At 33.8% G+C, this 72,089-nt stretch overlaps 1 protein-coding gene across 1 annotated transcript; it reads left to right on the top strand.

Moving 5' to 3' along the window:
• The first annotated feature begins 40,666 nt into the window (after nt 1-40,666).
• On the top strand, nt 40,667-68,691 carry LOC119641421 (feline leukemia virus subgroup C receptor-related protein 2). Its single transcript, XM_038040111.1, has 10 exons — nt 40,667-40,867; nt 44,743-44,854; nt 45,035-45,137; nt 45,210-45,338; nt 45,549-45,644; nt 64,399-64,540; nt 64,775-64,971; nt 65,095-65,219; nt 67,711-67,821; nt 68,187-68,691. The coding sequence occupies exons 1-10, from the start codon at nt 40,741-40,743 to the stop codon at nt 68,467-68,469; spliced, it is 1,425 nt and encodes a 474-aa protein (XP_037896039.1). The 5' UTR covers nt 40,667-40,740; the 3' UTR covers nt 68,470-68,691.
• The last annotated feature ends 3,398 nt before the right edge of the window (nt 68,692-72,089 follow it).

Genomic DNA, 72,089 nt, shown 5'->3' with positions numbered 1-72,089 from the left:
CTATCGTTTATTGTAGTTTTCCGATGCAACTTTAAGCAATGCCTAAGATATTAACCCGTCAAAATTTTCCTTTTCAGTTGGCATTATTTGCAAGTAAGAATGGAAATCTATGAAATCACTTCAATTGGAATTTAAAGAAGCGGTAGCAAAACGCTTCTCGTTTTATTTCTCAACCTCTTGCTACGAATCTATTATCGTTAACTTATGATCTGAAAAGGAAGTCAAAAGGAGAATTATGTATATAAGATTCTCTTGGTTATATATACCGGAGGATTTCATAAAAATCGTTGATCCCACCATTCACGTATTCTTAATTCTTTTTCTTAGTGCTCAATAACGAAAATTTTGACTGAAAAATAATTGTGTGGAAAAATCATTGCATCCGTCATTGCACTCTACAGTACTTACAGTACAGGATACATAAATTATATGAAAGCTTGAGGGATTTGAGATAGGCACACTATTACTACTGCTACTAAGTCGATTCAGATCGATTCAGAATCATTTTCTGAATTAATTAATGGGGTTAAATTACTATAAATTTATGAAAAAATTAATTTAATTATCCACAAAAAATGCTTCCCTTGAAAATTTTAAGGTGCCTTCTAAGCGCTACGACAAAAATACTTGCGTCAAATGAATTGCAGCTGGAAAGTTGCAACCTTTTCTTTGCTACCTCCACTAATGCGCAAAGCGTTTGCGTTCATTTAAAAGCCTTTCCAAAAAAGAGTATGTTAGTATAGCTCCATCAATCTAACTTTCTACCAAGAAATTCAGAGTTTTGAGTGAAATTTGTCGAGTTCATCATGAGTCTGGCGATGGCATCGCATGACATATTTTCTTGCCACTGTTTTCATCATTTCGCAACACATAACGTGTGAAACGTGCGATGCTGTGTTTAACAGAAAATCATCGGGGAAAGGAGAACGAAAAGCAATATTTGAACTTGAAAGTTCTATGGTCCGAGAATTGCGGGCTAGTAGCAAAAAAAATTTAAAAAATTTATTATGACATTTGCTATGGAACAAATTTCTCATGCAGAGTCTAAAACTTTAAATGCGTTTTTATAGAAACCCGATTTTTCAAAGCCATAACTCAAACATTGTTTCATTTTTTTATGTAGCATACTTTCGATGAGTTAATTTAAACATTTTTTACTAACGAAGGAGTGCCTTTTTTTTGCATTTTTCACTCAAACACTTGCTTGCCATTTACAGAAAAATCAATATTTCGAAAAATTCCTACGTATTTCTCTTAATATAGAAATGTAGATTAAATGATTTTTTTCTGTTTTTGAGGTCAAACCTCAAGAGCGGTAGGGTTTTCAATAAAGCCAATAGCCTTTAGATGCTAGTGCTTGAAGACTTTAGTCTTGCAATGTATGCTCTGGCTTAATAATAATAATAATAAATGATTTTTTTTTTTATGCCAACCACTGAAGGATCGTCATTTGCTTCGTTTTCATAATGTACGTAACACACAAAAGAAAACTGCAGGAGACCCTATAAAGTATACGTATCAGCGTGAAATTTTGCGATTTGATTTAGCCACGTCTATACGTCTGTGTGACTGTGTGGTTTGCCAATCTCCTGGTCGCAAAAATGAAGATATCGACTTCAAATTTGGTAGAAACATTGGACCTGCGTTTCGCACGCACGTTCTTTCAGAATTCGTCTTTATAAAAACAAAACTAAGTTTTGATACCCTATAATATTGGGTAGGCGTGGCCGATTTTTGCATGGGTAAACTTTCGAATTTTCGTAGATTTATCTGCTCTGACGTATGAGTAATAAGCAAAAAATCAACTTTTTTTTTCCCCCTTTTAAAAAACAGAGGGGTTCGCAGTTTACGTGGTACTATAGACGTATTCTTCGAGCAGTTTAATCCATTCTCAATATCAACCTGCTTACAAGAACTTCCAATGCGACTAGGAGATATTATACAGACGGACCGATGCACATGCTTAAATCGATTCATGCTAATCAAGAATATATATATACCTTGAAGGTTCCCTCTGGGCATGACAAACGTTGCGATAAAATGAATATAATGAAAATAGCTTTCAATGACAAATCGCATCGTTTCGAAATCGCAATGTAAACTCAAAACAATATACGTGAACCGATTCGAAATGTCCCATTGATTATTGTAGATCATCTCGATCATATAATTAGTTTCAGACATGAAGAATTTCGAAACCATTTCATTTTCATCCACTTCGGTACGTACTCATCGTTACAGTTGTCACTGAACTCTAGAACCAATGTAATTACAACAATACGTCTCTTAAAACCCGATAGCATGAATAAAACGTTTATATCCAGCTCGCGGTCCTTCCAATTGCGACTCAATTCAATTTCAACTTTAAGCAGAAAATTAAAATTTCAAGATCCGCCTGAGTGGCCGAGTAGGCAAAAAGCCTCAACTAACAATTCGATGGTCGTGGGCCCGAATCTTTAGTAAAGCCGATAAGCCTTAGAAGCTAGTGCTGTAAGACTTTAGTCTTACAATTTATTCTCTGGCTAAACTAATAATAATAATAACAATAATGATAAAATTTCTACCTTTGGCTAAATTAACACAGATTAATTTTGACAGTGGGGAAGGGATCCCTTCGCAATGGCTAATCAAAATAAATAAGTTCGAAATATTTTAGATAGGAATTTATGATCAAACCAAACAAACAAAAAAAAAAAAGATATAAATCTGAACTAAACTATTTTTTGTTTTTTTTTTTTTTACACAAATACGTAAATATATATGGATGTGTACAACCTTTTTTTGTTTGTGTCTTTGTAAAAAATAATGCTTATCAAGCATTGACACAACATATTGAACTTTAACCTTTTTGTACATAGTTTACATATCTTGAAATAGAAATGCTTCTGCTTAGAGATTACTACTATCAGTTACTTTCATTAATATGTACGATAAGCATTTCTGCAAAAACACAAAATTGTTAACTTAAAATAGAGCGCACACACACACACACACACACACGCACACACACACACAAACACACACATAACATAACAAAATTGTATCTATCAGCTTAGATACGAATAAAATAAATGAAATTTTTAATGAACCTTCAGGGTGGGTAGACAATATAAAATTGTTGTTATTATTATTGTTATAATTTATTTTTCCATTTTATTGGATTAAAAAAAGCTTACTTATATTACACTTTAGATTCGTATCGTTTAACATGTGTAAGTAATTATTATTACTATCGGTCACCTGATAAACCTTTTAATGTTATTTGCTTTAGTTAGGAATTAAATGTTAATCTTTTTAAACGATTCATGTTTAATGTCTAATGATGAGAGACGAAGACGTTTATTGAATTTTTCACCTATTTTTCCCATCAATGTTAATAAAGTTTGTAATCTTCAGTATATAAATGAAAAAGTAATTATATACGCTTTAGAGCGAAATCCATTTTCAAACTGAAGAAATTATGTTTCACTGAAAATATGCATGCATGTAAGTACAATAATCCGACTTGTAAACGAAAGTTTCCTGTACTTCAACGGTAGCTTAGTACGTACAGAACTGCATTTTTCGCTTACGGTTTCTTTTCGAATGAAAGACTTTACTCACTTGGTTTGGGATTGCAATTAAACTTTAAGTGATTATTTTATTCAAAATAATGTCGATCTCAACTTTCTGACGGCATACATAAAATTCACTTTCTCCCTTTGGAACCATTATCATATGTTAAAATTGGAAATCTAGTTTAAAGAAACCCCTAACCTGTCATAGTCACAACGATTGATCTACAATATCCTAGTTAAGTGATTTTAACCTTTCATAGCCAGGTGCTGTAATATGAAATCGTTTGTTGTCATGTTGTAAAAACCACTTATTATTCCCATCGTTGTATCGTGGTTGTTTTGCGTTTAATGCTAGGCTTACATTGCATCAATTGTTTTTGTTGTTCCGCAGCGATGGTTTCATTGCATTGAAGCAAACCTTCTACCACTACATCCAGTTGGTTTTACTAAATTTAAAGCATAAACTTGTCGCTATGAATATTCGATCTTCATCCTCTTGCTTTGTCGTAAGGGTTTTTTGAGCTTCAAGTTACCGTCACGTATTCATGTTTCACGAATCCTTACGATTCTTCAGCATTTAATTTCATTGTCATGTCATTTATTGATTTATTAAGCAAATATTTATAAAATCTTATCCTTATCACTTTATTACATAGATACATTTTATATGCAAAAAGAAACCGCAAGATAAGTGAGTATCGTGCGTAAAGTCCGTAACTATCAATTCCTACCAGCAACAAAATATAAATGATGACTTTAGCAATGCGGTCAATTATCTTCTAAACGTATTCGAGGAATCATTGAAGGATTTCAGACTTACTGGTAAAGCATTCGAATGTCTAGCAACACGAACAGTGGCATTAATATGAGAGGGTTTCTATTAGGTAGATAAGCAACCTGAGTTTTAGATAATCGGGTAAAGAGAGCTGTAAGAAAGTATGTACGAGGAAGAATTTCTCTTTCATTTCATTAGAATAAATAAAGTTGCCATGCAATTGGAATTTTATTTTCACATAACTCGACACTTCAACTAGACGATGTATTTACTGTAATATAAAGCAATGCAATTTGACAAAGGATATTACCGCACATGTCGTTAACCATGACTTTTTTCGGAAACTGAACTAAATTTCCTATTGGTTTCAAAATTTCTAAGTAGCTTTTCCTATACGCATGTATATCTAGCGCTATGAACTGTGGCAAGATTCCCTTTCGTTCATCATTTAGGGAAATGATTTTTCTTGTACGGATCGTGTAAAATAAAGAATAGTTACATTTAGCTAATTTTTTAAATATGACTGAGTGAACGTGATAGGAAAATATTTGAAACCTGATTTATTTTTTGTCAGACATGCTTACCCGGTTCCAGTATTCACTTTGCTCAAGCGTACGTTTATTTTAGAGTATTCTCAACAGTTAAACAGTCGAGAGCATAAAGCAGCCCATGTCAGTTGTATCTGCCGACGCACATATATCTTGAGAAGGGTAGTTTGAATTTGGGTAACCGGAATTGCATAGTAGATCCCAAGGCATGTGTAACTGTGGTCGCGTGAAGTAATGCTAAAGCCTGCAAAGTTTAAATTTAAGCTCCGCGGAGGTCAAGGGCCCACTCACTCTTATAATGATTGTGATCCCTAATTGCTAGGTACGACCTTTCGGGAAGTATGTTATTGTTAGAGCTATGGTTTTCAAACATAGTAAAAAATAATTTTTGAAGGTTATGATAGACCTCAATGCTCCCCAGAATGAATGATCGAATTGGTACACCACCTGGCGCGCCTAGTTCATAGGGATTGTCTCACTCTTACCGACAAGATGCATAACAAGCTGTACGCAGTTAGTCGCTCCTTTGCTTTCCAGAAAAGAATATGAGTCAATTTTTTTTGTCATTTTGTAGCGTGAAATTAAACATGGCCACTTTACAAGGGTTGGCGCTTTAGAGCCCTAATATATTTCCTCTTTAAGTATTATATCTCCGAATTTAGGAAATTTTTCTTTTAGGTAAAGAAAACGTCCCTTTATTTGCTTAAATTTTTAACGAAATATTTGAAAAAAGCCCCAACTTTGTATGAAGTGCAAGCAAAATTACTATGTGCGAGGAGTTCGATGATAGTTTGTGTTCCTGCCTCAAAAGATACCCTTGGTAGTCGTATCTTTGGTTTGTAATGTTCTGATCGAACATGACTATTCCACTCAGGTTCTATACTACGCTACAGTTATTCATGAGAATCCGATCCGAATCATTTTCAATAATGTTTGTCCTTCGGCCAAAACATCTTCGTGTACCAAATTTCATCAAAATATGTTAATAATTGAGGTCTGTAGGGTGCACAATAGGAAAAAGGACGGACAAACGAGCTGTAATCAATTGAAACAATGAGTGGGACTATCTCAAATCCTTACACACGCACAAACTTAACATAACTTGGTATAGGGTATTAGTATAGGATATAGGGTATAATGGAAATAGTTACAACAATGTTTTCAATTTAAATAACCCTCGAAATTATAGAAAAGAAAAATAATTATAAAAAAAAAGTTAAAATCAACGTAAGAAGGTGTTGAAAATATAGAGTTTAATTGAACTAATTAGACAATTTATTTTTAAATATTTTAATATAATGCGTGCATGAATGTAATGAAAAAATTCACATATAAACTTTAATAACAATTAAATAAATAATCATCATAATAAGAATAATAACAGTAAAAACTTACTCAGAACACTATAATTAAAATAATTGTTTTAAACACTTTTGTTTTATATTCTGCAAAAAAATAAATTTTAAAACCACACTTTACTATGGCTATAAAATGTTCCGATATAAAAGTAATTTTCGTAAGACACAAACCTCGCAATGATGTAGTGCAAATTCGCCATATCTTACCCTCCAGGACAAAACTTCAAAAATATAAAAATGTTTCTTAAGAATTTTTAATTGAAGGCTTGAAAGTCAACCAAGCTTTAATCTGTTATAAATATCGTTTCTTAATTGAGTGCAAACATCTACTCAAACGTTTGTCACTTGAGGTGATGAGCATTTAATTAACAGCTTTAATTATTTCCATTATGCTTGATTATTGAACTTTGCGGACACATGTTATCACGCATTTCCTCAATTGCCCTAACGAAAACTAAATGGGTCTTTTAAGTTTTGCTATTAGGCCCTAAGTTTCTTTAAAAAAATATATAAATATATAAAAAGTTTGATTGGACTTTGGAAATTTGTCAACCGTGTTTAAGAAAGACATAATAAGTTTCCTCAATTACCCGAATTCAAAAAAAAAAACAAATGTAGACAAAAGTTCTCATTTTTCTGGAATGCTCAGCAAAAAATTCTCCGTGTTGTAAATACAAGTTTCAATGAAGCTTCAGATATTTATCAACGTGTGCAAGAAATTATTAGCATGTTTTGCCCATTGCCCCACTACTCTCAAACTATTTTGTAACTCTTCATATAGCCTCGGTAATTTGTCGGCCGTATTCAAAAAAGGCATAATCCATTTCCTCACTTATCAGAGTAATTTAAATTCATTCTCATGCTAGATTAAATTCAAATAGATCTGCGTTGCTAAGAGATGTTTAACTGCTTTACCGTTTTTCAAAAAACAAACAAGTGCAGTTCAAAATCTTAATTAAGCTTCGGATATTTATCAACCCTGTTCAAGACAGTAATAGCACATTTCGCCAATTGCCCTAATAGCTATTATAAGCTATTATTTAAATTTTATTAAAACTCCGGAAATTTGTCAACCGTGTTTTAAAAAGACAATGCATTTTCTAAATTACCTCTAATTCACTTTTACGCTAGGTTAAATTTAAATAGACTAGAATTAACGCTCCTTAAAAAAAACCAAATGTAGTCAAAAGTTCCTTTTGCTCTTCTTCTTGAATGCTCAATCCGTCAACAGCAGATAATTCGCCGCGTTGTACATAAAAATTTTAATAAAGCTTCGGTAATTTGTCGACCGTCTTCAGACAAGTCGCAACAAAATTCACTAATTACCTTAATAGTCTCAAACTGTTGTCGAAGAAAATTGATCTGTGTTTCTATTAAGAATTTAATTGACAAAAATTTTGATTAGGCTTCGCAAATTTGGTAGTCAATTTCAAGCAAATAGTAGCATATTTCACCAGCTGTCAATATAATCTCAAGTTAATTTTTAGGTTTTAATATAACTTCGGAAATCTGTCAACCGGGTTCAAAACGACAGTACATTTCCTCAATTACCTCCATAACACTAGGTTAAAGTCTAATGGATTTATGTTACTGTTAGGATTCGTATTTAGTTGCCTTAACGCTCTTTAGAAAAAAAAACAAATATAGATGCTAGTTTCAATTAAGCTTCGGAAATTTGTTAACCATGTTTAAAAAACGTTTAATGGATTTCCTCAATTACCTCAATTAACCTAATTCATTCTCACGCCAAGTTAAGTTTTAATTAAACTTGAGAAACTCGTCAACCGTGTTCAGGCATCCGTAACACATTTCGCCAATTGCCATAATAGTTACAGTTTATTCGAAAAAGGAATAAATCGACGTTGCAGTAATGGCATTTGGTTATGGCACTTAAAAAGAAAAATCAAATAAATATCGACGTTGATTGATATTTTGAAATTCGTCAACCGTGTACAAAAAGCATTTCATCAGTGGCTTTAACAGTCTCGATTTATACTCAGAAAACAGAAATATACAATTTTTTCTATATTTACTGTTGTGCTTTTTCAAACGGAAGTTCTCATCTTCATGCATTAGAAAAATTCAAGAAAACCATCAAAAATATCAGTGCATGATCAAATTTTCTATTGACGATTTTTGTGCTCAACGAAAATAATAATCGTAAATTGAAAGCACACTGCATAAAATCGAACCGATGCGATTGTAAAGTTTTGCAAAAAATTTGTATTATTTGCAATTTAAGCAAACCGCGATATACAAGCGAATTTAATGGCTTTTCTGAACACCAAATTTACGTTCGCAGCTTTATGAGTTATAAACATTTATTATATGATGGATTACATGCACGCGTTTCAGTTAAATAAAAGCTTAAATCAAATGTAAGGTAACAGTGGTTGTGCAATAAAGCGAAATTTATGTAAATTGAAGAAGATTTAGTGCACGAGAGTGTATTATTTATTTAATAAAAATTCATTTGCACTTTATTGGGAAAATAACGTTTAGCATCTATAAAGACGACACATCAAAATACTGAGTAAATTTTACCCTACAGTTCGTATTTTGTGTTCGCAGATCCATCCACTTCCTGGTTTTCTTAAAACTTTAACTTGACAACTTATCTTGATAACGCTAATTTACTCCGACAGTCAAGCCGCGTTTAAGTCTCTATAGGGGTGAATGATATCATCTAGGCTTCCGTTGGACTGCCCTTAAACGATGAAAGAGCTAGGCAGGCGGAATGATGTGCACCTAATATGTGTGCCTGGCCACTCGGGTGTTGAGTGCCACGAAAAGGGTTGTTTAGCCAACAGGGAAGCCCGAGGGACCGTGTTAACTCCTGAACCTTTCTAAAGCGTACCAAGAAGCCATTTTAACACGCTGATATCGCAGTGGGAGATGCACGAGAAGAGGAGATCTACGTCTATTCACGGGCTTCTACACGGATCATAATTCCCTCAGCTACAATCTGTCCGATAGCGGTTTATGCAGATTCTGCCAAGGAGCGAGGAAGACGTTCCCTCATGTTCTATGTGTTGGTCCGATACAAAGACGGCGATGGGATATAAAAGTCCTAAAACTGGAGGGCTAGCAGCATTGGCGAGTACAATAGATCTTCTAGGTCGTGGCACGGTTCGCCCACGCAGTTAATAAATAAATAATAACTTGATACTGAATGTAACGTCAATAGCTCTTCTTCTTCTCTTTAGAGGGAGCGAACATTTGGCTTCGAGAATCATAGATTGATAGTAAGAGGAGATTTTGAGAAACTGTCATCAATAGTTGACAAAGAGAATAAGATTTATCTTAGGTAATTATATAAGAACTAATGTCAGCGTAACTTCAGTTTACATTTATTATCACAGAACGATTCTAAGCCGCTGTATCTTAAGACTATTTGGCAACTAATGCAATTCTCGAAAAGTAAAACTAAAGTTTACGCGAAACAAACTTTCTTTCATCAATAAATTCTTTAACAGGCGTGTTATTACTACATATTATGATATTCATAACGGAACTCTATTATGTCATGTAAAGTTCGCTACTAGTCTGGACTAACTTTTTTAGTTCAACTGCAGTATTTATAACAAATTATCCATTTCTAGCAACTTCTTAATTTCTTTCGTATGCGTTCGTATCGCGCTTCCTCTTTTTGACAAGTTCGACTAAATTTTCCTACGATTATTGTTCGCTTCTATTTCTCTTTCTTTCGTTATATACACACACACTTGCTGCATGTCTTATAATTATAAATGTAAATGAATTTTTGTTTTTATTTTTCTCCATCATTTGCATAAGGAGGTGTATGCTAGTTTTAAAGAATTTTGAAGAAAGAGATTATCTTATCATGCTTTTGTTAGCATAATTGACAAATAGAATAACGCATAACCTATTTGTTCAACCACAAAAATAAACGTTATTTAAATTGTTTCGTTGTGCACAATTACTTGTGAAGATTTTCAAGATCTCTAAATACTGGGGCGATACTATGTCGCAGTGATTTCTTTAGGCTGTATGTCACATCATACATAATCCCGCCGCAGTATATCCAATATCATGTTCTTTTGCCTACGATTATATCGAAAGCGTCACTTATGTCAACTAAGATTAATTTCATTTTTTCAAAAGACTTTCTATGACTATGGACTATGGACTAAAAAATGTTTTCCTAAGCCTTTCTCTCAAACTGCATTAAACTCAATAGCGCTATTGCTCATAGTGCTTTATTAGCCTGTTATCTAAACAGTTTTCCCAACTCAGAAGTGTTACTGCCTCGACTACTTTGTTACCCTTTCTAAACATTATTCTAATAACGCCTTTCTGAACATCATTCCTAAACCCCATTCAACTCAGCAGTATTATTGCTTATACTACTTTGCCACCGGTTTTATTTAGTTAGCTTTTTTAAGCTCCAGTTCGAAACTGCATTGAACTCAGCAGCATTACCGCCTTTATTATTCCTCAATTAATTGTTCCACGCCGCAATCGACTCAGCAATATTATCGCTTATACTATTTTGTTAACCATTCATTTATTTCGCTTTTCTCAGCGTTGCGTCCAACTTGTCTTCAACTCAGCAGTGTTACTACCTATATGTGTTAGCTTTTACTAGCGTTATTTCCAAACTGCATTCGACTCGACTCATACTATTTTATTATCCTTTCAATCACTTATCTTTTTGAAGCAACTTTTCCCAGCTGTATTCCACTCAGTAGCATTATCGCTTGTACGTTTGCCTGATTCGATTTTTTAAGCGCTGCTCCCAAACCGCATTCAACTCAGCGATATTAGAACCCATATTACTATTGCCTATCTAGCTATCGGGAGCCCTATTTCCAAACAGTACTGAACTCAATAATATTATAGCTTATACTCCTTCAGTATTCTTACATTTACTTCGCTTTTCTCAGCATTGCTCTCAAACTGCTTTGAACTCAGCAGTATGACCGCTTACACTGTTACCTAATTGGGTTGTTTAAACTGCAACCAATTCAGCACCATTAGCACCTGTACTGTTACGTAACTAGATTTTCTGAGCATTATTTCCAAATTACATTCAACTCAGCGGTACTGTTGCCTAATTCGAAATTTTAAGCATTATTCGCAAACAGTATTCGACTCGGCAGTATTATCGATTATACTATTTCATTACTCTTTCACTTATTTCGCTTTTCCGAGTGTTACTCTCAAACTTCGTTCAACTCAGCGGTATTTCCGCTTATACTGTTGCCTAATTGGGTTGTTTAAGCTGCAATCAATTCAATAGTATTCCATTATTTTATTATCCTTCGACTTATTTCGCCCTTCTAAGCTTTGCTACATTCTTCTCAGCTTAATCTTATAAGCTTACCTTGTTAGCTGTTTTAAACATTATTCCCAAACTGCATTCAAGCTAGCAGTATTATTTCCAATACTATTCTCTTACTTTTAATTATTTCTTTAAAATTAAAAGGAATCCTTTAAATTCAGATGTTCTTATACAACGATTTTATTTGCTCTACGTTTAGATAATCCAGGCTCAGTGAAGAATATTTAAAAAAGTTTTCTATCCTATCAGATATAACCTATCAAGGCAGATAAAAGCTTACAAACTAAAATTTATTAATTCTTTTTCGATATAATCAAAAAATGTATCTCATCCATAGGCAATTTTGCCTTGCGTTCGATCAGAAAATGTGTATCTAGTAATTTCCTTAATTGCATATATATATGTGCATTGCATCCAGCAAGTAAGAGCACAAAACTGATAGCTTTAGTTTTCCTTAGGTAAGCAAAAATGCTTTCGTAGCTCAATATTTCATTTTTACCTGTAAAAACGAAAAGTGCTAATTAAACAGAATAGTAAGAATTTATCTCCACACAAATGTCTGTGGAAACGTAAAGCCGTCTGCCTGTATTGGTAGGTATATGCGCATACACGTTACAAGATGAATTAAAAATAGTAAAGCAGTCTGCATTCATTTCATGCTAGTTAAACGACAGTGAAAATTGAAAGGAAGGAAATGATGCATACACGCGCTCTGGCTAAGGAAATAAGTGCCGTTTAACTAGGCATTCACACAGGTAGTAAAACACGCTTGCACTCAACACCTAGTCAAGTGAGCATAAATGTGCTAATAAAATGTTAAACGAAAATATAAAAGAAACGGAACAATTCAACAGCTTATAACCTCGTTTTTTTGTAAACATAAAGAAAACGTTATATTAAGTAACCAAATAAAAAGAAAAAATAAGAAATAAAAAAAAAGAAAAATAGAAAAAAGAAACGGAAATAATTATAAACAGTTGCATGAAAAGTTCAAAACTGGTGACAGGTTGTAAGCGAACGCTGAATTAAGGATAACATGGATGTTAAATTGTTGACAAAAAAAAATTTTTCATCTTTTTTTTTGTTCTTTTCTTATCAAATTTACAATTTTTTTTTTTTTTAGAATTCCTCGTAAGTTTTTTCTACAGTCAACTTGACAAACTTATGCTGAGTTCGTTAATTTGCAATGCGGGGCTTAATAAGTTTCTCCCTTAACAGAGTTAAAATGTTCTCGCCTTTCTTTCTCGTAAACTTTTATTAATGTTAAGTGAAAAACATTAAGAAAATTCAAATGAAAGTCCCTCAGTCAGTCAGTTACTTTCGAGGGAAACTTAGGTACTCTTCTTTTTCACGCTGATAGCAATTCTTGACAGAAAACATTTATTATACATTTTTTCATCAAGTTATATAACTAACATAACCGCAGTTTGAGTGACAAGTACAAGTCTTGAATTTTTTTTGATACAAAAATTAATAATGCTTTCGTTTATCTAACACTGCTTTCGCCAGCTGCGTTTTCAATATGGATGATCGTGGTTTTATTCCAAGTACATTGGCCGCAATCTTTTTCAAAGTCGTTTTAGTACACCCCACTTCCCAAGGTCATGCGGAAACTGGTTTTCACAGTTGTTGTGGCTCGGAGCAGGCCCATGTGTCATAGACAATTGGCGGATTATCACGATTCTGTAATCGATATCTTTGACATTGTAATCGTCGAAAATCGTTTGACCTGCGAAGACAACAACATGAGAATGCACTTTGCCTCCTTTCGAGCTGATAAGGGCATTGGCAACCAACTGCACAAAAACACCAACCAGCCATTGTTTAATGTAATTTTTTTCACTGTGGGATACTTTTCATTTAACTTCTAAACAACTATGTGTGGCATGCGCCATAAGTGTTTTGCGTGACTGTACCAAAAATGTGTATAAAATTGTTATAAAATTTGCCTTTAAGTGATCCGACACATTAGCTTTTTAACAAAGCATTATTTAAGCTTTAATTTTTAGTACTTCCGTGTAACATAATATGACACGCATAAGGAACATATAATAGGCACTGAAGCCTTCACTGCTTGTCTTCAATATTTAACAAAATTTTTCTAGTTGCTGCAAAATGTTAGCGTGCCCGTGTCAAATTTCTTTCTACGGGTCCTCATTTGTCTGCGTCTCATTAACGTATGTCCTACGACGTCCGTATGTCAAACGATGCTAAGTCGCGCGATCTCGGCGGCCAACCTCAAGCCAAAAGGATACTATACCTTATCTAATTACATTTTTGATCGGCTGGCCAAAATGCCGGTCTCTTCTGTCGAATGCACAATTTGAATATTTCTATTGCATCCAGTTTCACCATTCAGGCGGCCAGCTGTCAAGTCCTAAGTTCCTGGTTTAAGAAAATGTGAGATCCAATAATGACATGGCCATGATTACTGCCCTTTATAGGCAAGTTTTATGTGCTTAATTGTCAAGTCCTAACTATCTTGGTTAAGAAGGTGTAAGATCGAATAATGACATGGCCATGATCACCGCCCATTATGTGTTAAACGGCAAAGTCCTAACTTCCTTGCGTAAGAGACTGGGGAGTAATTGAGCGAAACACAGAAGAGAATTTTTCCTTGCTATCACCCGTAACGCAGACATAATTAAATGGAAAATTTGAATAGCGGATGATATAAAAAAAAGCTAAAATAAGTCAACATAACCTCAAAACAAGCAAGCTAAACCGGGATAGCATTTCAAATCCCTTATATATAGTTTTATACACATCTGAGTGAGGAATTTGACGAGATTAATATCGGCTCGCCGCCCTATGATTTTAGAATGGATGAGTAGTTTGAAGTTGAAGAAAAACCTTAAATAGATGAGAAGTCTTAAGACAAAGCATTGAATACGCAGCAAATAGGGGGATAGGGTGCTAACCTTAAGACGTAATTCGAACTAAATGTACTTAAGCCTTAAGTACACAGTTAATAAACTAAATTTAAGGATCAAGCAAACATAAACGTTATCCCTTTAATTGATTGAGTTTTGTAAAATCGTCTTTATGCATATTTACTGCTATTAATGGATATAAAAACCATGAAAACATTAAGGGAAAAGTAACAACTCTGGAGCACATTATTTCTACATCATTAAAATAATTTGCATAAAATTCCATTTTATTTAAACATTTCAAATAATTGTTTGCTTACCTTTACCAATCCCACCTGTGCGTCCTTGAAATTCTCAAAAGCTGCCGAAACTTGGAAGAAAATTTGTTCGATAGAAACTTTGTAAGTACATGTGCATAGGAATGCAAGATAATAAAGTTAATTTTATAGTCAAATAGCAGAAAATAAAGTAATTTCAAAGGAAACATTGAAAATGCTGCGTTCTTCTTTTCCAATCGATGATTGAGAAACACAAAATTCCTTTTTTCTTACCGCTTTTTATAACTTAAACCGTTTGTGATACAAGGGTATATTAAATTTGTGCGGATGTAAAAGGACTTGAAATAAACCCATCTTTTATTCACCTTATGAAACGATCTAAGCTCATCTATTTGCCTAAAGGCGAAATTTTTGGACCCATATGATCCAGACTCGATAAAGATGATTTCTTTATCATTTTACTCTTGTGAACCAATTTTCATTATCAAGTATTGAAAATTAGACCTTTTTACCCGATAAAAATTCGGAACGGTTATAGGAGAGGAAATTCGAAAATTTTGCCCCGGCCGAACCAAGTTTATCGTACCAAGAGAGCGAGTCTTGTCGAAAAGTTTTAAAAATTTGCATTGCCACCTTTTCAAAATAAGGCGTTATATGGAGAGTGGTCAACCGATCCAAAATTCCGACCTATAGGTTGAACATGAAATGCACTGACCGGCATTAGATGGTCAGACAGAGAGACGGTCAGATGGATGGGCACACTTACAATCATTTTCTGAATCGATCGGCATAAAAAAAGACGAGTCTGTCTTAAGCGCTTTCGAGGGTTACATACAAGTGATATAGGATATAATAATAAGGCGTAATAGTTATATACTTTAAAGAGTTTGTCAAATTAATTTTCGCAAAAAATAAAACCAACTTCCCACTGTTATGGTTGACTAGTTTGATTAGTAGATTTCCAAAAAAGCAAGTTCGTATTTAGCTCTCATCGCATTGGCGCCTTACTATTAAACTGAGTGGGTAGAGCGTTGTCAACTCGTTTTCACTTTGCATTGCTTCTTTTAAAATTGTTGCGTAATATATTTTCTAGTTTTCTTTGACATGTCAACACATATTAAAGCCTTCCATGTCCTTCATATGGAAAGAATATGCATGCTTCAGTAACTTTTGCAAATTATCCAAATCCTTTATCAACATTCGTATTTAAGTGAAGTGGTCATTACGAATTAACAGCAAGTTCACGAGCAACAGCAATCGTATCGCCTCCTTACGTAAGCAATTGGAAAGGTTATGAAAAAATTCGTATGGATTTCATAATGTTCCCATACCGATTATCCACACACTTTGTCACACTTTATGCGCTTTTTTTTAAAGCATATCTATAGGCGATTCATAGCTCATTGTTGGGCAACATGAAGCAATTTTCCTCTTTCACATGCAACTCAAACAACGTTTCAAAGCTTTAATTAGTATTGAGTAGGATTTTCCGCACAAAAGGATTGATTCACTTTAAATTCAACAAGTGATGACCAGTGATGACATTTGGTAAGCAACATCTAGGTAGCCTTCAGTTAATGATCGATGTATATTGCAATAATGGAAAACTAATTACAAAAATTTTAAAACAAATACCTAGGTATGTAAACAAGAACAACTGTAGCATTTGAAGAAATTAGCGAAAATTCAAGAGAAACTGTTGAAGTCGCTGCCCAACTACAGCGAGTGCACTTTGTTCAGGTTTTTCGGCTGGCAATGCAATTAAGTTGCAATTGGGCAGCCGCATAGCTGATTGGATGGGAGCTGGTGTTCGTGGGTACAGCACACCTGTTCATAATCATAGTGAGCTCTTGATCGGTAAAGGAGTAACACTTACCGATTTATCGAACAGGCACTCAAATGCGGCCGTTTCATATCTCTTTCCCTTTCTCCAGATTCCTACACGAGGAGGGAATATGTTAAAAAGGAAACAATTAAGCCATATATTGCTGGCTCGAGAGATTAACAGACTCTTCCTGCTTTTCTTTCTGGCTTTTCGACATAGGCGAAGCCACTTGCTATACAACTCCGCAAACAGTGAAGAACTTTTACTCTTTCTGCTGAATAGTTAACGCCTATAACTCGCTTCTCTTAGCCCAAAGGGGTCGAAAAAAAATTATGTACTGTGATACTAAATAATTATGGCCGCTATTACAATCTCTTCATCCTCTCTTCAAATATTGTATCTTGAAAAAAAAAAATAAAAATAAAAATAAAAAAAAAAATAAAAAAAAATATTAAAACTACTTTGGGCTCCAGGTCGTATCAGTAATACAAGCGCCTGTTTGGCAATTAAATATTCCTGCAATTATTTTTAATGATTATGTGGAAAAATTTATCCCAAAAACGTCAATTAAGTCGAAAATATGAGAATCTTTGCTTAACTTATGTTCACCTCATCTTATGCTAAGTGCTATTTACATATCAACAACGACGTCAAACAACGTATCTGCCCAAATAATGCATATTTAACACTAGAATTGTCCTATAGATTAATATGAGCTTTTTGGACTTTTGGATTTTGGGTTTAAAGGAAATGTTTACAAAGCGGATAAAGCTCTCCGCACACATACACTTTGATGTGGAATGTTTAGTAGGTGTGAAGGATTGTATTGAGTGTGTGTGTGTGTGTGTGTGTAGCAGAGGTAAAGAGGGAACGTAAGCGTTTGATGGTGTGAGCGTGTGTGCGTGTTTTTGTGTGCGATGATATGGTGGGAGCGGGCAAGCGCGCGGCCGTCGTTCCCCCATATATATACTACTACCCGAAAATATCGAAAAATTGTGAGGAGCAAAAAAAAGGCCCTTTTTGTTTCGGGTCAAAATTCCCGTCGACATTCCCCCATATATATACTACTCTTGTGCCAGTTTCTTCTTCTACATTCTGGCCATGCGTATATGCAAATCATGCCCATTTTTTAACCTCACATTCTTAATCGATCAAGAATGTTGCTTACATCAAATTCTATTAGGTTGAAAACTATGAAACGAGTGGCTTTTGTTTAGTCTGTGCTCAGCTGCAACTAAGATAGATAGATTGTGACGTGCACTCGATATTTTTATTTACGAAGCTTAAAGGTATTCTTCTTATTCATTTTGTAAAACTTTTTTTCTTATTTCTACCCCATTTTTATATTATTTTTATCCTAAACCCAATGGAAACAAAACGCGACTTACATCTGCTCTTCTTGTACGAGTATAAATTAAATCATATCGCAGGTCAAGCTTGAAGAAATATAAATCAGGCATTCGGAGATGGATCCAACAATGAAAACAATGCTCGATATTGATTCCACAAATTTCGTTCTGGCAATTTGAGTATCGTCAATGAGCCTCGAGGAAGAACACCGGCCCATATTAATAACGAGGACCACTGTGGAAACCGATCCACACACAACTAGTCGAACACTTAGGTCTAAACTAGAAACTAGTCACACAGTTGTCTTAAAAAGTTTACGTGCAATAAATAAAGTCAGAAAATTTGGACTCAAATGTGTCTGATAAATAATGTGAAAAATTGCGCTTTTCATTTTTTATTTTCAATCAAGGCCCGTTTCATAGTTTCCAACCTAATAACTTTCTACCTTTACTTTGCTGACTATAGGATCTGCCACAAGCGTTATGGTGCGGGTCGAAATAGGTATTCGGTATTTCTAGTGTTAAACAAAATAAAAGTTTTTCCGAGACTTTGTGTAAAGCAAATTTTTACAACGCATAAGCACTTTGGGCGAGTTATCACCTACAGTGAAGAAAAAAAAGTTATGTTTTCACACATAAAATATGAAAATGAAAAGTAAAAAATCCCTGAGAGGAAAAAAGTTCAACTTGAGGAATTTTTTTCAAGAATAAATTTCTTATCTCAAGCATGCTGAGTATTGAACTAACAACAAAAACGTAATTCATTTCAAATCGAATGTAATTTCTTTTCCTTATATGGTATAATTCTGCTGATGATAGCTTCTTCTTCTTCTTTTTTAGAAAATGTATTGCAATAAATTGCTGCTCTAGTGATAGCTGTACTTGACTATCAAGTTTTGAAAAATATTAAATTAATTTCATATCTTTTACTAAATCTTAATCGTTTTGTAATTAGAAATGAAATTCTTTGTTGTGTGCTGATAAAGTTTTATGTGAACACCAAGCGAAAGTAAGGAAAAAGGAAAAAAATTGAAAGAAAGATTTCCTTTTTTTTTTTTTTTTTTAAATTTTATAAAGTTTTCTATCTAATAAAACGCATACATATAACCACACACATGTATCCTACCAGACAATGAAATGGTGATGATGATGATGATAATGATGATGATAATGATGATGATGATGATGACGGTCTACAGCCCATTTAATGAAAGCTTATGCTTTGTAAAAATAATAAAATTATAAAATGCATACAAAACTTATTTATAGCGTAAGATAACATATGCCCGTAGGGCTATTGCATGTATAAGCTTAAAGGTTTACGGTATGTATAGGGGGAAGTTTGACTGTAAATCCTTGGGCAAGAGTTATGAATGTAGAAGGTTAAATGTGTTCTCTCCTTACAACAACAAAATCTGGAGATAACATATAGTTAGAAATGTACGCACACACAGATATGACTTTCTGTACAAACAAGATTATGTCTGACGTTAAAACTATTGTGGAGGCAAGAAAATATTTTCGGTATAATACGCAAAAAAAAAAAAAATAAATAAATAAATAAGAAAATTGAATTCGATCGGCACCGAATCTTTTATACCCATCATCGTTATCCTAAAAAGGAGTAAAGAAGTAAAGAAGAAGTAAAAGAGAAGTTCTCATGCTCTATAATATGGAGTGGACGCACTTGATTTTTTCTATTTTCAAAATAAAAATTTTTCTCGCATAGGCATGTGGGCGTTGTAGGCGTGCCTTTTAAAAAGTTTAGGTCAATTCATTTTCGCTAACGGGGCAATGTTCACCATCGCTGCTGCACAGTTGGGTGGACAGACCGATGGATTAGCTAACAGACGCACATGCTTAAATACTTTCCAAATTTTACACAGGCCAAAAATTTGTGTCCTTTATGGGATTTTTTAAGCTTATTTCTGCGCTTTATAAAACTATTAAAAAAAGAATTAAATTTTGATACACTATAATATAAGGTAGGCGTGATCAACTTTTTCCGTTTTTCTACACAAACGCATAGCATTGTCCACGGAATATACGTTCAAATTTTTGTACATTTATGCGAAATAGTGAGCGAAAAATCAATATTTTACATAGAGGACTTCTCAGTTTACGTGGCGCTGTGGATGTGTCCTCTGACTGTTTTGGCCCATTTTCAATATCAACCTGCGCGCAGGAACTTTCAATGTTTTTGCGAAATGTGAAGTCAATAGCTTGATTTTTGCGGCCGGAAGAATGTTTACGGCAAACATTATACGGACGGACAGACGGACATGCTTAAATCGATTTAGAATATGATCGCATATATATGCCTTGTAGGGTCTCTGATGCTTCCTTCTAGGCGTTGCAAACGTTTTGACAAAATGAATATCCCCTCCTTGCTTCGGTGACGGGTATAAAAGGAAGAAATTGTTAACATAAATATCCTCCATCGCAATTACACCCTTAAAGCGGTCCATTAGCATAAGATTAGAAAACAAATATTTGCCTGAATAAAGTATACCTGGTTGAAAATTAATCCTCCGTCATATATAGGTCCAATTGAATTCACTTTGGGGGCATAGAAGTAAAGAGCAGCTTTGGAAAAGTTCTTCGTAAGCTTGTCATTTTCTCATATAACCTGAGCATTGTCAGCTGAACAATTATCTTTTCATTGAGATAGTACTTTGAAACTTACTCTGAGAGCAACCATTGACAAATCATTGAGCATGTACGCAAAATCGATCTTGTGATCCAATGTGTTATTGGTATACTGACATTTAAGCATAAATTTAGAGACAATAGAAAACATGACATATTTGTGCTCTACTCTTGAGCAGACCCCCCAGGCATGTTTGTTATAATAACCGAGTGAAATGGAGAGAAAAAGGAAAAGAAGAGTGTATAGAAAATGGGAGAAAATATAATTCCATTTTTCTTTCGCAACCTTGTGGAAAATAAGCAGAGATGGGCGTATGCAAAAAAGTTTCTTTTTTTTTATTTATTTATTATTTATTGATCAAACTCATTAGAGTGAAAGTTTGCTAAAAAAAAAAAAAAATAGTTATTGCATTAGGACAATGGATCAATAATTTGCCCTCAATTTGCTTCATTTTGTAACGACCCATCTTTCGCTCTTCGATTTGTGATTTTCAAAACTGATTTTGAAGAGTCATTTGTCTTATCACCAAGTGACAGAAGCTATGACAAGCAAACACGAGCCTAAGTTTATTGAACCAGCCAGAATCACCAGAATCAAACTGTTGGTCTCCCTCTTTCCACTTTCGTTGGAAAGCAGGAAATTTTAGTTCATCTTATAATAATATAGGGCTTCCCAAAATTAGCCGCCATTTCTGCGGTTCCCAAATGACAAACAGTTTGACATCTGACAAACTGAGCATCACATGAGAGCAACTTGTTTTCATTGCTATGCAATATTTCAAAAATCATGTTGGTTTGACCAAAGTTTTTCGAAAATAAGGCTGATCGAGTAATGACTGTTACTAGTGCTCTATATCAGGTTATGGTATCCCTGTTCTTTTTGCCTAAGTTGAATGATATTGTTACGAACGACATATGCTTTCAACAAAACAATGCCACATGCCGTACATCCAGTGCAGGAAATCAATTACTGCATAAGACATTCACTGGTCGGGTACTTTCGCGTTTCGATGATCAGAACAGTCCCCTTAGATCATATGAACTAACATTACTGGACTTCTCTTCATGAGGTTACGTAAAGGCCAAGATCTATCGCAAAAAGTCCATAACGAAATTCAAGTACATTTACGCAAATTGGGAGACAAAAGAGTGTGTAGTGGCCAGGCGTGGAGGCCATGTGCTAAGCATTCTTAGCTAAACTATAGCTTTATTAACGCTCTTTATACTGAATTAATATAGATATAGATAGATATTTAATTAATATATAGACAGATTTGCTAATCTTGCCCTTGCTTTGTCAAACTTTATTCTCTACATAACGATACCGTCATAAAAGCCGGTCACCACTTTGTGGCTTGATTGCTGTCAGTCTTATAGTTTCTTCCTTTCATCGTTTAGGGTCAGACGAAGAAGGAACCCAATCAAGCTCGCAAAACGTTACATGAAGTATAAGCTTTTCTCGCTTTTCTAATAGAATTCGAATTTGAATTTGTTTGATAAAACTCCATTCCCGTAGAATTTCCATTCAACGATCGACGATCAACATTCATGCAATAAAGATTGTGTAGAAAGCACTTTAAGATTCCTAAGAATATCCTCAAGAGGAAGTCCCTACTACTCAGTTAGGCACTTGATTGAAGTTGAAAGACGTTAGGTAGCATTACTTGCAGAATTGTAATCAATATCAAACTCTGATGAACAAACACAACAAAACCACATTGCAAGCTAAAGCTTGCAGTAATGGAAATGGGTCATGCCAGCAGCTTATTGATATTACAAAAGGTTTTCCTATGCTACTTTGGCTTGTTTGTCCCCCTTAGGACAAGGGCACGACAACGTATGCTGGTATGCTGTTCAGTGCAGCATTGCATTGCATTGCTTTGTAAACAGGGTTTGGTCTTTTAATAATAAATTCAATAACAATAATAATAATAACGTTTAATATGATTTATATTAATTTTAAGTACAGGTACACACACATATCTTTAGTTAAATACAAACGCACAAACACACACACACGCACAAACACTTTGACATAATTGCTAATGAAATGAGATTTTATTATATACGAAATGCTTTTATTTATTATTAAATCTATCTAAAAGGTTTTTAATGAATTGCAATGACTTTAAACAAAAATAATAATAAAGTTTTACTTTTTTATAAAAAAAAGTTTATGTTAAGAGCATTAAACCAATAACATTTCCGCTTCCGTTTGACTTGAGGTTATATCGCTGCAACTGCATTTGCTGTTGATAGAGATAGCGGTTAAGAGGATTAACCACACCATCTATGGGTGTGGTAGTGACATGCTTATTTTTTCTTTTTTCTTTTGATTTATAATAACCACTACGTAAAAACATATACATTGTATATTGTAGAGAGAATATACACACAAACATTAATCACATGGTCATGGTTAAGCGAATTATATTCTTTTCTATATATAACAAAATATGAAAAATAATTTAGTTTTGCAACAACCTCCCAAGCATCTGTAAATATGTACAAATATGCAATAAGCAAATTCTTAATCAAAACATCTGTCCATCCATCCGTCTAATGTCGGCCTTGTTAGAAGGGCACAAACCATATTGGAATGCTTGAGATATGGTTTACTGGTACTTCTAAATGTTCTCTGCCATGTAGTAAATCTTGTAAATTTATAGGTACTTACTCGTTCTACAAAGTCTATGCTTTTAATATTCTCTAAAATTCCCACAAAAGAAGGCGAAAAAAGTAGAATTTATTACAGTTATTGTGTGCATTAGACATTAAGAAGAAAAGTTATTACTTATTCTCAGATTCTTTGTACTTCTTGTCACCTTCGCAAAATTACGTTGTTCAGTAAATTTCGTAGTCCTCCCATATGTCAAAAGGGGAGCTTCCAAAGTGCGACCTACTACCCAATCTCTTCTTTGTCCTTTTGCTTGCTTATTCGTTTTTTACATTTATAACAACAAAAACTTCATAGGGAGGTTTTAACTTTAGTTTTACAGCGAAACAACTTTGAGAATTTGTGTACCCATAGCATCTCTATTGAAACTGAAATTTGTTGCAACATTTTTGCATCGCTGACAGAAGAATGAAATTTATCATCATATACCTTATAAGATATATATTCTTCGTTGTTATATGTCTTTTACTTCTTATCGGCAAACTTCGTGGCATCAGGACGAAATAGTGATTGATTCATTTTTACACATCTTCTACCGCTGATCTTTTAAACAAGGGGTATCCAAGCCAAACTCAAGATCACATCCTGGGCTGTATTTGCTAAAGATAGACGGGTGTATGCAAATTTCATCTTCATCAAGAATGAAATCTTTTGCAGTACATTCCCTAAAATCATTTTGCACCTGTTTGATAGCTTAGCGCATTGTCGCTCCAAGCCAACTGAGTCATTATCGTAGATGAATTTTAAACCACTTTAACCCAACAAAAACCCCAGTATCGACCCGTAGAATAAATCCATCTGCTTACATATTGAACGGCAGCTCGAACGCACAGTACAAGTATCATTATCTAACCTATGTATACCCGAAACTTCGGAATAAATTAATCACATCATCTAACTTCGATAACGCAACCAATTTCAACTTACAAAACGAAAAGCTAACCCTATCCAATCATAAAGTTAATGGAACGGTCATCATTACAAAAATTGAAATAGAAAACGTGAAGTTCTCTTAATTACGGCATGCAGATGAAACTCGGAAACAGGCGTGATCAAACTTATGGTCTGACAGTAAGCTTGATCTGCTAACAATCATAGCCACAATGGTCTGGTAAAACTATAACTTGTAACATGTAAGAGAGGCTGTACTTCAAGTACTTCCTGGGTTTAGCTAAAACAACTAATCGATCAATTCTCACGTTTAGGGAGTAACAGACTCAATGATGGGACCTCCCATTTTTTTATCCAATAATTGCAAATATTTAATTAGCTTTCTTTATTTAAAGTCAAATTACGCTGACTTGGTTTTATTAGAAGCTTTAGCATTTTGAAGGTGTAATTACATGTCAAAGCATAATATTCTTGAGGCGAACGGGCCGACAATTTAATTTTATAACTTTGTAAAAGTTGAGTATTTTTTGAGCGAGAATTTTTTTTTATTTTGTAACTTTGAATATAATTTACATGCAAATCTTGAGTACAAAAATAGTTATTGTGTAAGCATTCATTAAGAAAATAAACATTTTGTTTATGAAATTGCAATAGAGTTTGAAAATTTCGGATGCCAAAAACAAATTAGATTTGTTTTTAAATTTTGTAAATTTTTTTAAACAAGATATGTTCAATTTATCAGCCCGTTTGTAACACCCAGAAGAACGCCCCTAATTTTAAATCGATTAAAAGATATTCGTCCATCCGCCCGCATATTCCTTTGAGTAATGTCTTCGGAAAATATCCTTCATGAAAAGCATACGATTGGTAAAACAGCTTAAGGATGTCAATCTTTCTGTCTGTCTGTGTAATCTCTGTAGTAAAGATTCTCATCAAATGCTGAGTCGGCTCAATGGTATCTCTCTGTCCATTTGTGTAAACTTTCGGATTATCACAAAAATAAATTAATTGACTTCAAACTTAGCCGAAACATAGGAAGTTCTTGTATACAGGTTGGTACAAAAAATGGAGCAAATCGGTTGAAGGATACACCTACACTGCCACTTAAACTGAGAACGCCTCTGCTTTCCAAAATGTGAAGAAATTAGTTTTTTGCTCATCACCCATATACATATATATACAGCCGATAAAGGTATGAAACGTTAAGCATGTATTCTATAAGCGATATTCTAGTATCTGTATAAAATTGATGATAGCTCGCTTCGCGTTATGTGATCGAGATTTCGCAAACTTACTTTGCTGTATTATTATAGCAGTTTCCGTCAGAAAAAATTAAAAAAACAACATTCTCTCCATATAAACATAAAAACAACTTTCTCACACAACAACATTTCCTAATAACCTCTATACGCGTTGGGGCCGAAAAACTGACCCATGTAATCAAAATTCCCTGCCGTTAATTTTGTTATTAAATTGTTACTATGGACCAATTTTCATGATAATATATTAAAACTTAGACCCTTTCATTAACCTCGAACATTAATGTTTAGATCTTTCTGGTAAGTAATGGTCTACTGAGAATCCTTACTTGCGCTGGTATCAAAAAAATAGATCTAAACAGTCCAAATTTGGTAAGGTTGACTTTTTTTTGATGCGCTATTATGAATAAATTTTCACCACGAAACATTGAACCCAATACCCTTTTTTCATATAAAGATTCATTTTTCATAGGAACGGTTATATGAGGATTTAAAAAACTCCCCAAATACTACTAGTCAGCGAGTTTTTTTTTCCATATAACAACTTTTCAAAATAAGGCGCTCTATGAGCTATAGTTGAAAAAGTGGACCGATGCAAGTCATTTCCAATAGCCTTGGTCTTTGAGTCAAAACATGTTAGTGTACCAAATTTCATCGAAATATCTCACCTGCACCTGTAGGTTGAACACAAAAATACGTGGACAGACGGACAGACAAGCCAGTATCGATTCCGAAAATGACAGATCTACGTACATTCGCACAGCACATTCTGGAACGGTCCAAAGGACGAATTTAATAATAATATAAAGCTAGCAATCAAGTTCAAAAAAAAAAAAAAAAAAAAAAAAAAAAAAATATTCCGCCTGAGTGGCCGAGTAGGCAAGAGTCTCGACTAGCAACTCAATAGTCGTGGGTTCAAACCTCAAGTGCGGTAGAGTTTTTTAATAAAAGCCGATAGCCCTAGATGCTAGTGCTTTAAGACTTTAGTCTTAGAATTTATTCTCTGGCTAAATTTATAATAATAATAATAATAATAATAAGTTCAAAATATCGGTGATAGCCAGAGACGGGCATATAATTTCATTCGTTTCTTTCAGTTTCAATTACTACGTTTTATAAGTTTTTTATTTAATGATTAATATACTATACGACTGCTGTGTTAGTTACAAACGATTTTTCAAAATTTATTTCCCGCTTCTTTTATTATTAATTCGTAGAATAGCAAAAAAAAAAAAAGAAGAAGAAAACTTTGATAGACAGCTTCAATTAAAACATTGAAAGTTTCTTTGTATATGTGTATGTGTTTTTTTTTTCTTCTTTTATTTAAGTTACAAATGATTCGCTATGCAATCGTTTTTACGCCCGCCAATATATTCTTTACGGTTTCATTAGCATTGCAATTAAACGCGAAAACTGTCCTCCCTTTACAGCCATTTACGAAGCGAAACCTCAATTAAAAAGTTTTCACAATCATTCTTATTTTGCATTAGTTTTCATTTTCTTTAAAAGAGAGACAAAGCGAGAGAGAGAGAGCGATACGAAAAAAAGTTGTCAAAAATAAAATATTACATAAATTTTAATTATCAAAAAAGCATTTTTCCGCTTTTCATGTCTCTCTCTCTCCTAAGTAATTGAATTTGAAATTTATGTTTCCTTTTAATGCTCACAAAAACGTCGAAACTAATGTTACTGAGTGTATATGAAACCGCATTCTAAACCCATCACATATATTAACTATTTGTAATTTCCTGTTCATACATATGTACATATATATATATATGTAAATTGCAATCCATGCATGCACTTTAAAACAGTTGTAAAACCCAAAATCTTATTATGAAATCAATTTGATTTGGTTTTCAAGAGCGAAACGGACAGAGTATATTATAAGAGAGAGAGAGAGAGAGAGCAGATTGCAGCAACAAGATTATTCCAATGAAAGTAAATTTAAAGTTAAAAACATGAATAATACGGCCTGCACGAACAGTAATTGAAATAAGCTAAGTGATGCGAGCACATAACATTGTACATTATTAAGAGTCAATCATGATGATTACTCTACTATTCGAGGATAAAATTTTCTGTTGAGGGCATCTTTTCAGAAAGTCTCGTTCTTTTTATGACTGCTGTCCTTCGTTAGAAAAGTCGCACTTTTTCAATACAAATTAGTCCAACTAACACGATGCCCGCCGCCAGTATTAAATAAAGATCGGTAGTAGCAGGTTTCGGGTCAATCTCATGACTTGAATCCTTAATTAGAAGAAAGTATAAGTAACTGTCGTATAACGCAGCACGTATCCAATCTAACGGGGTTCGAATACTACGACAATTCTATTGCAGAGAGTCACTCTAATATGAGAATTGGGGACATCCCGGCACTCTATAGCAGGGACTCATTATAGTACGGCCCGAGAATTGGCGAAAACCCTGTACAACATGGCATTTCTTTATTACGCATTCGGTCCAACTTGGTTCGAGAATTGGTAACGTCCCCGTATAACACGGCACTTCTATTGCAGGGACTCGCTCCAATACGGTTTGCATAACACTGGCTCACTCTAAGACGGTTAGACAATTCGTGACACCCAGTACAACATGGAATTTCTACGGCACGGATTCACTCTAACAAGCCTCGGGAATTGGTAACATCCCCGCACTTCTATAGCAGGGATTCGCTCCAACACGGTTCGAGGATTGGGGATATACCTGAGTAACACGCCATTTCGATAGCAGGGACTCACTCTAACATAGTTCGCATAATCCTGCTCACGGGCTCACTCTAGCACGGTCAGAGAATTATAAACATTCCCGTACAACATAACAATTTTATAGCCCAGAGTCACTCAGGGATTCACTATAATACGGGTCGAAAATTGGAAATTTCTATAGCACGGATTTGGCCCAACTTGGTTCGAGTATTCATGGCATACCCGTGTCACATGGCATTTCCATAGCAAGGACGCACTCTAACACGGTTCGAGAATTGCGAACATACCAGTATAACACGACACTTCTATAACACGATTCGAAATTTGGGGGAAACCCCCATAAAACATAAAATGCAAGAAAAACTATTAAACAAGTCTTTATTTTGAAATCAGGAAATCCCTTATTTTTACTAGAAAGTTTACTACAAAGCATATGGGAAGGTCTCGGCTTAGCCGAATAGTTAGAGTCACATTATCTTAAATGATGATGCTTCAAATGAAAGGAGCACAAAGTTTAATAGAGAACTTTATAAGTGCTTATATAAGGAAGTTTATGCAACCACGCCCATATAAGGAAGTTTATGTAACCAGTCTAAAATAAGAGATTTTTTGCAAAAGGTATGGTATAGAAACGCAGTAGCACGTTTTTTAATTTTTGAAACCCAACTCCAGCTTTCGTACTAATTCTTTGATTCGTAGAACATCAACTGGCAGAACACTCGAATTTTTTTTAATGTAACCCTGTGTTTTATGGGAAGTATCTGTTTTTTCTTTTACTACTATATGGATAAAAAGTGGAAACAAATTCAAAAAAGTGACCTGTCACCGTACTTAACGCTTTACTTATAAATATGACAGCAATAAAAGTGATAAAAACAACGAAATCATTTTTATTGCCATACACGAGCCATTGAACGTAGTAAGTAAAAGAGCATGGCGGTTATATGGTGGCATTGATACCTTAAAATATAATGTTGTGTTCATTATTTTGTACTTCAGTGCAACATTATCTAGTGACAATAGAAATTTTTTCGAAAAACTTCCACCTCTAGGCATGGAAAAAACCGCTAATTGCTTGCATAAAATTATTGCAACAACTGAACACGATTTGTGTTTCAAATAATTTGCTAATCCCATTAATGCATATACCTTTTCAAGGTGGAAGATTAGACTCCGACAGCTTGCAATGTCAAAACACATCAAGCTAACATCATGACGTAAGAGGCGAATGCATATATATGCGAACGAAAACCCAACTCTTTGAAGCGCTAGGCTTTTGTCTACCGAAAACCTTGGCCTCTGATTACAGGTGAAGGTGGCCAATGTTCACTTCTAAGACTAAGCTAAGTGAAACTATTTTTTTCATATTCTTAAAAGCTTGAACAAATAAAAATATTTCTATTAACATCAAAAATTTATTCTCTTTCTGTTGAATTAAGCAAATTTAATGGGAAAAGCCATGGGAAAAAACCTCCACTTAATTTATCTTTGTAGCTGTCCACGTAATAAGGAAGTATACTAGTTTTGTCATTTCGGTTGCAAGGTCGAACAAGTAAGAACACTGTGATATCCCGTGGCCAATCGTTAAATGCCCTACACGAGCTAATACTTATTCATGTAACGGCTTTTCAAAACGAGAGGGGAAACCGGTCTGATCCGAACCACTTTTAATACCTTGGCCCAGAACATGTGACTTTAAAAAATTTCAACGAAATATCACAATAATTACGTCCTGTAGGTTGAACACAAGAAAACAGGATAGATGGACGGACGGACAAGCTTAAAATGGTATAGCAAGAGGTGGATCTATTCCAAGTCCTTCTGCATATTGCATACGTCCGCGCAAAGTTAGTATACTCTTGTACCACAAGTAGTATGGGGTCTAAAAATAGACTTCAAACCCCCTCGGAAAAATATATGTTTTCGCAAAAACCAAACAATAACATGGCACCAATGGAATGAGAACTGAATCCGAATTCTGTTTTTAAGTACCTTACAGTCTAACTACTCAACCGTAACACGGAAATTAATTTGAGCACAATACGTAACTATCGCTTCCTCTTTTTATGTCCTACATCACTTGTAGTACAGGGTATGTTAAGTTTGTGCGGACGTATGTAACACGCAGAAGGGCTTAAGATAGACCCACCTTTTGTTAAGCCAATCGGTGCAGAAATGATTGTGATCTAAGCCTGTCTGTCCGGCTTTTCGTCCGTCTGTCATGTTTCCTTATGACCAACCTACAGGGCCACATTTTTCAGATATTTTGATGAAATTTGGTACATTAACGTGTTTTGATCCAAGAACGAACGCTATTGAAAATTGCTTGGATCGGACAATTTTTTCGACCACTCCCCTTATAACGACCCATTTTGAAAAATCGTTTTGTGGAAAAAATTTCAGTTTTGAAAAAATCTTAAGAAAAGTGACTATGTAATATTATTTCGTCGTTCTAAATTGGTCTGAAAATTTTGAACAGACTCGGACAATTTTTTGCGAACCCCCTTCACATAAAGAAAACTAAAGTTTATATGAGAAAGAGGTATATTTTTCAAGTTTTTATGATGAAAATCAAATCATAATAGTAATTTAAGATAAAAAATTTATTGTACTATATCTGGGCTTTCGCGGCCTAGTTTTGGCAAAAACAAGAATTGTGATAGTAAATGGGTTGTAGAGTATTTAATAGTCGGCCTAGCGCGACTATAATGTTTTCACCTGTTTTTATTACAACTTTTATAGACCAAAGAAACAAATGCTGTAACTAAAAGAATAATGAACACTAACAACAAGGACTATTGGCTCTAAACGTGACGCAAATGCACGCATCACGTTCGTGAATCACGCAATTGTGGCCAATTTAAAATAAAGAGATATAATTCTTAAATAAATATATTTTTATTATTCATTAATATTGTTATTATTATTTTATTATTTATTAAATAAATGAAAAAATTTAATAATTTTTTTTCTCAATTTTTAAAAACAAATAAATATAAACTTCGCTAAGCGGAAGACTGAAACGGTATATATTTTGAATATACATCCATTCTTCCGTAATGGACAAAAGAATACATTAAGCAGATATTCGAAATGTCGAATTCTGTTCAACTTCATGTTGTTGACCCTCGCTATTGATATTTTCACGGTCACAAAAGTTGTGCTTGATAATCGAAACTTATCGCATACATTTTTAGGTCATAATGCAATTTAATCAAATTAAAATGGAATGAATAAGCAAAGCTGACTATTTAACACCCTTCATCGCATGGGCTTGACCAATCTTCAAAAAACTTCCCACAATGGCTCAGTTTTGATGGCAAAACTTACATGGGGGAGGGGATCCGAAAAATATACCTATGTAGTCCAAACTTACTAAACTTCATTTATATTACATGGATTAGCTTTTATTAGAAAATATTAAGGATTATACCTTATCGCTATGGTGATGGCAAAAATGGAACATTCCCAACGTTTATCTTGCAGATTTCATTGATACATCGGATATTGTGCTTTGAAAATTGGACACATGGGCAAATATCAGCAGGACAGTGCATATTTTCGCACAAACTCAATATGCCCCCACTGAAAGTAGTATGTGGTATAAAAATAGAGTTGATCCACGCATAATTAAGTGCATTGTAGTCGAAAAACACTGGCTTATCCGTTATAACTTAGTAAAGTTAATCCGCAAAATTGTATACCACAGTTTAAACAAAACCATTGAAGTGAAGAAGACTTTATAGTCGAACAAACCCGCATTTAAGATATGCCGCAAAACTTCGCTTAGCAGAATTATGCACTCGTTTTGCTAATGATACCCCAAAAATTACACATTACTCTCATGGGAAGGCATACTTTTGATGAAAGTCCGCGTATTGTTGGGTTCCCAAAACATCCTATAGCGTGAAATATAGCAAACCTAATTTACTTCCCGAAAATTATTATTATTTTTCGGTTGCTGTCATAAAAACTAAAAACTGGACTTTGCATGCATATAAGGACTTGTTTTTCATGATAACCCCTATATATGTTAGGATCCCAAGAATACACCTATCTGATCAAAATTACTCATCGTTGATTTATTGAGAAAAATTTTCGCCATAAAATACGAAAAATGAAACCTCTTCCGGATGGACCTATTTTTTGAGAAATCTTATTTTTAGTGGTGTTCAATAAATGGACCGATGTGGTCCACTACATTTTTTTGTCAATTTACTGTCACAATCAAATCTTCATCATAAATGTTGAAAACTAGATCGTTTTACAATATAAAGATTCAGTTTTCGTAGGCGCAGTTATATGAGAAGAGCTTCAACTGAACCAATTTTTTCAATTTTTTACTAATTTAAAATATCAAAATACTATTACACAGCTATTAAACTTTTTGAAAACTTTTCGTTGAAAAATGCTGTAAATTTTAACTTTTTTTTTCACATAACGACTATGGGGAGTGGTCGAAAAAGTGAACCGAGCCGAACTATTTTCAGTAGTGTTCGTCCTTGGATGAAAGCGCGTCAGATATATTCCTGCACAAACATCAGACGGACAAACGCATAAGCAATCTTAGTAAAAAGCTTAATAAAAGATGGGTCGATCTATCTTAAGCACCAAAATATAATATACCCTGCATCACAAACGGTGTAGGATGTAAACGCGGTACTTTTCTTATGTACTCACTTTGGGGCCTGCACACCGACGTTAGGGACAGTGCTTAAAATTATTAATTAATGTTGGGATAATCTTATTGCTATAATTAATATCAAAATATATTTTTGCGTACTTAATAGTCTCTTTTGTCATTGAGAGGTACTCAAGATTCGACTTAACAAAAGCATGTATTTCTTACTTAGTTTAAGATTTATTTTTTCAGTTGAATTGAATTAAAAGCTTCCGTTGTTTTGTTTAACATCTAGCCAAGTAAATATATTCCGGAGAAATATGTTAATTTATTCTTGATATGTATTAAGCCGTTTAATATTCTTTGTCTATTATATGAAAAGGGTAATTAAATCAACTAAAGACTGGAAAAATTATAAATAATTCTGGGAAATTGTAATTAATTTAATCTTCAGTTTTATATGTATGTAACAAAAAAAAACGCCCTGCAAGCAAATGTTATAATAATTACTAAACAAGCATTTGTCAGCATGCTATGATGCACACCCATCAGCATATGCCTCTGGTGCACAACATATTTTCTGGATGAAAAGTGAAAGCAAATCCAAAAAAAAAAAAAAAAAAACCAAAACAATTTGTCAACAGATAACACTTTTATTGACAGACAGACGCATATAGAGTCCCCAAGTAAGTAGGTGTGTAGTGTAACATTTTGTTATCAGGGAAATGTCATATTGTTCAACAACACTGATTGCAATTCATATAAAACGTTTCTCTTATATGTTAGTTCTGCTTTTCCTTCGCTCGTTCTCTCTTTCTCTCTCTCTCTCTCTCTCTCTCTCTCTCTCTCTCTCTCTTTCTCTCACTTTCACTATCTCTCTATGATGTTAGGTAAATGACGTCGTTATGACTCTACCAAAATAAAATGGGTTTTAAAACATTTTTGTTATCTTTTTATTGAGTCAGGTTCTCAGTTATGCATCGAACGTTAAGCTAAATCATCGCTAAAAACAATGTATCGATAATACGGTGTTTACGGTGTCTACGGTCTTGGTGTTTAATAAAAATTTGAAGAAAATGCGAAATTTCAAAACACGATAAAGTGTAGTGTGTTTATATAACGTTAGCGCAAGTGTTTTAAAAAACTTGAAAAGAAAACAAAATTTTATCAGTTAACGAATCAACAATTATTAGCTATTTGTTTATTAAATATAATGGGATTTTTAAATATTATGCGGGAACGACGATCTAGGTGTTGATCGTAATCTAATATAATTAGCAATTTAGGAGATAAGTCCTACACGTGCAGACGTGATGGGGTTCAGCAAGAAATGTAAATAAAACAGCGAATTTTCTCCCAAAACTCGTGGAGAAGTCAGTGATGTGTCGTCCAGTATAGGGCAAGTTGTTGAGAATGCTGAGAAAGTAGTGGTATTAAAAGAGGGAACATTTATTTACTTGCAGAACTTGCTATTACTCACTTGCGTTCAAAATTGCAATTTTCTTCTTCTATAACCGATCATTCAGGGGTTGTTCCCTCTACATGCGAGCATGGTGTTGATCAGGAAGGTTTATAGAAAGATATTCGTGGAGTAAGGGAGTAGTGTTTGTGAGCGTTCGTCTTGAAAATGGAGATATCAGGCCTGGTAGAAACGACTACAGTTGGTTGATTATTCAACCACTAACCACACTAAGCTTAAAAAACGACGAGTCGCGGTAGGGTCGTGTGCGGTACACGGGCAACTTAAGGAAGCATGGGTTTGAAGTTAACTAGTGGACAAATCTCTTTTATGCCTGTAGAACACTTGCCCTGAATGTATCTGTACATAGTCGCAGCACATACTACATCAAGCAGATGCTTAGTGGTACCGAGAGTTTTGGACAGACTTCCGTCGCCCATGAGCGCCTGAGCTTTTCGCTATATGCAGTCGAGGACCTTCAAGCCAAATTTGAAGGCTCTCGCTTGCAAATGCGAGTTATACTCTAATTTTGACCGGATGCAAGATGCAATGAAGAAGCATTAGGTCATTAATGTAGACATTAAGAGAGAGGGGAAAGGAACAGATCTTTGCAAAGGCATTAGTATCACAACTAAGAGTTTCTAATCATGGGTTTGCATTTGATATCATAAGACCCTGGGAGCGCTTTCAATCTTATAGCGCTTTATCATATTTAGAAATTTCTATGTGAAATTTTTTATGAGAAGGCAACCAACCCATTTGCCTTAAAGTGCTTTATTTGCCTATTTATTATATTCCTTTTATTTATGTTATGTAATATTATTACTCGACCTAGTGAATCATTTGCTGTTGATTTGTCGACTTATGGAAGAAGAAGAGATTGTGAGAAGTGATAGACTTCTAGATGGTTATAAAAATTTGTTTTCACCTATCAGAAACCCGATGAGGAAGCATTCTTAAGTGAAGATAAGTTAATACGACGTGAACCTAGAAGTTTTCAGGCGCATTTTTTTTGGCCAACTATGTTATGCATTTCAAACTTCCAAGAGCTTTAGTAGCAAACTAATATTTACCGGTTGCACTGGTAGTCGCCTTACTCTCAAGATCCTGAAAAATTGTACACACTTGCACTTATATCGCTCTTCGCTTTCTATAAAGTAGTAAAAGAAAAACCAATAGTTTAACATTGACACATGTAAGCCGTCGTTCGGCAGGGATGATGAATAAATGCATTTGCATCATGCGCTCAAATGTCAAGAAGCGATTTCGTCGTACATGTTTATATTTAATTGAACATATAAAAAATCATGAAAAAAGGAATATTTTACATAGTGCATGATGCAAATGCATTCATTGTATGCATGTCGTACTTAAGGCCATTTTCGTTACCGTAGTCGCAAAATGGAGTTAACAATGCAGTTCAAAGGCCATCATGTGAACGCGTTAGTAGACATAACTCAATCGAATCAAACTTATCACCAATTTAGTTATTTATAGGGTATTCTTATAACGTAAGGTCATAATTTCGTAAAGTCCCCTTTTCTTTAGCCAAAAATAAATACATATACGATATTCTTTATTATATAATCTACATAGAATTTGAAATATCAAACAGTTAAAAGATTCCGTACTTTTATCACTTTCAGATAAGAAAGCTATTTAGTGATAGTAGTGAATATTCATATAACGCTTTGATTAGACTAAATCAGCCTAACGTAGAAGTACGCGTCACGCATAATAGTTAGCAGTCAAGAGAGCTGTGACTGTGTTCTCCCTTAAAAGATAAAAAAAAAGGAAAAAAGCGAAATATAATGATAACGTTGGGTGTGTGCGGCTCAGTTTTTTTATTCTTTTAGAACAATTTTGTGGAAATTTATATGGTATATCTGTTGTAGATTGTGAGCAACGAGCGGAAGATGCGGAATGCAAAGATGTTTTCATTGTTTGGTTATATGTAGGTGTGAGCGTTGCAGACGTGTTCTTTGACCTGTGTGGGCTACTTTTCAACTATTTTGCCAGTTTGTAGCCAATATCGTCCGTTTTGCGAAAGGAACAATTTGTGCCGCAGATACTTCGCTGTTGGCCTGACGCACACAAGGACGGACTGACAGACGAACAAACGGAAAAGCTTAGATGTATTCCGAATTTGAAACTGACCAAAAATCTATATACTTTATGAAGCTTTTGAAGCTTGCATCCCCGTGTTATAGAGGCATGGAAAAAAAATTAAATATTCGGTAGGCATGGTCAATTTTCCTTACTATAACATTGCGCTTAGAACAAACGTTTAAATATTTGTACATCTATCTGCTGCAGTTGACGAGTAATGAGCGAAAAGCAGTGGTGTTCTCAGTTTATGTAGTGCTGTAGGCGGATCCAAAGAGCGATTTAGTGAATTTTCTATACGAACCTGCGCACATGAACTTCCGGTGTCTCTGTCAAATATGAAGACGATAGCTTCATTCTCGCGCCTAGGAGAATTCTTACAACAGACATTGTACAGAGTGCCACACGAAATTCTTTAATCGATTCACTATTTGGTGATCAAGAATATATATACCGTGTAATATCTCTGAAGTTTTTGCTGGGCGTTGTAAACGTTTCAGCAAAATGAATATATCCTCACCTTTTAGTGATACGCATAAAATGACTTAAATAATTTAATTGTATGTAAAATGCTTTTAAAGAAAGAATGCAGAGAAGATACACAATAACACCGGATTAAATTGTTTAGTTGTAGCAATTAGAAGCAATGTTTAATTAAACGCTTTTATCTAAGTAAAAGCAATAATTTATCGGACAAATCATTAGTAGGAAGCAGTTAATCGATTCACAATCGCTTGTGAAAACTAACTCTAGAAATTTTAGATTTTTTACAACAATGGATGACTTTAAGCCATTAAATGTGACGCCTATTATTGGAAATAGTTGATAATAAGTAAGGCAGCAGTGTAACATTTACCTCATTGGAAATTTTTATTTAATACAAGTTATTGAATGGCAAGCGAAAGCACTAAGCACCGTTCGATACTCTATACCACTCTATTTATTCATATAACGGCTTTTTGAAATAAGGTTTCATTTGAGAAGTGGTCGAAAAAGTAAACCAATCCGACACATTTTGCATATCACTCGTTTATCTTTGAACAAACACACGAAAAGATCTCAAGAATTGCGACCTGCAAGAAAAGAAGACGGACAGACAAACTTAAATTGATTCAAAAAGTGATCTGAATCGATTGCGTTTGTCTCAAATCCTTCTCAGAATTGCATAGATCCGCGCAAGTCTTGTATAGTATAATGTTAGTGAATAAATGAACGAGCAAACCGTTATTAGCAATCAGTTAAGCAAATTGTTCAGTTATGAAAGCTGAAGGCTTAAGCGAGTTTATGCAAACTTAAGTCTCAAAAGCAACAAAAGAGATCAATCAGTAAACTTATAATCCTATAATCCAAATGCAACGCTGCACAATGAACTATATACGAGTTCCTACGAAGTTCCTTAGTAAGAAGCAACTAGCCGTACTTGTCGGTTATGTACTGATAATGACCTAAAAATGAAAGCCTTCGGAGTTGTAGTGTATTTTAAGCGCCTAATGGCAATGCTTGCTCAGTGCAAAAGGTCAGTAGAGTTAAACATAAACATTTAATTATGAATAATGATTTAAGATTTAACCCTTTGCAATGATTAACAAGGAAGAACGTTATAATCGAGCAACGCCCACTACATTACATAAGCTACACCGCTTCGCCTAATACACCTATGCACACAGTTTGGTGATAATGTACCAAAAAGTACGCATTATTTTCATGCAAAGCCATAATTTTGATGAAAGCTCGCAAATTGGAAGCTTGGACTAACTCTTTCCATATGTATAAAAAATAGAACTATGTGATCCAATATTTTTTCTTTGCTGAAACGCAACTGTGGATTAATTTTCATCATAACATATTAAATGTTAAGCCTTTTTCGGAAGGACTTACTATTCATGAGATATCTTAGATGGAGTGTTGCCAAGAAATAGACTTATGTAGTTTAAACTAGGTCCACTTAATTTCTTTATTTAACACCTATCACAAACAAATTTTCATCACAAAAAAATTACGCTCTTTTAGCTTACAAGGTTTTGCGTGTTATGGGAATCCTCGCAATATTCATGCGATACTATTCAAAAAATAGACTTGCGTGGTCCAAATTCGGTAAGGTAGATTTCTTTGTCAATTTAGAATTGTGAGCCTACTTTCACCACGAAATATTGGAAATTAGATCTTTTTAGCATACACAAAGCTTCAATTTCCTTAGGAACGGTTATATGAGAAGGAGTTCAAAATATTGTCCCTGCCGGTCCAAAGTTTTCACACCAATTTAGAATGGCGAAATACAAATACTTAGTCACTTCTGCCGAGATATTTTAAAAATTACAAATTTTTTCTATATAACAACTTCTCAGATGAGGCCGTTATGAAGTGGCCGTGGGGACTGGTTGAAAAAGTGCACCGATCCGAACCATTTTTAATAGGGTTCGTGCTTAGACCTTAGAGAAATTTCAGCGAAATATCGCAAAAATTGCGACCTGTAGCTTGAAGGTAAATACAGACCCACATACATCAGACGGACAGACAGTCAGGCTTAGATCGATTTAAAAAGTTATCTTGAATACAATAAAAAGTACGTCTATCTTAAGTCCTTCTGAGTGTTCCGATACGTCCGCACCAACTTAACATAGCATGTACTACAAGTGGCGAGGTAGGGTACAAAAAGCTAGTCATTGTAAACAATGCGTCCTCAAACTTAAGGCTGTTTAAGTGAAGTTTTTTTTGTTATTAAGGAAGATAAGTAATGAGATGAAGTTAAGCGATTAAGTTCTGAAGCGATTACTTACAACGCTTAGCCAAACTTGAAGTTACTCAAAGAAAACCCATTTATTTTCGATTAGGGTCTGTATTACTAGCGATTTTGGAAAACTTTGTAACAAATGTATATAAATTGCTGTCACTATAAGCAATTTATACTTTTGTAGATAGATAAGCAGTTTTGTTTTTTGTGCTTTACACAAACGGAAATAATAAATTTAAGCATATGTTTTAAAGAGAAATCAAGCTAAAGAGGAATCCAATTATAAAGAAAGGGATGAAAGCATAATTGCTTCACGACTAACTTTACTTTATTTGCGTTTATCATAAATCTATTTTATGCGTCGCCTTCTTCTCCGTTTTTCTGACGAATTGTTTGCATATAAATTTTTTCTATGTCAAATATATTTATCTTTTTGTGCTGTTTTTTTTTTTTTTTTTTTTTTTTTGATTTGCGTACTAAGCAAAAGCTATAAAATATATTTTATGACAAATTTTTCTACCATTTTTTATCCACCACTTAATACTAGGAGGGCATATTCATTTTGTCAAAGGATTCGCAGTTTGGTAAAGTACATGTGATTTTTCTGAATCGATCTAAGCAGGTTAATTCCACCGAGTCTCCGTCTATCTCCCTTTTCATGTGTCTGCCTCCATCTGTCCCTCTTTTTATGTGTCTGCCTCCATCTGTCCCTCTTTTTATGTGCCTGCCTCCATCTGTCCCTCTTTCCATGTGTTTGTCTCCATCTGCCCCACTTTTCATGTGTCTGTCTATATGTCCATCTGTGGTAAACATTCTTCCGAACCCAAATATGGAGATACTAGCTTCAAATTTAACAAAAGCATGGGAAACTATTGCAAATAGATTGCTATAGAAAATGGAGCGAACCGGTCAAACAAACATACCTTCAACGTACCAGGAACTGAGAACATCTCTGCTTTCTGCTCTTTTTATCTATTACTCAGAAACTAGAACTTACCAGACGGTACAGATTTTTATATATACTCCCTGGGTGACATTATAGTAATTTTAGTTCTAGAAAAATAAAAAACATCAACCATGCCCACTAAATGTTATAAAATGTCACAATACATTTGATTAGTTTTTTTTTTAAATACCACTGATGGGTATGAAAAATTCGATTTTAGCTGAAAATAATTTTCCTAATTTTTTTTTACAGTGATACAGGTACAGGTTTTTTCACAGTTTAATTCAGTTATCATAACAATTTGCTCGCGATTGTAATGTTTTCGTTTTTTTTTTTTTTTTATTTTTTTGTGCTAAACTTTGTCGAGTCAGCGCAACATTATTTTATAATATAAACGACAGAAAACAATTGCAAGCCACAGCAGCAATTAACACTAAGATTTCGCAAATCATCTAACTGTCAATTAATCAACCACAAGATCAGGAGAGATATACATTTTGCAATAAATTACAAAAATTAACCAAAAAATATTTAGCTGAAGGTGTATAACGTTAACGATTGCTAACATTAAAAACAAAAAACCGCAAAATTGACAATCATTCCTATTTGTAGATGCGGCACGCACACATAAGCACAAACACCCACTCATCTACGAAAATTGAAAGAAATTTTCATTTCGACTAATTTAATTTCAATTAAAAAGCAAAGTAAACAAAAAAAAAAAAACTTAATATAAATTTCATTTGGAAAACCGGATATTAAAAGTAAAAGTAACTGTAATAATAGCAATCAGAGTAAAAAAAGAAGAAAAAATTTACATTCAAAATGGATTTAAAGAGTTCAAATACAAGTGAATTTACTGAACCGTATATAACAAGCAGTAAATCAACAGATTTTATCAAACCCAAAGAGGAGCCAGACAATTTTACACCAATGGTGCCAAAAGCCGAAGGTAATAATAGATGTGCAATAATAATCATAATAATACTAATAATATTACACACATGCATGCACGAGCATGAGTCCACTTGCATGATCTTCTCGAAACATATAAAAATCTACATTCGTCTCGAAGCGAATTTTAAGAACCCACCAATTCAGATAAACGTATAAAAATCGGTTCTTAAAACTATTAACTCACGGAATAGTAAACTATAATGCCATAATGTTTTTCAATCCAATACCGATTATGAACGGTATCTTTTCTCGGCAAAAGGCGACCTTTAATCGACAAACGGAACTCGGGGTTGGCTTTTGCTTTGAAAAGTACAAAAGTAATTTCGCTGAAACAGCTGTAAGTAGCTTTAATGTAAGGGAATGATCAATTTAAATGTGTCTGTCCGTCCATCCGCTGTTCAAAATAGTAATAGCATTAAAGCACTGAAAACAATAATTAACGAGAACGATGGAATCAATTTATGGAAACAATTTAAACTTGTCCGTCCCTCCATCCGCTGTTATTCACGGTGACCTTGAAAGCGTTAAAAAGAAATTTTGCATCGTATTGGAAGTAGAAACATTCCATTAACGGTAACGATGAAATCAATTTAAACTTGCCCGTTCTTCTTTCCGGAGAGACTTAGAGTAACTTGGAAAGCACTGAACACAATATTTGCATCGCATTGTAAATACAAATTTTTTGTTTATGGGAATGGTAGAAACAATTTAAATATTTCCATCTTTCCGTCTGTTGTTATAAACAGCAAATGTTGAAAACAACTTTTATCATATTGGAAATATAAATATTCCATTAACATGAATAATGGAAACAATTTAAACATTTCAGTCCTTCCGTCTGTTGTTGTAAATAGTAATAGTATTAAAGCACAGAAAGCAGTGGTTTCATCGTGTTGTAACTACAAATAAGTTTTGGTCCGTTTTCTAACAGAAAGTATAAATAATGCTAGAAGAAGCTGACAAACATTATGAATTCTTCTTTTGAAAATACCGTATTCAAGCTATGGCCGACTGTATAAATAATCCCACTGAACCGTATATAATATAGTTTGGTGGAAGTTTAAATAAAATTGCGGTTGTGTGCCAGAAAAGCTCAATTTTGCGGAAAACTTTACTTTGCCTAGTTAACTCGAACGATAGTCTTGCTAACCCCTTATGAGTCATGAATAGTAAATGCGTTAGAGTAAGAGAAAGAGAAGAGAGTTGACATTCGAAATGGACTGAAATAATTTATTCTATCAATAAAAATCAGTTTTTGAAGCTAACACAAAAAAAATGTATAAGTTTAGTAGGAATCAATTTAATGGTGTCTGTCCTTCCGTCCGCTATGTTGGAGCATAGTCTAGAAAAAACAAATTTGATTTGATTGAACGTTTCCCTTTTATTTATTTATAAAATTAAAGATAAACACAATTTAATTGCTCGGTACGTTCACTCAAAAGTAATATAAAAAGAAAAACATGGTAAAATAATAAAAATTTATTATCCCTAATATATTTCACACTAATAAAAAGCGCATAAATGTATTTCAAAATACAAACGGCAGAGAAGCCATAAAATGCTTCAAATTCTCCAATTTTGTTTGCCGTAAAAAAGTACACTTTACTCTGGCGCATAGATTTTCGTCTTTGCATGAGCTTGCATAATATTTCAATAATTCGTGTTGCAGTTAATAAAGAAAATTTATATATGTGTATATATTCTTTCTTCTTTTCATACAATTTCTTCTTTCTTTTTTTTTTTTTTTAACGAGACCTGCAGTTCTTGTGACGTAATTACACATTTAATGCTTGACCTATACCTAGAACGAAACAAACAAGAAACTTAGCATATATATATATATATATATATATATATAATATATGTTGACAAAGAGAATAAAAACACACCACAATTTAGTGTTAGTGTCACATGACATGACGATGGTTGGTTTAGTTAGTTTTGAATAGAATGCATAGAATACCAACTAACAAACAAACAAACATTAAAAGCTATTGACCTTAGTTGCTCTATAAAACAAAGATGAACGCAAAAACTTATAGCATATTTATAGGCTTTGAAATATATAGTAATTTAAAAGTCTATTTTAAGGCTTTAACACTATTTGCTTAGAGGGTGAAAATAAATAAAGAAAGAAATCATGGATGCCAAGCATAGAAAATGAATATAAGGAAATCGTTCAGGTTTCTTTATTAATTGTGTCTGTAAGCCGAAGGGCATCATTCTATTATACAAAATTTTTGTTTAAGTCTGTGAAAGGTATTCATAAATTTTTTATTTTATTATTATGAGAATTAATTCAGTAGAAAATTTCTGACATGGACTAAACGGTATGCAAAAGTAAAGCCATTTCTTTATCAACTTTCCCTGTTTCGGGATTTCTAGCAATAGGCAAACGAATGAGCAAATGATTGTCGCTGAGAATTCATAAATTTGTCGTAATCCCCAATGGACGCTTCACATACTTGTAAACAAAATTAACGTTCCTTCATTCTTTGGAATTGCAAATGAAAATAATTCTTCCTCTTTAGAATGAAAAGAGAAAGTTTTTGATCATTTTATTTTATGTAGAAAATTACATATAAAAATACTTTTAGTCTTTGCACAAATTGAAGATAAAAAGATCAAATTCGCTTCGTAAAATAAAAGGAAACATTAACTCGATATCCAATGCGTTTTTAATCATAATTACAATTTTTGTGTGTTCAAACAGGAAAAGTTTTCAAATTAAAAGGAATTGTATAGAAATTGGGGTTTTTCATCTTATTCACAGTTTTAATGTGCGTTACTGCTTGCTTGGTAATCTTTCAAAAGCCGGTCAACTCAATAACTTTGGGCTTTTCCCGAGTTGACGACCAAATAATCGCCCTATTGGCAGCTTATCAAGTTGAGAAGCAAATAACTTTACCAACAAACTATCCGTCTTATAAGAACTGTAATGATTCTGTAAGGGGCTTATATAAGCCTAATCACCGAAAAATGTGCGAACCATATTAATAAGAATGGGTTTAATAGATCTGTGGAGAAAAGAAATGAGTAAATGTTTCTAACCTTTAAGTTGTTTCTGCCTTTTTTTTTATATGGTCAGCCACTCAGGGAATGTCCCTTATATGCGCAAGGACGATGGTGGTCAGCAAGGGTTATAAGTAGAGTAGACTGGAAAAACGGCGGGAGTAGTGTTTGTGTACGTGTGACTTAAAGGTAGAAACATAATCCTACTAGCTATGTGAAATTAGCGATTAACTCGATTGATTTCTTAGGCTGTTTTATAGTCCTTTTCATCTGAAAAGACAATTTTCTTGTCTAAAATTAATTAAAAATTGATCTCTAAATATAGTAAAAGTGCACATTTATTTTCGGCTATCCGACTGTGCGGCCAAGTAGACAAAAAGTCTTGACTAACAACTCATTGGTCGTGGTTACAAATCCCAAGTATGGTAGAGTTTTCAATAAAGCCGATAGCCTCGGATGGTAGTGCTTTAAGACTTTAGAATTTTTTTGTCGGGCTAAATTAGTAATAATGATAATATTTTCTTGCTAAAAATCGCATTCCAAGTATTCATCTTGATTGAGATGAATTAAAAGTGTTTAAAAGTATTGTGATAATCCCTCCATTACAAGTACAGTTCCCTACAAAATAGTATCAGTAGATTGCATGTATAGATTTGCCTATAGTGTAGCATACTTATAGGCTCAATGAAAATCGAAATTTCTGGCATACTTTAAACGTATTTGCTTAATGGTTATTTTAATTGAAAATCTTTTTTCTATTTTATAGAAGTAAGAAAGAAATCCTTTTCACTTGTGCTTTCATTGAAATTGTATTTTTATTTTTTTATTTTCCCTTTTTTAAATAACATTTATTTACAGTGTACAAAGTTTACAAACGCCGTTGGGCAGTGTTAATATTATTTGCATTTTATTCTGCCTCGAATTCGATGCAATGGATACAATTCAGTATTATTCAAAATATTGTAACCAAGTAAGTGAAAGAACCTTTCCATGTTTACATTTATATTATATAATACAAGAATATTTCAATATTGAGAGATTTTTTTACATTAACATTATTCTCTTGTACTTATGATAGGTTTGCTTTGCTGCCTTCAAGATTTTTTTCTTTTCTTGCTTTTCATTTCCTTTTTCTTAATGTGTTTTTCAGATACTATGGGGTCAGCGATGTATGGATTGATTGGACATCAATGGTTTATATGATTTTATATATACCCTTAATATTTCCAGGCAGTTGGTTTTTGGATAAAATGGTAAGTTTTCTTTTTTTTTTTTTAAATTTTATATTTTAAATAATTGTAATTTGAAAAAATTTAATTAAAAAGGGCTTACGAATCACAGCCGTGGTGGGTATATTTGGAACTTGCATTGGCTCCTGGGTTAAAGTGTTTGCAGTACAACCTCATTTATTTTTTTTAAGCTTTGCTGGACAAAGCATAGTAGCTCTTTCTCAGGTAAAAAAAAAAGAAAATACTTTAAATTATTGCATTTTATTTTAAAAGAGAACTTGAAGAACATTTAAACTACATTTTTGTATAAGTGTTATGTACTTGTATTAAATATTTAAAGTACTTCACATCATTGGCAGTTAAAAGTCCTTCAGTTGAACTTGAGTGTAAAATGGAGAATAATAAATTTTTCTCAAATTTTTCTATTCACATTAGGTGTTCATTTTGTCTTTGCCGGCTCGTTTGGCTGCTGTTTGGTTTGGTCCAGATCAAGTGTCATTTGCTTGCAGTGTCGGTGTATTCGGCAATCAGGTAAATGATTCGAAACCGTTCGCATTTCATCATAAAAAAGTTTATCATGTTTATTTATAATCAAACGGACTAAAGTCCGATATGAAAACAAAAACACTTTAATAGCTTCAAATAAATTGCTCTTATCGTTGTGTTTATGCTTCAATCACCACTGGCTTAAGTATAATTTAAAAAAAAAAAAACAATCGCTTCTTAGGGAAAACCATAAAAGTAGAGACTTTTATTAGGGGGATTGAAGGATATTGATTTGTGCAGAGAGAATACAAAACAATACAAGCAAGTAAAAGCACTAAAGTAGGCCACGGTCCACCCTTAAATATTCTGCGCCAGTTCGCTTGATACGGTTATTCATATAAAAACTGATCAAAATCAGACGCTTTATAGGAAGCGGTCCGATTCAAAGCATTTTGAATAGCGTTCGATCTTTCATCAAAAGATATCAATGGCACAAATTTCATCTAAATATCTCAAAAATTTCCGACTTGTAGATTGAACACAAAAAACAAGAGAGACAGACGGGTAAATGGCCAGGTGGATAGACGGATAGGTGGATAGACGGACAGGTGGATGCATGGACAGGCGGATATACAGACAGGTGGATAGCCGGACAGGTGAGTAGACACACAGACGGATAGATGGACACTTGGGTAGACGGACAGGTGGATACATGGACAGGCGGATATACAGACAGGTGATTAGCCAGACAGATGAGTAGACGCACAGGCGGATAGATGGACACTTGGGTGGACGGACAGATGGGTAAATGGACAGCCGGATACACGGGCAGCCGGGTAGATGGACAGGCGGATAGACGACAGGTGGATAGACGACCAGTGGGTAAACGGACAGACCTCTATATGGACAGGTAGATAGAGGGACAGGCGGACAGACGGGCAATTGGGTATACGGATGGATACGAATAGGCAATCTTAAATCGATCCAGAAAGTGTCTATCTCAAGGCTTTCTGGGTGTTGCATACATCCGCACAGTATGTGCCCACTTGTATCACAAGTCATGCAGAGTATAAAAATATATTTTTTTTATGGACTTTTTGTTTTGCAAAAAGCATCGTTAATTAAAAATCGAAAGAAAAACAGAAATATTTGTTTCATTATATTATTTATTTATTTATTTATTGCCAGCAATGGTTCAGTTATGTAAACCACTTTACTATTGATATCTGCAATTAATATTTGTGGCGATATATTTATAATTACGTAATTAATTAAACAAATTATGCAACAATTCAATTGAATTTTACATATGTCTTTTGTCCCTCAATCAAATAATACGAATTATCGCAAATTATATTAAGTTAGTCCATTAAATCGGAATTGAAAATATTCGAATTAAATTTTACGAAATTTCGAAGAGAAACTATGCTGCTGGACAATTAAACTGCTACTACTACAATATTTACTAAGAATTGGTCCTAAATGTAGGCTACAAAGCTTACAAATTCTATTCTCGTATAATGAGTAAGAACACGTTCTCCTTTCCTAGTTTGATAATAATTGACCTCTAATTGACCTTTTTTCTTCGACAACATAAAAATAGATTAATGTGAGTTGAAGTTTCTGATATACTTCCTATACCCATGTATCCCTTCGAACTATTAAAGCTTCGAACGTAGGCGATTTCTTTTCTAATACTTCGGGGTAGGTTTATGGTTCTCGTTATCAAGCCATCTCGAAGGCATTTTTCAAGTTCGGGGTAGCAGCTCGCGTTGTCCAACAACTTTTAACGAGTAAGCAATAGTTATTGCACGACAGTGTATGAAATTTTCTCGTTATCAACAAAAAAACATATTTGTGTTTCGCCAAGTGGGCTACATCGACAACAAAATACGTAAACAAACCTGGATCATATATCGAATACGTTAAATTAGTTTACAAGACCAAATCGAATCAATCATGTTCACCTCTCTGTCTGTTGAGTATAAATTTATGAAAAATGCAATAAAAAACTAAAGTCTGGCTTGGGTTGAATTTAATTGCTCAAATCGAATTAGAGGAAAAAATAGCCACAAGCAAACAAAAAAAAAGAAGAAATTTGGTATGAAAGAAAAAAAGAAAAACGGAACATCATAAAAACTGAGAAAAGGAAAGGAAAGTATATAAAATAAGGAAATAGAATTGTGATCGAAGACGACAAGATGGAAAGAAAATAAAAAGAGACAGAAATTAAAAAAACAAAGGAAAAAAAGAAAAGATATAAACAAATAAAGTAAGAGAAGTGTAGAAAAGAAAATAAAACACAACGTAGGATAAAAGGAAACAAGACAAGAAAAAATGGAGAAGAAGAGAAAAAAGCAAAGATAAGAAAAAAAAAGAAAATAAAAGAAAGAGAAAAAGAAAAGGAAAAGGAAAGAAAGAAATGAATACACAAGAAAAGGAAAGGAAACAGGAGAAAAGAAAAGATAAGACGAGAAAGGAAAGAGCTTAGACAAGTTAAGGAAAGAAGGGAAAGATAAAAAAGGAAAGGGAAGAAAGAGAAGGAAAAACAATTTAAAAAACAAAGAAAAAAGAAGGGAAAATAAGAACAAAGCAAACATATAAATAAATAAAATAAGAGAAGGGCAGAAAGAAAAATAAAACACGCCATAAGAAAAAAAGAGAAAAGACAAGCGAAAAAAAAGAGAAAAAGGAAAAGAAAAGAAAAAGAGAAAAGGAAGATATTAGACAAGGAATGGAAAGAAAGAAGAGACAAAAGAGCGAAGAGAAGAAAGGGAAGCAAAAGAAAAGACAAAACAGCAAGAAAAGAAAACATAAGGCAGAAAAACGAAAGAAAAAGTAAAGAAAAGAAAAAACACAAAAGGGAAAGAAAAGAAAAGGAAAAAAGAAAAGAAAGAAACAAAATAGAGCTGGACAGAAGAAAGAAGAACAGATTAAAATGGAAGGTATGGCACAGGAAGGAAAGGGACGAGAAAAACGTAGATAAAAAACTCGAAAGAAAAATAGAAAGGAAGAAAAGGAAAATTAAGAAGCAATAACAAATGGATTCGGGGAAAAAAAACAAAACAAAAAGGAGGTAGACATGAAGCACAGATGATGACGAGAATGAAAAAGATTGGCCCAACTATATGAAGCACCAGTAAAAAACAACAAGGACCGAGAATAAGGTACAAAAAGGGAACCGATAAATTCTGAAAACAAGTGTAACAATTCATCATCGAATAGATATCGCCAATAACCAAATAACTTATCATAATTTTTCGAGTTTTTATGATTTTCGATAACCAGCTCCACTTACTTTCTAGTAAACACGAGAGCAGGTTAAATATGCGGTTATTCTACTTAATTTTTGTTAAACCATTAACTGAATTTAACGTTACGTTCACCTGTTTGTTTAAAACGATGAAATGAACTTTTATTTTACCTGGATTTGTTTATATTCAAGTGACACGCAAAAAAAGTTGAAATTTTGAATTCGGTCATTGCCGAACTATATCACTTAAATGCTTATTCTAAATGTAATTTCTGTGTTAAATGTCATTAAATGTTTGCATAAGTTACGTATGCGACAGAAAATAATCTATTCATCCATTGGGTTTGAAAATTTCTCTCTTGCAATTGAATAAACACGCAAAACCGATTTCAAAGAAAAATAATAAAAAAAATAAAAAATAAAAAAATACTATCGAAAGAGAAAGAATGAGTGAGTAGGAATAAATTCTGCTCCAAAATCATTGTGTGGTAAACAAACAAATAAATAATAATAATAATAATAATAATGATAGTAACAAGAGCAGAAACGCTTTTAAATTCAAAAGCGTAAACGAATGCATAATGTATGACCGAACACGACCCATCCGTTCAACAAATTTTAGTTCAAAAAAATTTGGAGAGATGAATGAAAATGCAATCTTTTTTTCGAGAACATGATAAGAACGTTCCACAATATATATATATATATATAAATATATGTACGGAAAACGTTTATACAGAATCAGAAGAAAAAAATTCCTTAGCATATCCTAGCAGTAGTGTTTGTTAAACAGTTAAAAATGAAAGAGAGAGAGAGAGAAAGAGAGAGAGGAAGAAAGAAAAAATGAAATTATTCAATTGGAAAAAAAAAAAACACATGAATTTCTATTTTATACGACAAGAAAAGAACACAAGACCCGCAACATGACACATCTATTAAGGGAGATATTTAAAAGCTTTTCCTTTTTGGTTTTCCTCTTCTCCCTCTGGCACAACGCAGCGTGAAATACTATCAAGTACGGAATTTATCGAAAGCATTTATATAAAACGTATTTTTTTTTTTTTTTGTGTAACAATATCCAGTCGGTAATACGGAGAGGTTTGTAAAATAAAGCTAGTAACCAAAATCACTGGTACACCAGGAATCCTTTCAAAATAAACCATGGCAACCACACAGAAAAATTCAAAGTTTATAAAGTTAAAAGTTTTCCCAAAAAATAAAAATAAAATATATATAAAATATATATATATACATTACTTGCTTCTTTTTATCCGGACACAAACAGAGACAATACAAATAAGGTTTTTTGTCAATGCCGGTTGCCTTTGACTTTGAAAACATTTATGAATTAAATTTCTTGAATTATTACTATTTTACTTTTTTTTAATCTTATATACAAAAGTAGTCTGTTTCCATTTGTAAAAAAAAAATAACCTCGAAATAGGCAGGTGAAATAAAAAGCAGATGTGCTAGTGAGTGTAAAATTGAATCTGTTATGCGTCGCGTACTTAAGTTACGCACAAGCGATTACTCTCGACAGCTACGAAAATTTCAATATTGCGAATAAGCAGAGTAAAGCAATTTCTCAAGTATAATTTTAATGCCATCGACTGGTTTTCAAAGGACGCACACTCGGTTTAAAGCTAAGCCACATTGGCCTCGGTAACGATTCTTGCAAAAGAAGTTCTTATAAAAAACTTATTTTTCTTTATTCTCGCCTACGTATGAATGTTTTTATACCCTACAGTCGTAAATATGTACCTGCGTTCGTACATTAGCATTAGGAAAGAATTACGACAGATCCACCTTCAAAACTATTTTCTGAATGCGTTTAAGCTTTTCTGTCGGTCTCTTTCTTTATCTCTGTATTCCTATGTTCAACTTACGGAGCACAATTTTCGAAAATTTTTGCACAAGATTTGCTAGGCTGACGTGTATTCGCTCGCTTCTCTGTCATTCAAGAAAATTTTCTAAATTCTAGTGAAATTGAAGTATGATTTTTAATATTTCAGCCTACAAGACGAATGCGTAATATTTCGATCGGATTGGGCAGTCTTTTCAGCTGCCTCCCGTATAAACGTTCTTATAAAAGATAAGCCTTTACGCGACGACATGGTCGAATTTTTGGAATTTAATGACAGAAGTTGGTCCATCTTAATCTGTTTGTGGTTTTTGGATCACGTAAGCCCACTATTCAGAGCCCCATATAAGACCGTTTGGAAAGTAAGACTAAACTTTGATATCTTATGACGAAAATAGGTGAATAGCAGTACGTGCTTGGCAAAAAAGGGAATTTTATCAAATTTGAGCCACGTCGTTTCAGAATTTAAGCTCGTTCCCATTTACCTAATAAAGAGATATAAATATTTTTGGTACTTTCTGACTAAAAAAGGCAGAATATTATATTAAGCGAAGTACAGGTGTAGGTGATTTAGCCATCGGCATCGCCAAACTTTAATTTTCTCATTTATTTGGTGTAGTAATGTTGCAATATCTTATTGCTCATAGAAATAGAGAGAGAGAGAGAGAGAGAGAGAGAGAGAGAGAGTGAGAGAGAGAGAGAGGAACAGAGAAAGGGCGGGAGGAGAAACAGAGAGAAAGGGAATCCGATAGAGAGAGAAAGAGTAAAACATCCATTGAAAGGCAACTAAAACGATCTACTGCCAACGATTACTCTGCTTCATTACAAGTTGGTTAGCGGAGCTCAACTAAGGAGACCTCCGCTGGCAAGTGTTCACTCACCTATTGTAACTGCAAATTCCTACTCTCCTTCTCTTCTGTAAGGTTTTTAAAGGGTCACTCGTACTGTAGCGATAGCCATGGTGATTCCTTTAGGACCTTTGGGCTTGTTGCACAATGTCTTTTACAAGTGAGATGATTCGGATTAACGGTAACATTCCTGCACTATTAGTACTCACTAAGAGCGTTAAGAACACACATCCGGTTATCTGAAAACGTTCAGCTATGTCCGCATTCAAACGATAACGAGGATCTGGCCGCTGGACAAGTTACGCATTTTCACCCTAATTCGAATCAATTTAGAAGCAATCATTTCAGTACACCTGACGTTACCGATGTCACCACAAACCTGAAAAAATATTTGAATTAGAACTCGATCATGGCGAGTGCTGAACGACAGGAAAGCAACGACACTTGGCTACATTTTGTCGATATTCGATAATTTACAAAGGCTTTTAAAGCTGTCCCGTTACATAAAGGTCTTGACAATGAAAATGTGCTGCAGATCCATGTTAACGTATAAACACTGGTTTCTGTGAAAAAGTGATGTACGTTTTATTCTGCTGATAATTAACGGATATCGGCTCCTGTATCTCTTCGTCGATATTCCTGCCTTCAATTTAAAGGAGTTTTCTGAAACAGAAAACTAAAGGTCTCCGGTTTTTGTCCTCTTAACTGACTTCTTTTCCAGCCATTTATACCTTGCCTATATTTCGTTAATTTGCACGTCGTTAATGCGTATTGACATTCAATTCCTGCATCTAAATTTTTAAGGATTGCAAAGGCATCTCCATTCGTTGTAACGATCCCTTAAGTTTATATGAATATATGCAGAAATATTTAACATATCCTCAACCCTTTCTTAATTGATTGAGAATCGTTTGATTAAGCGATTTAAGCATGCTTGTACCATCCATTCGTCATTCCGTTTTGTGTTGAATTCATCACAGTCTTTAGTGCGTTCGCTTCACGAAAGTAGTTGAAGTTAACAACAAAGGCAACAGTTAGTTAATTTTATGAAGATTTGCAGGCTTGCTCTTGCCAGGCTTGTTTTTGCGCCAGCAAATCTATAACAAATTGTTTTGTCTTTTTCGACTGTTCGATTCCATGCTGAGCTCATTTCATTTCGTTACACTAATTACTTATCACAGCCTTAAGTGATAAAGAAAGAGATTTGTGTCTTAATTAATCTTTTGTCCTGTGAGAAAGAAATGATTGTATTACAAGCATTTCTCAATAGTTTTTTATATACAAAAAAAAAAAAATTTTTTTTTTTTTTTTAATTTTTGAAAGACAACCGCAGTAAATTCAAAATGTTAGACAATTTTCTTTTTAAGCACTTTTTCTCTCTAATTACTTTTCAACTGAGAGCATTCATCTCATTTAAAATTCAATGCATCTTACAATCAATTCAAGGTTAATAAGGGAGACAGCGTGAAAATTATGGCAATTTCAGTCAAGGTCAAGTTGTAGACTTACAAACAGCTAAGTAAGTGTAAAACAAAATAAAAAAAATATTATAATTTTAAAAATTCAAATCGATATCGATGAGGTAGATAAATAAAAGCACAACGAACGAATATTAGTGCACTTATTCACGCAACGGCATTGTGTCGTTGAGTAAACATCAAGAAAAACAAGTAAGAAAATTATATTCAATTGCGATCGAATCTTTTATACCCACCACTGCTACCTTATTTTGCAGAAATTTGCCTCGTGTATCTGTTGCAATTTATGAGTAACTATAAGGAAGTGACAGGGAAAGCTAAGTTGTGCGGACTATTGGTTGTACAGACCAAGTAGAAGTCATTTCTAAATTCTTTTGCAAATTTGTAGGGGATATCTTCATTTTCCTTAACAGAAGAATGTTTGGATGGACATGCTTAGCTGAATTAAAAATTTGAAATTGATCGACAATTTATATAAATTGTGGAGGCGATCTCTTGATTTCCCCTTACGGAAGAATATTTATTATAGATGCTGCAACGGTGCGTAGATGGGCAGATGGACATGCTTAGCTGCATTCCAAATTTGAAATTGACCGACAATTTATATAATTTGTGGAGTTCTTCAAGCCTGTCTCTCCGACTTACAAGGGATTGAAAAAAAAATGTAATTCCGATGCATTATAAAATTGGATAGGCGCGGCCGACTTTTTCATTTATGTACAGGTACCGCAGCATCGTTTATAGAATATTTGTTATAATTTTCCTACACTTATCTGCTATGGCGGATGAGTAATGAGCAAAAAACCAATTTCTTATTCCTTTTGATAAACAGAGGTGTTCTCAGTTCACGTGACGTTGTAGGCGAGTCCATCGACCGTTTTGACCCAATTTCAATATCAACGTGGGTGCAAGAGATTCATTTTTGTGTCAAGACAAGACATTTTTGTGACAACAATGTTTACAAAAAGCATTATACAGACGGATGGACACAGAAACCGACAGACAGACAGGCTTTAAACCGATTTAGAATTTGATACTGATCAAGAATGAAGAATATATTTTTTGTGGATTTACTGAAGCTTGCTCCTGGGCGTTGCAAACGTTTCAAGGAAATGAATACACCCTTACCCTTCGGTCATGGATAGAAAAGCAAAGAGAAGAAGAAGAAGAAGAAGAGAAGGATCATATTTCATGTAAATAAAAAAGAAAATTATTAAAAAATAAAACAAAAACAAGTGAGAAAAGCAAAAACGCTTATTTACTCATTTTCTTACATAGCAACACTTTCTCCATCCATCAAAGTTTATCTCTCTCTCTCTCTCTCTCTCTCTCCGTCTCTCTGTCTCTCCCTGTGTCCCATCGAATCATCATCATTAAAGGCATTGAAACATGTGCAAGGTCACGTAGGACAAGAAGCAAGAACTTTTCTATATATTTTTGTTTTTCTATAGATTGTTTGGCTGCAGCCAAGACTTGTATGACATATATGAAAAAAAAAAAAGAAAATTTTTTGTATCCAACATACACTGACATGTGCACTAATAAAGATTAAAAAAGGAAAAGAAAAAAAACAAACAAACGCAAGTCGTATACAAGCAGTGAAATATTTTGATTTTAAATTGAAATATAAACCACTGTAAGGATGTGTGCGTCTCTATTCCTCTCTCTCTCTCTCTCTCTCTCTCTCTCTCTCTCTATCTCTTTCTCTCTTTATGTGTTGATTGCAACTTAGTAATAGGATGCGGTTTTTTTCTTTCATGGATAAAAGAAATTTTCAACGTTTTAGCAAAAAAAAAAAATAAATAAATAAATAAAACCTATGATGTCAGCCACACTCGTAAGCCCACACACACATGCTTACCGCAATATTCTCTTACGTGTAACTGCATAAATTTTAGCATAAATGCGTCGTTGATTTGATTATGTGCAGGAAATGTGCAAAATAGCGGTAAATAATTTAAATTATATATAAGTATATAAAAAAATTATGTCACTTGCAGGATAATTCTGTTATCAAAGGGAATAAATGAAGAAAAAGAAACAAGGGAAAGAAGATTGTTTGTCGTGCTAAGCAACGTCCCTCTATCCCTCTTATTCCGTTTTCGTATGAAAACTACACATTTCTTGGATTTCCGTGCCGTATACCTCTCCTCTCTCTCTCTCTCACTGTCTCTCCCACTCCCCCTTGTCAAGCATACATTCTCTTATTGCTTAAGTTAACCTAACGTTGACATCATTTTATTTCTAATGATTTACAAACACTTAACCTCCTGTTGAGTAGCTAGTACACGTCCATGTATTATGAATGCATACAACACAAATATATACATATACGTTATATTAAGCTATAAATAGCTTAATAAATTTTTATTTAAATGTTTACTCTTCTTCATGTTCATGTGTATGCGTTTAAAAAGAATAATAACAAGTTATCTAAGCATATAATAGGTGAAATTTTATAAAAACTCTACTTGACATTAAGAGACAATAACTCTTCCTTTACCACCGCTACTAATACTGCTACTACTACTACTACTACTACTACTACTGCTACTGCTACTACTACAAAAGATACATAGAAGCAAACACATTTATATAGAATGAAAACAAATAGCATGAATAGCGTGAATGCATAGTTTATTTGTCAGGCACTCGTAAAAGTTAGAGATTGTTAACATTAGTTGGCAACAGCAGCAACCAACTGTCGTCAACATCATTTCATTCATTCTCTCGGTCTATTATAAAAATTCATTGTATGTTGGGAAGTGTATTAACCATTGTGCAGCCTGAACATTTTTTGAATTTGAATAATTTTTAAATTTTTGCGACAACTATGGAAAAGCAAAAAATGTTGTTTTTCTAGAAGATTGCAAACAATTTACATAAATAGGTAATCCAGTGCCGGATTAAGTGCTAAAAAAAGGAAAAATGCCAAAATACTGATTTTATTTTTTTGGTTTCTTTTTTTGTATTAAACATTCTTTTTACGTTTTCGTGCCGCGATTATGCAAACAACATTTCCTATGCTACTATTATTTCAACATCTTTCTAAATTCCGCTAATCTTTCATAAAACACATGCCAAGCTTTTCAAAAATTATTACAAAAATGCTTTGTGCCGGGCTTTCCTTATTCAACATGAACTCAAGATTTTTCCTTGTGAGAATAGTTATCTAGAAAATGAAACAAAAATCGCTTAGACCAAAAAATCTGTTATACTTGTTCAGTTTTTCAAATATGCTCTAATGTTTGCTTTCTTAATCAAGGTGAAATGTCTTTCGTTCTGGCGATCCTTCTTCATCTGGGAACGCAATTGGAAGGATGCTTCAATTGAAGACATCTCAATTTATGTCACTCTTTCCTTAATCAAGCTGAAAACTCCTTTCTTGCATCAATCTATCTTCAGTTAACAATGACATAAGAAAAGCTAGGGATTGAAAAATCCAAGTCATTTGCTAACAAATTTCTGCCACAGTAGTTTTCACGGTTCCACTGTAAAAAATCAATTCATTTTAATCACATTATCCATAAGTGAAACCTTTATAGTGGACAAGGGCTCTACACCAATTTGCTTAACACATTTACTCCTGGAAAGATTTTATAAAATAAAGTGGTTCGATCTGATTAATTCTGTATAGCGTTAGTCGAAACCACGGTGAACTGGGACCTGTAAATTTCACACACGAATACCTGGACAAATGGACAGACAGACAAGTTTAGGTCAATTCAAAAAGTGATCAGTCTGTAAAATAAAAGGATTCAAATATCGTGGCCTGTAAACTGCCCACACGAATACATGGAGTGATGGACAGACAGACATTTTTAAACCGATACAGAGAATGATCAGCCGGTGAAATAAAAGGACTGTGAATTAAACACAAGAAAAGACGGCGGGTAGATGGACAGATAAGATTAAAACGATTTAGGAAGTGGTTCCGAAAGGGAATCTGAATCGGTCGATCGATAATAAAAGGTGGGTCTATTTCAAATCCTCCCGAACATTGTATAAAATCCGCGCAAGCTTAATAAACTCCTTTACCACAAGGGGATGTAGGTTATAAAAACTCATTAAAAAAAAAGTTATACACAATGCCCCTTAGTTGGCTTACGTAACAGAAAGCTCATTAGTGCGTAGATATGCGAAATCGCATATTTCCTACGTTTGCTACTTGATATCATTTTCTAAAAGCAGCACTCACTCATTTACTTCCTCAGCGGAACTTGCTTTCTCGCCATAAGTTCCTAAGACACTCGGGCAATTTACTTCGCATCGTCTTTTTTTTCAAGGCAAAACTGCAAGAATCAATGGGAACACTGAACCAATATCAACTGCACAAAAAGTGAGGATTGTCAGTCCACAGACAATTCAATATACAGTCTATAGAAGATATCAATCTAAATTTTAACCTCAACACTTAAGGCTTATAAATTATCTTCACAAACAAAAAAAAAAAAAAAAAAAATCCAAAACTTTTAATATTTAAATTTCAAGCTTAAGTACTAATTATTCAAGATTGTGCTCCAAAGAGACAATAGCTCTTCACTCGTTGTTGTTTCATCTCTTCATCCAACCATACAAGAAAGAATTTCAAGCTTAATATACCGAGGAATTCCACTTCATTTGTTTTAGATAATTAGCATAAAGTGTAAATTTGGTAAGGGATTACCATGACAGACAGCTCTAAGCTACTAGTTACTGTAATAGTACCAAAGAGAACAATAATGTGTAATCGAAAAGAGCAAAAAAAAAAAAACTTGTATTTGTCTTAAGACGAAACTTTGATATCCCCTACCTGGCTCCTACAAATGAATACAAATTACAGAGTACGAATATATTCGTTTGTCAGATTTTTTGTTGACTCCTTAAAGACCCATAGGATATATTTATTACAAATTAAAGCTTTCTGACCATTGGGAAATTGCTCGTATTCAGATTGCAACTCTTCCTATACCTCGATAGATGATTATTCTAAACTTTAGATTAGCAATTGCTTGACATTATAATTTATAGTTTGCTTGCAAATTCTGTTCTTAGTCGTAGGGCGCGGATATTGTGTTTGTTGTCATTGCAGCTTAAAAGTATAAATTCAGTTACTCGGCTCAAATTGTGCAGATGTAAGCATTCCACAAACAAATTAACGATAAGTACCAGAAAGACAGATAGATGGACGGACGGACGGAATAAAAACCCCTGGTGAACTTCTTATGCAACTGAAGCGTATTTCTGATTGTTACAAACAAAAGTATTTATCTAACTTGCGCTTATCCTTCAATGCTCGATATGAAAAACTTCAATAACTTTAAGCTTTAATCGCAGCATAAAAAAAGAAAATTTATTTTATAACACGAGTTGCTAGAGACTTTCTTTTTATAACCAAAGTTGTATTAACGTTTTCATCACGTATATTACGTTCATCTAAGTATTTCGAATATCCCCGGCCATGCAAACATTTTCATACAATTTTGTTTAGGCCTTCACAACCATCCCTATTATTACAGTCTTGACAGTGTTTCTTGGATAAATTGCAAGAAAAAAAGAACCCATGTGTTTACAATAAATGCAAATACTAAGATTGTGTCCCAAAAAGTTTTTCTTATGGCCAACAACCTCAAAGAAAACCCTACGAAATCTTACACATACTATGTAAATCTTACGAGAATGCATTGAATTTCTAAGCAAAAAGTAGGAAAGCAGTTAGCGAGCACCTGCATTCAGTTCAAACCATAACCTATTCGCTATCAACTTTCTCTCTTAACCCTTTTATCCTTTTTCTCTCTTTCCCCCCAGTCACTTCTTTCACAAATCGTTTCTTATGTTTTTTAATAAGAAAAAAAGAAAAAAAAAAAAAAAAGAAAAAAGTTTTTCTTTTAGTTCGTTTTTCGTTTCCTCCGGTCTTGTTAGCAATATTATGTTGCTATTGAAGGGAAAATACCAAATGGAAAAAAAAAAACTCTTCCTTAACTATTCCTCCATTCATTTATTGTTATCTTTTGTTGTATTATGTGCCATGTATGTTGATGTTTTTAGCCAATAGGCTAAAAGATATTTAGCCTGAAAGATATACTAATCGCAGCATGTCATTTGTACAACTTCCAGAAATGTCTGTTAGAATCTCATAGAATGACGTAAAACGGCGTGCTGATTTTGTCCGTCTATCTGTCCGGTGAATTACGAAATTTGAAATGTGAAAATTGTCCTTAATATTCGTAATGTCTTTTAATAAATCGAAAGCGAAAAAGGGGCGTGATCCACAAATATTATAGCAAATATTTCCATAATGAGCTAAGGAAGCAAAAAGCTTAAATCCTCTTCTTTACACAGAAAATAGCAAAAATCACTATTTCGTAAAAATAGTAACAAGAGAGGAAAAAGTACTAAATGTACGACTATTAGGCTTGCATACCATACGAAATTCCCTCTAAAGCGTAAAAAAAAATTTCTTACTTAATTTCTTTTAGCTTAAATCGCATATCTGCGGCTATGTTTGGGGGTTGAAGACTGTATTTTGGCCTCCATAGCTTAAAAAAAAAAAAGAAGAAGAAGAAGAAGAAGAAGTAATTTCAATACATACACGCATACCCAACGCAGTGTGTGTATAAGTTTTCATGGGCAGAAACATTTTTGTTTCTTTTGCGGTTTACGCCTTAAAAAGAACAACACAACAATAAACACATCCGTTTCCTTTCATCGCATTTTTAAATCCAATGCATTTAATTTAAGTTATCACACGCACACACATATACACACAAACAAAAGGGAAAAAAGAAGGAATACGAAAACACAAAATCGTCCTCATCGTCGTTATCATCGTCGTCATCATTAAGCCGCATGTTGTTTTATGTGTATTATGTGTTAACCGCAAGCAATTATAAAAATTTGTTCAAAGGATTTAAAATTTAAAAGACTCAAAAGTGAAACTCAACTAGACAACAACAAGTAAAACAACATCAAAGCTTAGTCTATATACCGAATATGTGCTAACCAGAGTTTCCACACCTTTGAAAAAAGAAAATCGATTTAATTATCTTTTTTCATTCAATGCAGGCATCGCTGATATCCTCTCATGCTGAATAATCTTACATTTTATCTCTTTTGCTCGCCAGCGGAAAGTGAAAGTGTACCAGTACGGCATAGTTCATAAGCATTCCTGTGAGAAAACCCATCAAACATTCGCACTTCAGATATAGCTAGCTTCCCTTACCTTCTCTACATGCGATGAGCATAATGTTTTCTCTAATGCCCACATTGCTTACTGCAAGCGGCTTTCTTCACGAACCATAATTTTTTCGATCATTTTCCTTCTATGCTCACGGATACTTTCTTTGAAAGCGTGTCCGTAAGCCGCGCCTCAAGGTCTGAGTTTTCGGAATTTTTAAATAAATCTTCCATAAAGCCTTGCTTATCTAATTATGAAAGAAATATTTCTTTTGCTTTCTTCTATATTCAGGTGGGGTCGAAGTTCGTATGCTTACCACTATTCAAATCCTTAACGCCCCATGCTTTTATTTACGGTCATAAAAAAGTGAATGGGATAAAATATATCTATTGTTTATATATTTTCTGTTCGCTGATCAATTTGGTCCATTTTCAATATCAACCTGTGTGCAGAAACTTCCAATTATTCTAACAAATTTGAAGTTCAGGAGACCAGGAGAATGTCAACGATACACACCACACAGATGGACGGATATGGCTTAATCGATTCAGAATTTCACGCTGATCACGAATATACGGTCTCTGAAGCTTCCTTTAGGTTATTATGAATGAGTATATCGGGTCGTTCAGTGATGGGTATAAAAAAATCGGAGAAGGTGTGCTTTTTTTATCTTTCGAAGATGGAGGAGCATACCTGATCCTTCGGCGATGTGTATAAAAAAATCAGAGAAAGTACGCCTTTTTTTTATCTTTCGAAGATGGAGGAGCTTACTAATATAAAGCTAGGTCTGCTACAGGAAATCTTTAGACATAAAGGGTCAAGATAGCTTTTTGGCAGGCTAAGAATGAGGTTTTCCGTATGAAACCATCACATCAGGCGAAAAAGGTATTCTTCACCAACGTCTCATTAGTATCAGTTTTTCGTTCATGTTATTCATCCTTGCTTTGAAACTCCATGCCGCGCTGTTAGTCGATCACCACCCAATAAGCATATTTTAAGAGGAAGATTCTCTTAAATGGTTTTACTCACTATTTTTTTGTTTTTTTTTTCTTTATTTATTTATGTTAATGTAAGTTTTTTATTTACATTTTATCTTTCAATTTATTTGTATATCCACTATCGCAAGATGATGGTATATTTAATTTATCAAATCGTTTACAACCTCAAAAAGAAAGTTTCAGAGATCCTACAACGTAGGGTCTTGGTCAGCATGAAATTTTGAATTCATTTAAGCGGTTTCATCCGTCCGTCCGCTTAATTTCTGGGATCAGTCTCAAACTTGACAAAAGCGTTAGAAGTTCCTTTGTCAAGGTTGATATGAAAATTGAGCCAAATCGGGCAAAAGTCATACCCACGGTACACTGTACACAAAAGCAGAGAACCTCTGCTTTTAAACGCAGAAAGGAGGGTTTTTTTTTTGCTCGTCAGTTATTAATATATGTCAATCCTCAAAAAAAAAATCGACCACGCCCATTCAATATAACAGAAAATCAAAGTTTCATTTTTTTTTTTTTTTAAGGTTATCTTAAACTAGTGAAAATGATTCGGATCAAACCACTTTTTCGGCCACTTCTCACACAGTAATTTATTATACCCGACACCCTTTGTCGTACAGGATGCATTAAATTAGCACGAACATATGTAACATGTTGAAGAGCTTAAGATAGACTCATCTTTCGTTATACCAATCGATAGAAAATCGTAATCCGAATTGATCTAAGCTTGTCTGTTCATCTGTCTCCTGTCCATGTAAATTTGTGTTCAAGCTACAGGTCGACATTTTTGAAATATTTTGATGATATTTCCTAGAATGATATGCTTTGACCCATCGAGGAATGCTATTGAAAATGGTTCGAATCGACCATTGTTCATATAACGCCCTTTCTGAGAAGTTGTGGAAAAAGTTGCAATTTTCAAAATCTCTCAGCAAAAGTGGCTAAGTATTCGGCATTCTAAATTGGTATGAAAACTTTGGGCCGGCTGGGGTAATTTTTGAACCCGCTTTCATGTGATGAAAACTGAAATTCATAAGACAACTACAGTAATTTAACTTAAAAAAATTAACTGTGCCAAATTTGGACCATCCTGGCTTATTTTTTGCATCCCAACCTAATAAGGAGTTTCACGAAAGTTAAAGCTTTGCAGAGCACAAAAGTCTCAGTTTTAATATATCGTGATGGAAATCGACCCGTAATAGTAATTTCATACAAAAATTAATTCTAGAAAATTTGAACCATCTACACCTATTTTTAGATCCTGCCCTAAGGATTAAACTTGTATTACATTGGGTTGCGTTTTGAACCCGCTTCATCATAAATACGCACACGAAAAATGTGCCTTTATATAGACACAAGATATAATTTTTGTGTTTTATAATTAAGACAAATTGTATTAAACAATATTGGGTAGGGTTAAAGGATCGGCCTAGCCCAACTATTATGTTTTTAGTTGTTTCCAAAAGTATTTATATGCATAATTAAGCGAAATGGTGTACGGTATTAAATGTCGGGCCCTGTCCTACTATAATGTCTTCACTTGTTTCCATTTATTTATGCTCATAATTGTTATCTATATAAGGGTATTTATGTCTCTCCAATACATAAAAAAAAACATCGCAAAATAAATCTTTAATTAACGTTAAACATAATAAGATGTTTCCGAAAAGAAAGAAAAAGCTACGTCTTGTAAGTAAAATTAGTTCACCAACCGTTAAGGATGACTGGCTAACTAACTAATGGTATAGCTTGAGTATATGTAAGACAATTAGAAGAATAGTGACAAATGCCTTGTAAGTGTAAGCAGAAATACTGCTGAGTGCACAAACGCTAGCAGCCTAGTTATTTGCATAGGTTTTTGATTGCGGACATCAAGACGTCTCAATTAAAGATGATAATGGGAAACCAGTAAATGCAAATAGAAGTAATGATAAGTTGTTGAGAAGTTGGGGGAATTTCTAAATGTTTTCAAATTTTTTATTAAACATATTAATAAGGAAAACCTCTTCGTCCAGAATGAAAAAGTCAATAAGAAGAATCCATTTCAAAACATTCTGGATTAAAAAAAATATGCAGTAATGTGATCAAATAGTAAGACCAATATTCGAGATAAATTGCCCGGGTTTATCGAATATCAGATATATATTTTTGTAAAATAAATAAAAAGCACTGGGACAGACATCAGTGTCAAATGTTACGTCATAAACGTCATTAGCATTTTCCCTGCGCTTAGTTTCGCATGACTCAAAAACTATTTTTTTCCCGATTTTTTCAATGTTTGCGAGGAGATCATTTCTGACTATCAATGGGTCATGAAAGGCATTATTACGGGAGATTAGACTTAGATCTATGCATAAAACCCGAAACCAATAGATCAATCGAGTGAATATCGTGCAAATGGTGAGCCAAGACCGAAAAAACCTCGCCAAAGTCACTTAAAACAGTTTTCTTCGATTATCGTGATGTTCCTTCCGCCGGGCCAAACCTTTACGCAAATTTAAGGATTACTTTGACGGCGACGAAATAGATTTAAAAAAGAAAAAAAATTGATTGGTCATACTTTTTGAACACAGCATTATGTCTATCAAAAATCATTAAAGAGTAGAATGACAGAAAATTTTCTGACTTTCAATATTTCTTGCCTGTCCTTTATGTTTCATATAGCCTCTCCACGGACTAAAGTCACAAGTGAAATATGTTACTTTAAATATGCAAAAGTTTTCGGTTCTTTAATCCATAGCCAAAATACTTAATAAAAATCATACGTTGTTTCGTCGTCTCTTTCGTACTTCATTCATCGACTATCCATATATCACTTGTGTCACGATTTTCACGCTGTAACGTCCGTCAATGTATATGACGTGCAAAAGAAAATGTCACACATATAGGAAGGCATTGCCCAGTTAACAATTTAGTAAAGGATAAAAATTTCATTTGTTTATAGCTCAATAAATAAATTTCGCAGAGAGTGCGTAAAGTGATACGACGACTATTAAATGCCATACACGTTTACACCCACCAAAGAAAGTAAAAAAAAAAAAAAAAGAGAAAAATTTACGTTCACGGTCATATAAAGTATTTTTTCAAAGCGATATTCTATCCAAGTGAAGTAACCATAAAAAACGTTTGTTTTTTTCTTTATTTTTATTTTTATTTTTGTTTTTTTTTTTAACATTTCTCTTTTATTTTCTTTCAATTTTATTTACAGCTGGGTATAGCCATCGGTTTCGTTTTGCCGCCTATGCTGGTGGCCAACTCTGACGATCTCAATGTTATCGGAAATGATTTACAATGGATGTTCAACTATGTTGCGGGTTTAACTACAGTCCTATTCATCTTGATAGTGCTGTGTAAGTAAAAAAAAATGTAAAAAATTGCTTACGAACACACGAGCAAACGGCACATACGTATCTACCATACATAAACATGCATGACTAACGGACAATTAAAAGTGTTTTGTTATTTTTCGAAAAAAAATCTACTAACACTTGCAATGGAATTTTTTTTTTCTCTTGTTTTTTTGTTGTTGTTTATTTATTTATTTTTATTTTTTTTTTGCTTGCTTGCTTCGCCTTATACGACAGTTTTCCAAGCCAAACCACCTACACCACCCTCGGCTGCACAAAAAGTTGCTGGTCCTGGTTCGGAGGAGGCAGAAAATCAAATTACTTTTATGCAATCGCTTAAGAATCTAATAACTAACGTTAATTATATATTACTATTGATCTCGTACGGTATGAATGTCGGTGTCTTCTACGCCATATCAACTTTACTTAATCCGGTAATTACTGTACAATTTTCTTTCTTCTTAATCTAATCTTACTAATCTGACAGCAGGATCTTATCCACTAATATTGTTATGCCTTTCAATTAATCGTAAGCATGTATTCCTTTCCTTTTTCAGGTGGTTCTTAAATATTATCCTGGCCATGAAATCGATACAGGTCGTATTGGTTTATCCATTGTTTTATCGGGAATGTTAGGCTCCGTGGTATCGGGTATCATTCTTGATAAAAGTCATAAATTCAAGTAAGTGAATAAAAATCAAATCGAACAATAATTTAAATATTATTTGATGCGAACAGACAAAGATAATCATCAACAAATTTAGGACAGTTGTTCCAGTAATTCCAGACAGTAATTCCATGCTTAAGAACACAGATTGAAATCGTTTTGCATAACCAAACCTAGACTTATTAACTCCAAATCCTTGGCAACAATTTCAGTTAGTTAAGCCAAGTTAGCAGCCGTCTCTATGGCTTGGGATGATCAACTGCCCCGTAAAAGGCAGCTTATTATGACCTTACAATTCGATAAGACTTCTCAAACAGTTAAAAGAGAGAGAGAGTGAGGGAGAGAGAGCGAAAGCTTTGTTATTTACAAAGTTAATCGAAACTTAAAAAATTACAATTATGTTTGCGAAAGAAGTGAACAAGCAAGAAAATTAAGTTCGGTCCTGACCGAACCTCTTATACCCATCAACGTTACCTTACAAAAAAACAAAAAAAGTAAAATAACTAAATCTTCATGTCCTCCAATGTGGAGTGGGCGCGACTGATCTTTTCTATTTTCAAAATAAAAGTTTTTGTCGCATAGGCGCGTGGGCGTGGTTGTAGGCCTGTCCTTTGAAAAGTTTGGTCCACCTCATTTTCGCTAACGGGAGAATGTTTACCACAAATACTACACAATTGCGCAACCATACAGATGGACAGACGGATGGATGGACATGGTTAGTGGTATTCCAAATTTGAAATTGGCGAACAATTAATATACTTTAAAGGGTTTTTGGTTTTTGTCCCTTGTAAAGATATTGGAAAAAAACTTACATTTTGTTGCACTATGATATTGGGTAGGAGGGTCCAATTTTTTCCATTTTTGTACAGTATCGGTCGAGGAACATGTGTTCAAATTTTTGTACATTTATCTGCTATAGTTTATAAACAGTGAGCAAAAAATCAATGTTTTACACGGAGGACTTCTCAGTTTACGTGGTGCTGTGGATTTGTCCTCTCACCGATTTGTCCCATTTTCAATACCAACGCGCCCAACAACTTTCTATATTTCTGCGAAATGTGAAGTCGATAGCTTCATTTTTGCGGCCAGAAGAATGTTGACGACAAACATTATACAGATGACAGACGTACATGGTTAAATCGATTTAGAATTTAATGCTGATCAAGAATATATATGCTGCCCTACATTACTTGTGGTACATAGTGTGAAGATTCAAATTTTTTCTTTTCGGAAAAGTTATTTAATTCTGTTAACAGACCATGACTCAGCGGCTCTTCCAGACGTTGTTGCTTGCATAAGTAGAGAATTCTAATACTCGATTAAACCTTTACTAAAAAAAAGAGACTGATATTCTTCCCATAGCATTTCCTTCACCTAACTCAACATCTATCCGCCATAATGTATATGTGTCGGAGGAGTATCTAATGATTATGCTTCATATAATAACTTATCTTGGAATTTTGCGAAAGTATGACTTCTACCGTAGCCTCACGGCTTAAAATAAACGACTGAATCCTATTGAGGTTTATGTATGTGAAGTTTATGTATCTCGGTCTATCGCCTATCACTGTCGGTCTCTTCAGGCGGTCAGTTAAAGAAATTAAACCTAGTGAGTTCTTCTACGAGTAATTTGTCTATGGATGATTATGGGTAACTGTAACGTTCCGGTGATGTTATTCCGACGACCGTTCGATCCACAAAGAAGATAATGTGCAATCTTCACCTCTATGCCTCAGTTCAAAATCAATTTGACGTTGCCAATCGTTTAATTGATTACATTCGAAATACGTCAGTTGACTTTCTTCAAATATTAACACAGGCAACTGTGGCTCTACAACTGCTAACCAATATTAAAACAAGAATACGTAAATATAATTTAAACTACGGTTAGCTCGTAATATGTATAGGGAATGACAAGACTATACGTAAAAATTGATAAACGTGCGATATACTTGGGTTTAAGTAAGGGAGCAAATTAAGTTTGTGCGAATGTATATAACACCCATCCAAAAGGGGCATGAGAAATTTTTTATTATACCGATCGACGCAGAATCACTCTCTGAATTGATCTAAGTTTGTCTGTCCATCCGTCCGTCTTTCATTCTTGTGTTCACGCCTTCTATGATATGAATAAATTTTACGGTGGCATAGGACCTGATCCGCTATACGGTGGTGGGGTGGTAGCACCTGATCCAGTATAGTGCTTGCTTACTTTCTTGCTTGTCAATCTTTTGCATAAAAATCTCTAGAAAATTGCGAAAATTCTGTAAAAATATTTTTAAGAAATTTCTCTTTTTATTTTAATTTTCTATAATATTTTCTTTTTTAATAATTTTCAAAAAAAAATTTTTTTTTTTAAGAAGTAACTAAAATTCTTGTTAGAATTCTCATAGAGAGACTTAAAGCACATAAGCCTAATTGCTTATTTCTCGCTTTAAACACAAGAGAATTCTTCCTCTTTAATGCACTTTTCATTTTACTTTTTGTTTTTGTAATCTGTTCGCAGAGAAACGACTTTAGGAGTTTATGCTTTTTCAATGGTCGGCATGTGGGTATTCGCTTTTACACTGGATACCGGAAGTATTGTAGTAGTTTATATAACGGCATCATTGCTTGGGTAAGTTTTATTTTTCCTATCCTCTTTTTTTTTGGTTTGATTAAATATGCGTGCGTGTGTGTGGATGGAGAGAGTGCGTGTGGCATCAGCGATAAGTCCGGTTCATGCAATCATTTCTGCAATTGCGAACATTTGTTGATTGTTGTGCTTTAGTTCTTGACTACTTTTCAAAAAAAAAAAAAAAACGCAAACAAACAAAACTTACTTTGTATGAATGCTGGCCTGTCTGCGTGCATGAGTGCCACAAGAAGTGTTTTTTTTTTTTTTTCGTCTAAACAAACAGATTTGTTTCTTTTTTTTTTTTTTTGTTATTGTTATTACCATTCTTGTTGTTATATTGTTATTATCGTTAACATTTATTGCAGCTTCTTTATGACGGGCTATTTGCCAGTGGGCTTTGAATTTGCTGCCGAATTAACATTCCCCGAACCGGAAGGTACATCTTCCGGTCTATTGAATGCGTCCTCACAAGTTTTCGGTATTATTTTCACATCAATGTATTCGTGGTTGCTTAGCGATTTCAGCGATGTGGTGGCCAATGTCACTATGGCTATTATGCTGATTGCTGGCACTATTATCACTGCTTTTATTAGTTCCGATTTGCGTCGCCAAAATGCCCAAATCAATGATAAACAACAAAATCCATAGGTTAAAGAAGATTTTGTTTAAATAACACAATAACACATGATGATGAAAAAAGACGGATAAGAAAAAGAAGAAGAAAAAGAAGAAGAGAAAGAATTCAGATTTCGAAAAGTTTGAGGTTTTCAATTCTTACATGCTCGCTTATGCGGATATCGGATCAAGGAAGGATATTGTGTTAATTAAACAAAATCGTAATATCGCCAAATAATTTTTTTTTATTTTTTATTTAAATTTTTTTTTTTACATATATATATATATATATATATATATATATATATTTATTATTGTTATTATTAAGTGTAAAGAGATAATTTTTAAAATATATTTTAATTTTTAAGCTTTAATTGTGTAAAACGAAGCCACAAAAACAGGAAACGAAACATTTTAAACTTTAACGCTTATATTTAAGTGAATTAAGTGAATTAAGATAAATTTTTAGTAATCTTATGCACACATTCCCAGTTGTTGTTAAGGTACCTGCAATGTTTCCACAAATTTCACGTATAAATCTTCATTTAATTATATAATTTATTTTACTCTTTGCTTTTAACGGAATTAAAAATATAACAAAAAAAACAAAAGGTTGTTAAAGCACACAAACACATATAATTTTATGTAAATTATTTTATATGTTTTTCGTTACGTTTATTCCTGGAACGCACCTTAGATCTGTCTATTAGCGGCACTTGTTAAAGAAATGAAATCCACAAGCTTTTACTAACTCTCAAAAAAAAAAAAAAAAAAACAAAAAACGTCAATTTTGTAGGTTTACACACACTGCCAAACCGATATACACACCAGCCAAAAAAAAAAAAAAAAAACAAAAAAACAAACAAACAAACAAAAAAAAGGTAAAGAAAACACAAACACCAAAAACAAAACAAGTTAAAATTAAAATTCGAGTACAGTTGATATATATTTACAAAATTATTAGATCATAAAATGCATAATTGCCAATGAAATGAAAGCACATGAACATCTGGCATCTACACGATATTTGCTTATTAACCAAAAAACGTGCATTTCATTTGCTTCGCACGAGTATACTCGTTGTACGCAAGGTATATGTAATATGAAATTGACAAAGTGGCAACTACAAATTCATAATCATAAAATTTTATGAAGACATCCGAACCGGACGGATGGACGGTACATAACATTATAGCACGTATACACGGTTAACCGGTTAATAAGGTCTTGGGTCACAAATTGCTTATAGAACTGTTGCCGTTGTTCGCAAATAGGATCCGTCAACTGTCTGAATAGTTTCCATGTTCCAGAACAGTGTTTCGATTTTGATACCAAAGTATGGATATTTGCATTAATTAAATTTCAGAAAAGTCTGTCCAAAATCAAAATGATCATGAGACAATTTTAAACCCGTACTCATTGTCCATGCCGAAACACCGTCTCTAAGCAGTCACATTTACTAACCTTTAGCTTTGCTTTTTCTACGATATCAATACAAAAGTGAACGATTTCTCGCAGAAATTTTTTACCAAAGAAATTTGTTTTTTTATTCCATGTTTAGGAGAAAGAAACGAAAAGACAAAAAGAGCGAATATATCAACAACAGATGACTCACTGTACCGAGTATAAAAAAAAGGAAAGGGAACATATTTATAAAAAGTATGACGAAATTCCAAAAAATAAAATGTCTTTCCTTAAAAATGATATTTTTTAAAATTAAAAAAAAGAAAAAGATCATCATTTTGAATCTTATATATTGCAGTTATATTGTGGGCGAAATATCGATCAAATGTTCGTCAAGGCTTTGAACCCTATTAACGGACATGAAGGCTCCAATCATTAATCCATTTAGCATTAGTTGCGGTATGTCGCCTTGAAATGTTCTAAAGTCTGTAGCGCATGAAACTGGAGTCGGCTTACGATTCTCGTTATCAAGCATAAATCGGATTAATGGTTCTTGTTAACGAAGTCTTGTTGAATTGGGTTGATGGTAGTCGATAGCGGTATTCTGTTATATGCACATTGATGATATCGCCTACATTTCGTTTCAAATACAATGAATGTAAAGCCCATCGAGCCAATCGAGTAACGTCAACCAAATAAAACTTGAGGGCTCGTTTTTATATCATTATCATCGAACAAAAATGGGTCAAATCGGCCAAAGGCCAAACGCCTAGAGTACCACATGAACTGAGAACATGTATGCTTTAAAAGAGAAATAAAGAATTCGTTTTTTGCTCATGACTTTTAAACTACGGCAGATCTATAAAGATTTGAACGGATATTCTGTAGGTTACATGTACGAAAATGTAAAATATTGACCAATACCATTCTAATGCGCGGAAGCCAGCTTCAAAAACTGCACAAAGTTTATAAACTCTTGGCCAGGTACAAATTCGGAATACACTCAAGTTTGTATGTCCATCTGTCCGTCTGTCCTATTATGTTTTGCCTGTGATAGGCTATCTCTTGTTTGCAAAAATGAAAATATCGTCTAAAAATTTTCAAATAAAATTCAAATTGCCGCAACCAAGACAAAGTGCGCGCCTATCACGCTCACATGTCTATACAGCCAAAACTGAGAATACCATTGCTTTCCGTGTATTTTTTGCTTTACCACAGGTATACTATATAAATCTCGACAAAATTATTCTACGAAAATAGAATAAATCAACCACACCCAAACAATGTTATAGCATATGAAAGATTCGGCCGCGACCGACTACGATTTCCTTACAACTTTTAATAGCAACTCGCCTAAGAGGCTTTTACTGCATACGATATAAAACTTGGACAAAGATGAGTGTTTGTGTTTAAGAAGAGGAAAGAAAGTTGGCAATTTGTTATTTAAAGATCTAATAATATTTGAAATAAACAAATTTAAGTTACAATTAATTTAAACGAAAAAGTATTGCACTTGTTATCACAAATAATTGAAAACACATTAGTCAGCTTACCCTGGGTAACTCTTTGATATTATTGTTATTATTATTATTATTATTATTATTATTAGTAATATTGCTTTTAAAAAATTTTATTATATATTAATTTCTTTTTATCATTTCTTATAATGTGATAGTGACTTAAAGTCAAAACAAAATACATTTCAAGAAATATGAACACATATAGATGAGAATACAAACTTTCAACCTACAAAAGCACAGAGTAAGAGAACTGGAAGTTAACAAGAAAAGCTGACAAGAGCTGAGAAGACAAGTCTTCGCTTCAAACGACTAAGAGCAACGGATAGAGACAAATAGTGTTGAAATTTATTGCAATTGAAATCCACATAAAAGATCGTCTTTAGGAACATCCTTAAGAACACACTTTAATAGCTAGCTAGACAAAAAAAAACTTATCCCTCGTGATTTATGTTTTTACATATAAGTTTTCTGAAAAGCGAAAATTGTTCACCATTTGTGTGCAAAGTTTCCTCTACGATTATCGCTGACACTTTCAAACTCAGTTCATTAAAATCAAAGCTGAGGAAAAGATTTACATACAGATATTATATACAGATGTGGCCGAATCACTACGTTTATCGTATAAAAAAAAAAACACTGGGTGCGGCCTATTTTCTTCATATTTACAGAGCTAGCAATTTTTATCACTGTATGAAGTGTAGTTTACGTGTAATAAGTTAATAAAACAGT

Source organism: Glossina fuscipes, unplaced genomic scaffold (genome assembly GCF_014805625.2).
Source record: "Glossina fuscipes isolate IAEA_lab_2018 unplaced genomic scaffold, Yale_Gfus_2 148, whole genome shotgun sequence".
NCBI lineage: Eukaryota > Metazoa > Arthropoda > Insecta > Diptera > Glossinidae > Glossina > Glossina fuscipes.
Note: the sequence above shows the minus strand (reverse complement) of the source record. Positions and strands in the feature narration are given on the sequence as shown.

What these genes read in the sequence shown, in the direction of transcription:
- LOC119641421 (XM_038040111.1), top strand. Translation starts at nt 40,741, where the DNA reads ATGGATTTAAAGAGTTCAAATACAAGTGAATTTACTGAACCGTATATA. An exon ending in TCGGTGTATTCGGCAATCAG is followed by an intron (nt 45,645 to 64,398) that starts GTAAATGATTCG and finishes TTTTATTTACAG; the next exon opens with CTGGGTATAGCCATCGGTTT. An exon ending in ATAACGGCATCATTGCTTGG is followed by an intron (nt 67,822 to 68,186) that starts GTAAGTTTTATT and finishes CATTTATTGCAG; the next exon opens with CTTCTTTATGACGGGCTATT.